The 72,089-nt window shown below is 40.8% G+C and overlaps 2 protein-coding genes across 2 annotated transcripts; both read right to left on the bottom strand.

Annotated features, from left to right (window-relative positions):
* Window positions 1–20,579: 20,579 nt before the first annotated feature.
* Window positions 20,580–21,601, bottom strand: LOC148030267 (pentatricopeptide repeat-containing protein CRR2, chloroplastic-like). Its single transcript, XM_087687376.1, has 2 exons — window positions 21,302–21,601; window positions 20,580–21,056 (listed from the first exon to the last, which is right to left on the bottom strand). Exons 1-2 carry the CDS (start codon window positions 21,599–21,601, stop codon window positions 20,580–20,582), a joined length of 777 nt encoding a protein of 258 aa, XP_087543502.1.
* Window positions 21,602–21,615: 14 nt separating this feature from the next.
* Window positions 21,616–21,969, bottom strand: LOC148030268 (pentatricopeptide repeat-containing protein At3g26782, mitochondrial-like). Its single transcript, XM_087687377.1, has one exon. The coding sequence runs from the start codon at window positions 21,967–21,969 to the stop codon at window positions 21,616–21,618; it is 354 nt and encodes a 117-aa protein (XP_087543503.1).
* Between the last annotated feature and the right edge of the window lie 50,120 nt (window positions 21,970–72,089).

Consider the following 72,089-nt stretch of genomic DNA (forward strand, 5'->3'; position numbering starts at 1 on the left):
AGTTTTTCAATAAATAACATATCGTGATTGTATTGAAGAAAAATGGAAAGATCAGAGTGTGCGTCAATTATAAGAAAGTCAATGCTGCTACAAAGAGAAACAACTATCCACTGCCATACACTGAGTATATGCTCGAAAGAGTAGCTGGCAAAGAAGCCTATAGTTTCTTAGACGACTTCTCGGGTTACAATCAGGCGCAAGTGCATCTTGATGACATGCATAAGACTATATTCACTACCAAGTGGGGTCTCTTTACCTACATAGTCATGTCCTTTGGGTTGAGAAATGCACAAGTCACATTTGTTGGCTCATGTGTGCCATCTTCAAGGACATGCTTTTGTGGGAGTTAGAAGTGTTTGTTGATTACCTATGTGTTCACTCAAGCTGGAATGAACACCGAGATGAACTTTGCATCTTTGAATGATATAGATTGTATCATCTCTCATTGAATCCCCTTAAGTGCCAGTTCTGGGTGAAGCATGAATGCATCCTAGGACACGTGGTGACCAAGAACGGCATTGCCACATTGACTTCTCAAAGGTTAGGGTTATTATCAACCTTCCACTACCAACCAATTACATGGGAGTTCAGTGCTTGCTAGGGTATATAGGATGCTATCAATGATTTATGTTGAAGTATGTGTTAATCACTAGACCACTTTAGAAACTACTAATAATATTTGAATGGACCGAGGAATACTAATGTGTATATAAAGAATTGAAAAAGGCTCAGACAACTGTGCCAATAGCCCCATACTGAACCATAATCTTCCACGTCCACATTGATGCCTCAAAGTTTACTATGGGATGTGTTGTGCGAGCCTGGTGAACACAATTTAGACTATCCAATGATTTTTGCTAGCAGACAACTCACAGATACCAAAATAAACTATTCCACCATTGAGAGAGAATTTACTACAAAGAGATTTTCACATTATCTTTTTACTACGCCTTTTACTTTCTTTGTTGACCATCAAGCCTTGATTTATCTTGTTAATAAACCTTGCACTACAGGACACATTGCTCGATGGTTACTTCTACTTTTAGAATTCCATTTCTCTATGGTTGTGTGCAACGGGAAACAACATTACATGGCTGACCACATGTCTTGCATACCCACAGGAGAAGCTGCTAGAGAGGGTATCACCGATGCTAGACGTGCATCTCTTTAACTTGTCTATCAAGAAGGATTTGTTTATAGCCGAATTGACACCATATTGGACAGATGACATAGTCCAAGTGCTTCAACATAGACTACTCAAAAGACCCATTAAGAAGGCCCAACTTAGGTGACTCATCCTCAAGATAAAACCCTATCAAAATTAATAGAAGGTCAACTCTATAGGCTAGGGTAGGATGGCTTGCTACATATTTGTGTGTGTGAGCATGAAATGCATGACACACTTGCAGAAGCACATAATGCAACTGCTAGAGGACACTTTAGCAGAGACACAACAACCCGCAAGTTACTGCACTCTCAACTATGGTGGCCTTTATTTTTTCGAGACACAGCATGATTTGTGAAGCACTAGATGAGTGCCAAAGGACCAAAGTACCTCTTTGCAAAGGACAAGATGGCGCTAACCCCAATCATTGCAAGACAACCTTTCAAAAAATGGAAATTTGACTTCATCGGGCTGATTAGTCTTGCAACACAATACTTGCAGACCAAGTACATCATAGTTGCCATAGACTACCTCACAAAGTGGGTAGAAGCACGAGCCACTAGAAAAAATGACACTAGAACCACAACTAAGTTCCTTTGGGAGTAGGTTATCTCGCAATTCAACTGCCCCATTAAAGTAGTTAGTGATCAAGGCATGCATTTCATCAATGAAGTGATTGCTCACCTTCTGTCTACCTTTTTTATTGTCCATTAGAAATCCTTGCCATACTACCCTCAAGCGAATGGCCAGGCAGAATCTACAAATAAGATCTTAGTGAATGCCCTAACCAAAATAGTCTCAATTCGAATAGCGACTGGGACAACAAGTTGATGACAATCTTATGGGCCTATCAAACAGCCTATAAAATGGATGTTGACCTACGAAACTGAAGCCATTTTACCAATGGAATTCTTTGTCCCTAGCCTGAGAGTAGCCATTCAAGAGTGATGGAATGGGAAGGAAGACATGGACATAATGCCTAGTTGAGCTATAACGCCTATCAGAGACTCGACTTCTAGCTACTCATGCATTGATTTGCAAAAATGCATGACATAAGAGCTGGTTGGAAAAGCACGTCAAGCAATGAGTTATACTCAATGAAAGGCTACAAGTAGAAGATGAAGTTTAGGTGATTAGGGCCTTTCCGAATTTGCATCATCATCCAAACTAGCAATGTGAAGCTCGAGACCCTAGATGGAGAGGGCATATGCTTCTTCAATGGTAGCCACATAAATAAGTACCATCCTCCCACACATCCACTACACAAGCCTCCCATTCTAGAGTCCCTTGTGAAAGTCCAAGTTGCCACAATTATGAAAAATGAAGACAAGGATGAAGAAGCAGTGAAACCTGTTCACCTCTACATAACAATCACTGCCCAACAAACACATACTTTTGATGCATTGATTGATGAGGCTGTTAATTTTAATATCTTAACTCATGATCATTGGACTCAAATTAGCCGACCACAACTACAACCCAAGAGTGCCAAACTCAACCCTTTTGGGGGCTAATCATATGCATTTTTGGGAAAGTGCAAAGTCGTAGTCTCTATCAATTCTAAGAGCATAACCATGATCTTTTATGTGTTGCTGAATACAAAAGATGACGGTAAGGAGTCGCTATTAGGATGTGCCTTTTAAAAATAGACCCATTGCAATATCAACTACAAGTCACAATGCATTCACCTTGCCATCGGTAATGTACACATAGTGACAGCTTTCAGCAAGGGCAACGTAGCTCCATTGAAGGCCGCAACAAAGCCATCGATTGAGATATCCACAATCAATTCTGAGGAGGGGAGTTGTGACTTGTCACAATCTGCCAACCCTCACCGTGAGAAAACCATTGAGATGAAAGTCAAATCCCATGAATCCAAGTTCAAATGGATACCTAAACATCAAGGACCACCACCTAGAAGCAACGAAACATGACCTCACAAGGTTAGAAAATCATACTTGAAAGCTAGGAGGTAGAGAAGAAACTATAGGCATCAATGAATGGTCAAGCCCCAATGGATCCCCAAATCCTTATTGCAAGCACAAGGCTATTACCAGGGCAATCCTTGGATATGGGTGCCTAAATTTAAGATTGCCAAGTGCATTACTCAAGCGCAACCATCGAGCTTGTCTATACCAGCCCGTATGACAGATCAGAAATCAAAATCCTGAATGACTCAAGCTATGGAGCCCATAGAGCCCAAACTCACTACGCCTGTAGAGCCTCAACAAGTCTACTAACCGAAACTGCAACTTGATGCCTTCAAACCACATCAATCTAGCATTGCTACTGCCCCTAAGGCCTCACAAGCATCTAGTAGCACAACATCTATTCACAAGCCACATCTAGTGCGCAAGTGATTGAACCACTCCCGCATTAGGAGTAGCCAAAACTACAAACCTCAGATGCAGACCTGCCTAGCCTAGTTGAACCTCAACCTCGCGTAGACCTAAAACCCTCTTATGAGTGACGATCAATTCTTACCTTGGCCTCAGACTTAGTTGAAAATAGGGAGGATGACTTGGTTACTTACCTTCGATGTTTGGATGTTACATTTACTACACTTGCTAAAAGCTATGGCCAATTAGACCTAGGCCTTTTAGAAGAGCCTTTAGCCATGGAAGTAGGTACACTGCCTTGCTCTTGGGAAGAATCAGAATTCGTATTCATTCAGGCTCCCCAAGTAGCTCAAGAGCTGATTGTCATTGATAGTTTGTGCGAGTAAGCGCACAAACGATGACTCATCACATCATATGATAAGAGCACAGTCTCTACCAGCACAGACTAGGAAATTGAAGAGTTGAAATAGCTTCTTGACAACGACTCCTATTTCTTGCAAAAATGGTCTGCTTCCCGACTTCAATGGGAGCTAGAGGGTTGTCAAATCATGACCAATGTCGAGTAGGATGTGCAATCAAAATCTCGGAGTATGACCCAACTTATGTAGCCGACCTTCTATAGGGTGTTGACCACCATTCTCAACTGACTCATAGAAGAGCACATCATGACCCACCCCTATTTAGATCGCATTTTGACTAAGGATGAGCTATACATTCCTCAGTGACTTCCTAATGGATGTCCTTACTTACATCACCCATGTAGACATCCAACCTACCAACATGGACTACTATGCTACCATGGAATACAACCCAAACTTCTATGCTTGGCTCAATACGAACGTGAAACACCATGATCATGCATTGAATGGCCTTAATTCTTCAACCTCTAATCCTAGGAAGGATTCTTCTCATTTCCAAGGAGGGAGGGGTTAAGGTGTGGAACATAAAAACAAACCCTAAACCTCAATCAACAACGTCCAAAAGTTAAAAACAAAGGATAAAAATCAACTTATGATTGAGGAAAAGTGTCATAAATGTTTTTGGGTGAATGCATGGATTGTTTGAAGGAAAATTCTCTTTCTGTACTTAAGCATTTTAGTTTTCTGTAAGCACACAATCATTTTCTACGTAGCTTTCCATAAGAAATTATCTGACAAACACTAATGGTGAGCTATGGCGTCATGATAGGCAGCTACAATAACAAGACATGAGAAAACCAACAAGTTTCCATTCTCAGAGGAAGAGTAAGAAAAGTATGGCTTCTTAGTGGAGAGGAGGGCCTTCAACCAATTCAAGTTTAGGCATGTCCTGAATTTGGAAGATGTAGCCATGGAAGAGTAGGCCATAAAGCAGATTGTGGATCAATGCAATCTACAAAAGTATGTGGAGAAAGTTGGCCAAGTGGTGGACTATGGTAAGTGCATAGATTTTATCCATAATTTCAATAGGAATTGCAACACCATGACTGTATGGCAAGGAGAGGCCACCCACCAAGTGGAAGTTGAGCTGACCCCAGAGGTTGAGTTGGTGGAGAGAGCATCGGACTTGGCCAGCAAAGTTGAAAGATGGCTGAAAAGGGATGTGTACAACATGTTGGGAGTGGAGAAAGTTCTAGTAAATACTAATGATGGCATTAGCTTAGCTGATATCCCTAACCCAGAAGTCCACGGCTATAAGCCAAGATGGTGTATGCCTTGTTTTCCAACCAATGGTACAATACACTAATGAGTAGGATCAATATATTGATGCTGGAAAGCATTATAGCCAATTCTTTAGATGAAGTGCATTTGAACAAATTTGTGTGGAAGAAAATGGAGATCTTAGCAAAGACACTAGCTATAGGTGGAAGACCAGCAAGTGGAGAGTCCTTAGCCTCCAAGGCAAGAAAGAAGTCATCATCTAAGGCCTAAAACATAGGATTTGGTGGGGTCTTGATTGTCATCATCAGGAAGGCATTAGGGGAAGCACAAGGCAAACAAAAAGTTGGTAAGACATGAGACAAGTCACCTCCCCACCATGAGCAAGAACAATCCAATGAGACAATTGTGAGTGACGAAGAAGGAGAATAGGAAACATAATCTAGCCACCACAGAGGGGCTAAAAAGTCCAAGAAGCAAAAACCCCCCAAGAGAAGGCGGAAGAAGAGAGAAGGAAGAAAGATAAAGCCAACCTGTAAAAGCACAAAGAGAATCCAAGAGGGATGAGGAAGAAAGGAAAACAAAAGAAAAATATGAGTTGGAGAAGATAAAAGAGGAGTCCAAGAGAGGTGAGGAGGAGAGGAAGAGGAGAGAAGAAAAAGAAACAGAAGAGCTACTGAGGAAGGAAGAAGAGGACATAGCTTGAGCCACATGCATGTCAATGGATCAGTATTTTAGGTAGGAGGAGTCGGCAACCATGAGTCCACATAATGAAGAAGGCTTGGAATTAAGTGCGCAAGTGCCAAAACTCATGCCACCCCCAGTAGGACAAGGCAAGGGAAAGGGCTTGATTTACCCTATTCCATCTGTCCTAGTACCTACCACCCAGTCTCTGCACCCACCCAAGGCACTTCAATCATAATATATGCTAATAATCTTATGGCCTGGGTGTAGTTCCTGGTCAATAAAGAGATAGCTCAGGATACTACCGGAAAAACCCCAGTGACAGGAACAAACAAAGAGACTAGCAATTCTGTGGATGCTAAGTCAAAACAAGATCCCAAGAGATAGAAGATAGAAGCATCCACAACAACTATTCCTAGAGCACTATCGTGGTCCATTAATTATGATGATTATGTCAAATAACTCATTTCACAGCTAGAGAGAGTGAAGGAGGAAAAGATGATGGTTGTTGTCGAGTTAGAAGCTGAGAAAGAGACACTAGCGGCCTTCCAGCTCTCAAGAGAACCCACCAAGTGGCCAGTTATAAAAAAGAAATAAGTGAACTAAAGGCGGAGCTCAGGGCTAAGGAAGAGCAAGAGGAAAGTTGGCGAAGAAAGATTGAAGATGAATATGAGGAGAGATTATGGGATTTCAAAGGGAGTATAAGCTCCTAATCAAGCAACACGAAGAACTACAAGGACAGATAAAAAGAGTCCAGAGAATACCATGGAGGAGTTCGAGGTAGAAGAAGAAGAGAGGGCCCAAGGATATTAGAAAAATGTGGAAAATTTGGAGAAGAGGGTAGTTTGAGAACTCAGAGAGTACAAGAGGCTAGAAAGAGAAATCAAGGAACAAGAGCAAAGAATAAGGACCTTAGCTCAAAGGCATAGTGAAATCTTGGAAGAGATAAAAAGGAGACTAGATGAATGGGTGGGTAGGAGTGAAAGAAGAGTAAAAGATCTAGTGAGCCATCTAGCCCTTGCAAAAGGTGATAAGGTGTTAGTAGAAAGCAAGGTAGAGGCCACACAAACAAGCTTGGAAGCCCAACAACACACCTTCCTCAATATTATCTTGGATTTCATACAATCAAAAGAGGAGGAGACCATTGAGTCACTAAAGAAAAAATTGGAGATGGTCTGCTAGGCTCTAAGACATGGACTGCACATCCAACCATAAGCAGTAGGAGCTAGCCTAAGTCTACAAGGATCAAAGAAGCTACTTGCTAAGGGCAGGCTTGACGATCCAAGAAGTGGACGCTCTAGGATTCAAGGAAGGAGAGCCACAAGAACATAGGGGAGAGGAGATGCAAATGTCGACCAAAGAAGTAGGACCAATATTTGAAATGGGGCAGCAAGATGAGGAGCTAGTCCCATAGCCTCCCTCTCCACCAGCTAGAGGTACAACAAGAGGTAGACACCACTATTGAAAGAAAAGCACAAATAAAAAAGAAGATATTGAATATGCTGCACAAGCACGAAGGAGGTTGAGTGCTCAACTAGTATTGGCCCCAAAAGTGCCCATCCCTCCAAGAGAAGAGTGTTTCCTAGTAGATTGGAATGCAAAGCTCATAGTATGGGAGCAGAAAAAGAATGGCCGTGAAATCTTTGACTTTAATTTTCAATTCCCTACTACATTGAGCAAAATGCTATCAACCAAGGTGGTGGAAGAGGTGATTAATGTAGAAAGAAGGTTGGGAGATAGGTGGGTTGCTAAAAGAGAGAAAAATCCTACTTTATGGAAAACAAAGGTTCTTGAGACTACTAGGGGAACAAGGTCATGGACATGTCTAGAACAATAAAAGGCTACAAGTGACAGCCAAGGTGAAGAAGGAGAATCTAGGATGGCAACATGGATGCCTGAATGTCCTTTTGCAACACCCTACCCTTTGAGAGAAATGACCCCACTCACATGCCACATGCCATATCCTAGAAGGGTAGGAGTGGACTTCAATCCAGACATCCATGGTTGATATGACTTTCCAAAAATCTATGATGTCAATGCCCCTAAGCTCGAGAAAGCACTCACCTTTTCTGAGCATGACTTATATACCTTGGTTTTCTTAATGAGTTTAGTTCTCACCCAGACCCTACTTTTCTCACAACTTGTAATTACCTTAGGCTCCTTAGAGTATTATTAAAGCAAGCTCCTACTCTGCAAGAATACCACCTCTTGCCACTATTTTTTATCTCAATGCCGGCATGGATAGCTATACAATGGCTAGGTGAAGGATGTGCATTTCCCTCTTACCATCTTTTTGCATGGCCCTCTTAAAGGATATGAACAATAGTCACTTCACTAGCTACAACCACCCATTTTTTTCCACAACTCCTCTCAATGTTTGAATGGGACTAAAAGGATACATGCAAGGGTAAAGCTTCCTTAGTAAGAGACAAGAAAAGAAAGAGAAAAAAGAAAAAGGAAAGAAAATAAAAAGATAACGAATTAGAAAATAACCAGAAAAAGAAAGAAACTTATGAACGCCACAGTCATTGCACCTAGGGATCCTCAAGTTAGATACGTCCGGTGGCTTCGGTTAGCCTGCTCCATCCCTAACCCCCTAGCCTTTTTATTCCCCACTTCAGGATTAGGGCACATCAAGGGGGTAGGGCATACCTAGGGAGGTCACCCTCGCCTATGGTTAGACATGTCTCCCTAAGCTACACCCACTCCACCTCCCTTCTGTATATACTGGGTCCTCAAGTGTGGGACAACACCCAGGCTCAACCCATCTCCTAGTTCCCCTAGCACAAGCACAATGCACCACATGGTAAGGTAGACACATTGCCTAGGCATTGCACTTGTCTTCTCTTTGTAGGTAACTATGAATACTACCAACCATCAACATCACGGCCTTGCCATCCACTCAACATACTCTCAGCCTCCACCACCACAATCATTTGATAAGCTTCTCTTCCATAACCAATCCCCACAAGGCCTCATCATCAACTCACATGACCACCCTTCAATTCATTGAGCCCTCATCAGAGTCAAGTCTCTAAACTATCTCTTCTTCATTAAATGTATCAATTATGCTTAGTTGCCATCTCTAGGGCTTTATACTTTCCATTTCTAGATGGCTTGTCCTTAGGGATCAAAGTGAGCATTGCCTCCCTCGAATATTTTTTCTTCAGCTCATTTTTTCATTTAGATACATTTTTCTTCAATTAAGGAGACACGTGTGTGGTGTGATAGAGGTGGTCTTTCATGTTATTTGGGAAGACATAAATAATGATTTTTTACATAGTGCCCTTGAGTAAGCAAGAGGGATCATCGAACCCATCACTATGTACTAGCTCTTTATCGATGTCTTTGCCAATAAGGTTTGGGCCTTTTTTGTGCTATTCTATAAGTTTTCTAAGTCCATCTTGTATCCTTGGTGTCACTCTCTAAATGTTTCATTTGAAGAACAATTGTGCTGACAAGTTCTCCCTCTTTATTGTGTATTCAAAGCATTTGGGAGCATTAGATATATTTGTTGCACATAATATACATCACATTTTGTTATTCTTGAAAGCTCTACCAACAAGAACTTAATTTTCCATGTCCTCATGGGTTATGAGTACATGGAATAAGATAGGTAGACTTTTGGTCTCAATAATTGTGAAAATTCTACAATTTCCTAGGATAGAATATGGTTTCTCCCCATAGGCATCGAAGATTGCATTAGTCGATGTAAGCTCTGGTTGGCCTATTTCAGTCCATGCTTCGTAGATCAAAATACTAAAATGTGCTCCTTTTCATCGGTGAGTGCATCAACACCATGCTCTCTTTTTGCAATAAGTTTGACCCTAAAATAGGCACAACATATTATCTCAATGTCTTATTGGTGTAGGTCTATAACCCTAATCTTCTAAATAGGGTACTAACACTCAGCAAGCCATCAAAAATAGAAAAAACTAGCTAAGTATCACATGGCTCAATGATGACTTCGCCACTACGAACCAACTCTTTTGGATGCTAGACACTCTTGGTTCACAACCCCAACTTAGCATAAGAAACTTCTTTAAAGGGTCTAACATATTTCAACAATGTTTTGTTTCACTCTTGAGTATCTCTCTACATTCTTACTCCCTTGTAACAACACAAAACTCAAAGCAAGAAAACCATGGTCTTTTCCTCTAGGAAAAAACAATCCTCAAGGTATCCTTGTGCATAGTAGAATGTTTTCTTTGCAACTTTGTTTTCTTTGCAACACTCAAAGCGAGGTAAATAGCGATGGATTTATAGAGACATGTATACCCACATTTTTAGTGACGAGGAGGGAAATTTTGTAGATGAATATTTTCGTTGCTTTAGACCTCAGTATATAGCATGTATCTTGTAGTGAAATTTAAACTCTTAAGGACTCTTTCAAAGTGTAACTCAACTCTATCCAAGATTGGTCAAATGGTCTCCTCTCTAATCTTGAATATTTCTTTATTGTAGATAGGTTTAGATAATACAATTAACATGAAATAATTCTCTCTCTCTCTCATACTCACTTTGTAATGCTTTGGTTATAATATATTGATTTTCATTGAGAGTATTATTTCAGTTTGCGACATGTGAGTTGGTCAATATGTATCATAAACTACTCGAGGTTGTATTCTCAGCTCTATGGACTGCATAAGAATAGCCCTAAACTCTGGATGCTGAAATATTTCAGCAGTAAACTCTGTTGGCTGAAAGTTTTCAGCCCTCTGTGTCTCTGTAGGCTGATCATAATCAGCCAAAAACTCTGTTTGCTGAATTTCTTCAACACTCAATACTTTTTGATGAGTCACCTCAGCCTCTGACTCTATCTGTGACACAAAATCTGCAATTTCATGAAACATGTCCAGGGAGTGCATTGATACATTATTGTGACAACTCTGCATATCATATTTCAGCATATTTTCCATCTCTCTCATCGTATCTGCACAAACCATACTATCATACATCCCATCTATATGCTCATCATCCTCTAAAATACCTAAAATTTTCAAATTTTTCTCCTTCCTGCATATGTACTGCCTGGCAACTCTAGGCAACTTAGAAGTCTTCTGATAACTCATCGAATTGTTTGTTGAAATTCCAACAAAAATGGAGGAGAAAACACTGCTGCTAGGAGGCGAGAACTCCAATCTTCTCTGCTCTGTACCATCGTCGTCTCATGAAACAGCGGTACCTAATGAAAACCCGAATCCCTCACAGTGGGCAAAGGTGCATCTCTAAGAGTATCCCTATTTCTAACATGGTTCACACACACAGTCATAAACTGAACTGCTCTCACACCATCTTTACTGCGAATCCGTGCATAAGCAGATCCATCATCCATTACTTTTGTTTCCATGCGCATCTCTGTGATGAATGGTTGTCCAAGAATTATGGGATAAGAGCATGAATCTTGCACAAAGAAATGGAAATCCTCCTCTACATCTCCAATAGAAACCCTGACACTAGGACAGGCAACATACAAATCACCTGCAATGTTGTTGGCGGCTCTCATACGCCACCCATGCTCTACATCCATAGGCCATCTATTACTTTCATAAACTCCACGAACTATGAGATTAATCTCTGAACCATGATCCACCAAAGCAACATAAGGCACCTGTTTCTCTCCAATTTTTACCATCGTTTTTGTAGTTGCCCTAGCCCAATGACTCCACAAAAAGTGACTACGCGGTATCAAGACAGGCTCATCAGTTTTAGCATAATGCATAGGCTGAACCCTCTTCTCTATTTGTAGAAAAATAGAAGCATTCTCAACCATAACCTCATCCTCATCCTCATCCAACTCCCCAATCAAAACTCCCTGTGTATCAGTAGTAGGCAATGCATGTCTTTTCCTCTTCAGGACTTCTTGGAACTGATCTTGAAACTCTCTTTTCGAGATGCCTAAAACCTTAGAAATAGTAAAAGTCACCTCACTGCCAAGTATCTTGTCATTAAAGATCTTCTTCATGTCCGTAGATGTCTCAATATCGGACATCAATCTAAACCCTGGCTGCTTTCTCTCTCTAGGCTCTTTCCTCTTTTCTTTGTTTTGAGCATCTTCCATCTGTCGTTCTGGCCCTGGTCTCAAAGACGATCTTGGTGGAGTAACAAACTCACCCCCTCTAGTCTTTTTAGCTGCATTTGGATTTTCTTCATCCCTCTTATGCTTCTCCTCAACAAGTACATCTGCTCCCTGAGACTTAGCCAAGTAGGCATAAATAGTGTACCTGTCAACAGGCGAATCCCAACCTGTCTCAGATCTGATGCTAGAACCTGCACTAGTCAAAACAGTCTGCTAAATTTTTCCCTTGTTTGCTATCTCCATAGCATAAGTCCATTATGCTGACTGATTCTCTGATCCTTTCTCAATCTAGACTCCATATCCGGAAGCATCTCCTCTAGCTGCCACATAAGAAGTACGCGCAGCCATGTCATCCACTAATTTCTTCATTCGGCCTTTCCCAAAATTGGTAGCAAGCGGAGCTCCTATTTCAGTCAACCAGATCTTGCCATCTTGTCCCCAAAATATCAAATTCTTCCTCCTTGCATCCTGATAAGATTACAATCCCTGCAATGCTGATGGTCTGTACTATCACACCAAATACATCTTCGATCTCTCCTAGGTGCACTAGGAGCACTCCTAGGTGCAGTAGGAGGACTAGAAAAAATAGTAGGCACAGTCGAAGCAAACTGCTCTTTCAAATTTTCCACCAATTTTGCTTTAACTGACTCTAGTGTCAAATCCGTTATGCCTTTGATTATGTCATCGAGAGAGGAAGGAACGAACTGTCAAGATTGTGGGAGAGAAGGAAGGAGTCTCGCTCGAAGCTTTCTTGCTTGCACAATGGGGGAAGACACACAAGAGTGGAGGCTGAAAACAGTTTTCCTCTTCTTAGTTGTGTAAGCCAAAAGAACTCTAGTACAAGGAAATAGAAGAACCCTCTATATGGGTCTCAAAACCAAACTCAACTAACTAAGGTGGCATACTAACTGAGCCACGAACTAGAGTAGATAAGGATAGCTATCATGTAGCTATTATTCATAGGCGGTGTACCAACCGCGTTTGCAACTGACAAGTCGGTGACATAAATACACAACGGTCACCCTGGCGTATCACGAGTGGAGCTCGATATCTCAACACTCCCCCTCGAGCTCAATCCCAATTCCTACACACCAAGCAGGTCTCTAAACTTGCGCAGCTTCTCTGCGTCCAATGCCTTCGTGAATATGTCAGCTACCTGATCCTCTGTGCTGACATAAACTAGATCAATAAGACCTAGTAAAACCCTCTCTCGCACATAGTGATAATGCACCTCAATGTGCTTTGTTCTAGCATGATAGACTGGGTTATTTGCCAAGTGTATACTACTCATGTTGTCACAATAAATGACAACTGGCCCATCTGTAGACTGATGCATATCATAAAGTAGCTTATGCAACCAAGCTACCTCACATGCAGCCATTGCTGCACCCCTGTACTCAGCCTCTGTGCTCGACAAGGCAACTGTAGGCTGTTTCTTGCTGCTCCAAGTGACTGCAGCACTCCCAAAAGAGAACACATATCCACTGGTAGATCGTCTATCAGAAATACTACCAGCCCAATCAGCATCAGTGTATCCATGCAACTGTATCTGAACCCCAGTCTCATAAAATAATCCATACTACAATGTGGACTTCACATACCTGAGTATGCGTCTAGCCGCATCCAAATGTGGTTTCCTTGGAGCCTGCATAAACTGACTTACCAATCCAACAGCATAGCTCAAATCTGGCCTGGTAATAGTCATATAAATCAAACTTCCTACTATGCGTCTGTACATAGTAGGGTCTTCTAGAAGCTCACCTGCATCTGTGCTCAGCTTCACATTCTGCTCCAAAGGAACTGAAATAGGCTTACAGCCTGTCATCCCATATTTGGACAGCATGTCCAATCCATACTGGCTCTGCAAGAGCTGTATCCCACTTGGTGATCTAATCACCTCAATGCCCAAGAAATAACGCAGCTCTCCCAAATCCTTCATCTCAAACTTCTGCTTCAATAGCATTTTCACATGAAGGATATCTTCATCACTGTCACCTGTCATAATCAAATCATCAACATAAATGACAAGTAGCATAATACCTTTCTCTGTTTTTCTCACATAAAGTGAGAAATCTGCCTTGGAAATCTGAAAGCCAATAGTGACAAGATACTGTCCTATCTTGTCAGACCATGCTCTAGGTGCTTGCTTCAAGCCATACAAGGCTTTCTTCAACCTGCAAACAAACTCAGGATGAACAGCATGCACATAACCTGGTGGCTGCTCCATATAGACCTCTTCTTGCAAATCACCATGCAAGAAGGCATTCTTTACATCCATCTGATGTAAAGACCATCCCTTTGATGCAGCCATAGCAATGACTGCTCTTACAGTTGCCATCCTTGCAACTGGACTGAATGTTTCTTCATAGTCAATGCCATATGTTTGTGCATACCCCTTGACTACTAATCTTGCCTTGTATCTGTTCACAGAACCATCTGCATTGTGCTTCACCTTATAAACCCACTTACAGCCAATTGCATTCTTACCTTTAGGCAAAGGTACTAACTCCCATGTAGCATTTGCTTCCAAGGCATCCATTTCTTCATCCATGGCTTTCTCCCATTTTTCTTTTCCCATGGCTTGCTCAAAAGATGTGGGTTCTGGTTCCTGTATCACTTTGACCATATATGCATAGTGAATGGCTGTAAATCCATCATATTTCAGCCTATCCACAGGATACCTAGCTCTCGTAGACCTGCGCAAAGTAGGTTCACTCCCAGGTGCTCTCAAAACATCCCTGGTCTTCCTTACTCCAGGTGTAACAATAGAAGGAATACCCAACTCATCATCAATGCTCTGTTCTGAGCCACTGGATTCACCATCCACATAAGAGTGACCTGCATTCACATCAAACATGAGCTGATCAACCTTCTCTTTTCCTTTTCGTGATACCTGCATACCACTATCTGCATTGCTTTGAGAAGATTCTCCTGATCTCAATCTGCCTGTCCACGGTGAAGAATGTGAACCACTGCTAGAGGACGCTCCAGGTCCACTAATATTTTGTGACTGCTGCTGTGAATTATGTGCAGCATTACCATTTTGTGCATCTACATCATCAATCACATTTACTGGTTTATACCAGCTACTCATCTCATCAAAAACATCTCTGCTCACTGTAAACTTACGAGTAGAAGGGTTATAGCATCTATACCCTTTTTGCTACAGAGAGTAACCAATAAAGATGCACTTCTCAGCTTTTGGATCCAACTTGGATCTCAACTCATCTGGCACATGTACATAGGCAATGCAACCAAAAATTTTCAAATGAGAAATATCTGGTTTCCTACCAGTATACCTCTCCTCTGGAGTCATCCCATGTATTGCTGCAGTGGGAGTCCTGTTCATTATATAGACTGCTGTAGCAACTGCTTCAGCCCAATAAAAATCTGGCAAGTCTTTTTCATTGAGCATGGCACGAGATACCTCTCCAATATGCCTGTTTTTCCTTTCTGCAATTCCATTTTGTTGTGGGGTATAACTGCATGAATATTGTTACTTTATGCCATGCTCCTGTAAGAACTTTGCAAACTCATTTGAGAGGTACTCTCCCCCTCCATCTGACCTTAGGCATTTTATTTGTAGACCTGTTTCTTTTTCAGCCATAGCTTTAAGGGTTTTGAAATGCCCAAAAACTTCACTTTTCTTTTTCATAAAATACACCCAAACTTTTCTGCTATAGTCATCAATAAAAGTGACAAAATAATGACAGCCTCCAAGAGATGCAGCTTTAGTAGTCCACACATCAGAGTGGATTAATTCTAATGGCTTTTCACTCTCTTGAACATGTCTAGGAAATGGTTTCCTTGCCTGTTTTCCAAACTGACAGGCTTCACATACCTTATGCATTTCTGCAACCTTGAATTTTGGCAATCCTGCAACAATATTTTGGGCCTGCATTGATTTAAGTCGCTGTACATTAACATGACCAATGCGTTTATGCCAGATATCAATATCTGCAACTACACCGGTCCCATGTGCAAACATTGCTGCACTCAATTCAGATATGTCTGCGTCCAATGTAAACATTCTGCCCTTCTTCTTTCCTTTTGCTATCAAGCGACCTTTATTTTTCATATCCTCAACAAAGCATCCATGAGGATTAAATCTGACCTGCAAGCCCTGCTCAACCATTTGACCAACTGAAACCAGATTCTTGGTGATATTCGGGACATGAAATACATCAGACAAGTATTTCTTTTTCCCATCCTGCATAGACAAAGGAATTTTTCCAATCTGCACAATAGGATGTGCAGTATCATCACCAGTCTCCACAAATCCTGGTTTTTCCATTTTTCTTGCATCCTCCATCCATTCTGCATGATCTGTCATGTGGTTTGATGCACCTGAGTCAACATACCATACATCGTTGCTTTCTTCTGCACTTATCACAGAATTGTTCATGTGTTGCACCATAAACATATGCTCATTTCTGTCATCACCCTGTCTACTAGAGGATGCATAATTTCCTTGTTGCACTTTTCCATTCATGATGTCATTCTGCTTTTTAGAGCAGTCTTTAGCCATATGACCCATTTTACCCTAATAGTAGCATTCAACATTACTGTTTGCATTTTGGCCTCTTTGCCATCCACCACGACCTCTTTGGCTCCCCCTGCCTCTAGAGTTACCACGTCCTCCTCCATAGGACTGGTTTTCTTGAGTTTGCTGCATATTCTGATTTCTGCCACGGCCTGCAAATCGGCCTCCTCTATCTCTGCCTCTACCTCTTCCAGCATTTGAGTAGAAGACAGCTTCTTTTGAAGTTCCTCCTGAAGAAGATGCACCACCATTTCTCTGTTCCTCAGAAATTAGAAGAGCAATCAACTCCTCAAAATCAGGAAATCTTTCACGAACTGAAATGGATGTCCGAAACTGTGCATAATCCTTTCCTAGACCATTCAAGGTCACAGAAACTAAATCATCATCTTCCACTGGTGACCCAATGGAAGCAAGTGCATCTGCAATCTTCTTCACCTTCATGTGGTAGTCGTTGATGCTCATATTTTCTCTTTGCACATTGTGCAACTCTTGCTTGAGCTGCATTTTCCTGGCTTGCGTATTTGTGCTATACATTTTTGACAAAGTATCCCATGCCTCCTTTGGCGTACTTGCATCCTGAATATGCACAATCATAGAGTCTGAAATGCTGATAGATAGCCAGTACATAACTTTCCTGGCTCTCTCATGCCATGCTTTGAATGCCTGCATTTGCTGTTGATTGGGAACATCAGGAAGAACTGGTTCTTCTTCATTTCCTGCAACAAATTCCCAATATCCTTTTCCCATAAGGAAATTCGTCATTCTAAACTTCCATGCCTGGAAGTTGTTCTTGTCAAGCTTTTCAGTTACAATCTGTGAAAGAGAATCAGACGCCATTACAGAACACTACGAAAAATTCTGTCACTGCAAAAACTCAGCTTCACCCTCACAAGGGCAAATCTGCAAAACTGGCGAAAGTGGTATTTGACCACACAGTCACTTCCTAGTGACGATTTTGCATAAACAGGAACAAGGATGATTCTGAAACTCCCAATGTCTCTGCGCACAAGCATACGATGCAATTTCTACAGTAACTTTTCACCGACCTGTAGAACAGTGACTAAACAGCATAAAACTGAGCCTTTTTCTGAGTGCGTGCAGAAAACTTCCGCCTCCAAAACAGGCCCCGAAATGGCCTCAAATCAAAAAAACAGGGTCGCCGAGAGCTAAAGCTCAATCCCGCAGTATATACTGCCCTCTTGCTTCATCGCGAAGGGCGTCTCAACTTGAGACAATGCACTCCTGCAATTTTCGGCTGTGCTACCTGCAGAGATCTGCTTCCAAAACAGAAAATGGAAGCAACACTGCTCCTCTTACCAGAACACCGCGAACTTGGCTTGCTTTCTTGAGCTCCTTACCACGAACAAGGCTCTGATACCATGTCAAGATTGTAGGAGAGAAGGAAGGAGTCTCGCTCGAAGCTTTCTTGCTTGCACAATGGGGGAAGACACACAAGAGTGGAGGCTGAAAACAGTTTTCCTCTTCTTAGTTGTGTAAGCCAAAAGAACTCTAGTACAAGGAAATAGAAGAACCCTCTATATGGGTCTCAAAACCAAACTCAACTAACTAAGGTGGCATACTAACTGAGCCACGAACTAGAGTAGATAAGGATAGCTATCATGTAGCTATTATTCATGGGCGGTGTACCAACCGCGTTTGCAACTGACAAGTCGGTGACATAAATACACAACGGTCACCCTGGCGTATCACGAGTGGAGCTCGATATCTCAACACGGACGGAGTGGATGGTTTTGGAGCAAAAGGAGCCGGCATCGGTCTTGGAACAGGAGGAACAGGAGGAGTAGAAACAGTAGGCACTGGCATAGGCCAAGAAACTGGTTGAGGAAGAGAAGAAATAACAGGGGTAGAAGCAAGCATAGGAGCAGAAGATGGCATCGGTGTCATGGATCCATTCTGTAGGCGGGTTTTCCATATCCTCCTCTTGGTCAAAGTCGAGACTGCATCCTGGGCATCTTGCCAATCCGTTTTAAGACCCATAGGCTTCGTGCGATCTTCAAGAAGCTCTCCTAATTCTTCCTGAAGAGTAGGATCTGCAGCTTGCAAGAAAAGCTCAACTTTCTCAACATCCAATGCTCTTTGTTCAATGGCATCAACCTGACTATACCTCTCTTCAAATTCTCATATCAACTCTGAAGCAGCTAGACCTTTGTTTGGCATGTAGACCCACTCTTGGAATGACCACCGTGTAGCCATCCCAAAGTCCTCAAGGAAATACTCTTCTTTCAGGGCCTTCTTAAAATCTTGCCAATGCGAATTTTGAAGAAAAAGATCAGTCACTTTTGCCCTCAAGGCGGGTGTGACAAGACAAAGGAAATACTTACTCATAAGTCCTGCTGGTACTCCAAAAAATCCCATCTTGATCTCATACGTCTTCAAATAAGCTGAAACATTACGGCCATCAAATAGCTTCTTTTCATTCTCAACTGCTTCAATCGCCTTAGTCGCGCTGATTGCATTCTCCTGCTCCGAATATAGTTACCTTTGTTGAGACAACTATTCTTGATGCAACTGCTGCTGCTGCATATACAATTATGTTTGCTGATTTTGAAGCTGCATATACATAGACATATTCTACAAAATCTGCTTTAAATCATCTGTTGAAGTACTTGAAGTAGCAGTCAATGATGGAGCTGAAGTAGAGGACAAAGCAGGAATTGTAGAAGAGGCTGAAATTGATGCTGAAGTATCTCCCATCCTGAAATTTATGCGACGGTGTCACGTCGGGTTCACCAAAGATGTCGAAGGGTTTTCGAAAGCAAAGTCGCGACCATAGAGGTTCTTGAGAAATTCCAAGATAGAAGATTCCTCAATTCCGAAGGTCTTCAAATGCAAGCGCTTACTTCCTTAGGTGTTAGAAGAGATTAGGATGATGACAATAAAACTCATGTCACTGTTATACCTATCTCAATCTGCAAAATTCTCATAGCTGAAGTCTTTTCACGGCTGTCAGAATTGGCATTACAGCTCAAACAACAGTCAAAGTCACTCAGAAATACAACAGTTATATCTTGTTATAAAACTCCTTAATAACAAAGGCGTTCCGGGTACAAAATCTTAACAAGCGTACCGAAGACACAATGGTGTTGATTGCTGGTCATATCCAGATAGGGAGTTGTTGATTGAGCTCATAGACAGTCATTGGATTCAATGCAGCGGTGAGCAAAGCCAATTCACCAGCAACCAATGTTGTGTTTGTGATGATAAGTACATAGATGTGCTTTACAGAGTGGCATAACTACAACTCTGGGGAAAGTGGCAAGGAAGTCATGGCTTCAAAATAATGACAGTATGCGATTCTGTAATGTATAATATATGATCTATGAGTAACTTTAACCGAATGCTCCAAGCTGATTCAGCTCTATCCAAGTAGTGGAAATAGTCTGAGGGCAATGAAGGGCTGGATGCTCTGTTCCTTGATGTAGAGTATGCCCTGTTCTTGCTCGATTGTGCCAGATCTTGATGCAGAGTATGCTCTGTTCTTTCTCGATTGTGCCAGATAACATGGAAAAGCTCCTCTCTCTCTCTCTCAGTGTCTGTGTCTTTCACTCTCTCTTCTCTTCTCACGATCTATGGTTCTTTATCTGTTCGATAATCCCATCAGCCAGCTCACTGTGACTGTAATTCTTACCATAAAATTTTACAAACTCCATCTTCGGATCCATCAAATACATTAGGATTAAATGATCAACAAGATAGTCGGATCCTTCATCTTTCATCTTCATGAAATAAGTTCGATAAGCTCAAGCTAATTGTCGAATTTCATTGACTGCACCAGGAGCTATTCGACATGATCTCGCTCTAGATCAACAGATAGGTATGATAACAATGCCTTCTTTGGTCCAGCAGGATGACAATTCACGTTCCACCCTTCCGATCACATAATTCAACAACATACTGCGGTCTTTTTCCTCTATCGACGCTTCCTCCTCCCCCCAAATGCCTGTCGCCTTGAACTCTTGCTTTTCTTCACAATCCTTTGTTTTTTTTAATCTTCCCCTCCCTTGATGCACTCCGTTCCTCTCCCCTTTGCGTTTTTTCCCCCAGGCCTCAATACTCTGCAGGTCCCCTTTTTATTTCGAGCCCCTTTTTCCCCTCCAGAAAAGCGGCCGCCTCAGAAAAGCAGTAGATACATACCATCACCAATCGTGCCCACAAACAGATCCCCTTCTAAACCTGATTTATTAATATCAGCATGTACTTCTCCACCTCTTTCTACAGCTCCTGTCACACCACACACTTTCAAGGAGAGAACAAATGTGACAGCATCTGGAGAAACTCCTTCTAATTGCATCTTCTTCACACAGTTCACCACTTCCTCTCCAAACCCATGTTCAACATAGCCTGCTACTAGTGCATTCAAAGAAATTGTGTTTCGATCTGAAAGGGCTTCAAACACCTTATGAGCTTCTATAAGCAAGCCAGCTTTGCTGTACATATCCACCAGCGTACTGCCCACATGAAGGACTCTCTCCAGCCCCTTTTTGGTAATTTCAGCATGTAGTTCTTGGCCTGTCTCTAAGTCTCCTACATCACCGCAAGCTTTCAAAGTGAACAAATATGTCACAGCATCAGTAGCTTTGGCTTGTAGCTGCATTTGATGGAGACATCATAGAAGTTCCTTGTTAAACCCAAATTCAACATATCCAGTAATCATTGCATTCTATGAGACTGCATCTTCCACTGGTAATTGGTCAAACACTAGGCGAGCATCTGCAAGCAACCCACACTTTGAATACATACACACCATTGTGTTGCCCATACAAAGCTCCCTTTCTAATTCCCATTTTGTTGATTCGGTGTGTAACTATTGGCCTGTTGGAATGGAGACTATACTGGCAAAGATTTCAAACTGCACAAAAATGTGCCAGCATCCAAGGATAGGCCTTCTTCTTGCATCTCCCTGAAATAGTTGAGCACTTCCTCACTGAGCCCATATTTGGAGTATCCAGCAATCATTGCCTTCCATGAGATTGCATCTCGAACCTGCAATCCATTGAACACGTTTTGTGCTTCTGGAAGCAAGCCACCTTTGCCATACATGTCCACTAGTGTACTGCCTACATGTAGCTCCATTTCCAAACCTCTTTTAGTTATGTCAGCATGGACATCTTGACCTGCTTCTAGAGCCCCCATAGTGCCACAAGCTTTCAGACGGACAAAAAGACAACCCTGTTGGGAAATACACCTTCCTGTTCCATCCATCCATAAAGTTCAATACTGGCTAGATCATGACCTTGTAGAAAAACACCAGCAATCATTGCACCCCATGATCCTACATCTAAATTTGCCAGCTCATTGAACACTTCATATGCTTCAGCAGGTTCTCCATGTTTGGAGTACATATCAATGAGTGCATTTCCTACTTCTACATTAAAATCGGATTCTGACCTGATTATCTGATCAGGTATCATTCTACCATGCCTTACGACCTCAATGCTATTATAAGCTTTTAGAACACATGTCAATACGAACTTGTTTGATACAGGGCCCTCAAGCTGCATAATATCATACTAATGGAGAGCCTTCTCTCCCTATACTGCCCATGTAGAACAAAAATGTAAACACAACGACTAAGTATGTACAAAGTAACAAATGTCACACACACAACTTTTTCGTGGATTTCACACCTCGGATGCGCAGCAGTACGACAGCGAGCTTCTCATGAAGTGAATAATATACAACACGACGGCAGAGCAAAGCACTATAGCACTAGCAACATTGTTATTTGTAGGATTAGAAGCTACCTAGGGCTCCAAGAGCTAGTTGAGGATCCTCCTGGTTGCAAAACAACTAGACCAGTACTAGCTGAGCAATGGCCCATACAACTTTGTAGAGTAGTTCAAGCAGGTTTGCAATGCTAACAGCCTCACAGATCTCGCTTAGCACTCACACGCCTAGGAGACAAAGGATGGATGTGGTACACTAGTTAGCAACAACTTTAACATCTTTAAGAGTCTCTTCATCAAGAGATTCTCTAAGGCGGGATACTGTGGCAACCTCATGGTTAGACTGATGAATGTCAGGTAGAAGGATAAGGAGGATATTGGAGACCATGTCACCCATGTGTGCGGAGTCTCTTTAAGAGAATCCCAACTATTGCAGAGAGACCTAGTCAATGAGCGGTTTCTGCTGTGTTCATAAGTGGAATCCAAAGTGAAGAGCTTTACAAAGCCTTTGTGAACAACTCAAATCTACAAAGGGATGTGCTAGCTAGGGTCTTCAAAGAAGCCATACAAGTGGATGATTTTCTCAAAGAGAGGATTTGAAGACCCGCAACCTGAGATATCACTACTCCTGGAACCTCAGAAAGAACTCAGGCCGTTAGTGAAGGATCCAACCAAAGCACCCATGACAAAGGAAAGAATGTCGATCAAAGCCAGGAGTTGGCATTGCCAGTGGCTAGCAATCTTCTCACTACACTAGTAACGACCCCTATACCTCTGAGCCTAGGAGATCTGCTTAGGTAGCATCCAATACTATGGCAGGATCTAAGGAAATGGGTGGAAGGGTGGATGGATTAAGCTGCCACTGAATTAAAAGACCACAATGCACTAATGAAATATACCAAGCCTAATGTTGCAGTCAGTGCCCAAGTCTTCGAATATTAATGCTTTCTGGGAAGGCACTAAAATGCACATGGTCTTGCCAATCCTAGCTTTAGGTGATACCATGAGGAAAGCGATTGTAGACACGTGGGCAAGTGTCAGTGTACTTAGCCACACAGTACTCTATGCATGGGGTAACCCGCCTATCGAGGATGCTAGGCCATCCGGAGTGCTCAGAAATCGGCCATTCAAGATCGTAGGAGTCCGGTTCTCTATGGACTTTATAGTTATGAAAGGAGTGGACTACGACATCATGTTGTGATGACCCTGGATGTGCAATGTACATGTCATAGATTGGGGTGATGATCTGATCTTCCTAGGCGATCGAACAAAAGCGGTGAGAGTGGAGATGGATACATGGAAGTCTACACCAGTCCACCTAGACACCATCTCAGCTATGCTCAAGGGCAACATTCACATTATGAAATCTTATGCACCAATGACAAAGTATATCCCTTGTCTTGAGGATGAGCGAGATTCGATGCACATGCTAGCCACAATTTATTTACCATTCTCAGATAACACGGAATACGAGCAAGTTGCTAAGGTAGTTAGCAAGCCCAGAGACATGCTCACAGCACCAATCTGCATGATGGCTAGGAGCTCACATGAGCGACTTTCCTCAATTACGTTTCACGTCCCGAATTACAAACGAGACCTCCACAAGATCTTAGAGTACCTAACGGATGAATTAGCTAGTAATCCAATTGCAAATCTTAAGCCACTCAAGGATCTCTTGGATGAGCCCAAGTGGCGATGGACCAAGGTGCACGACCTAAACTTGGCATACAATTGGGCCCTATCCACCCTCGTTACACTCAGAAGATGACAAGCACTTGGATGAGGATGACTCCAGTGATGAGTAGGAAGACTGCTATTCCTCTAATGATGAGAGTGAAGAGGAGATCGATACAATAGAGTACAACATAGAGGGACATGAGATTGAACAAATAAGGATAGACTCCAAACCACAAAAAAAGAGAATCTTTAGACTCGAGGAAGGAGTTATGCAAATGGGCTACGATCACACATAGTTGGAGCACGTAGGAGCAATTAATTATGGGATGAGGTAGGTCTTGCCCAAATGCACCAGTATTCAGGACGGAATCACCATTGGAGCTATGACCTCCAAGAAAGAGTCCCTCTTCTAGCAAAGAGAGAGAGTTTGATTCCGAGATAGAAGTAATCTTGGATAGTGATCCTGAGATACCTCGACCACCTAAGACCAAGTGCACCAAGGGAGACCTACCAATTCACATAAGATGCCGAAGATTGAAGGAGGGAAAGGGGAAATAGCCTAAGGATCCACAAGTTGAAGAGCAGAGGAAGCTGGAAGACCTGTTGAGACGATTCATGAGATTTAAGAAAGGCAAGAGGATAGTGAAAAGTCAATGCTCCCACAAAGAGAGACAATTATCCACTGCAATACACTAAGCATATGCTCGAGAGGGTGGCTAGTAAAGAAGGCTATACTTTCCTAGATGACTTCTCCCTATACAACCAAGTGCAGGTACATCAAGATGATAGGGAGAAGATCGCCTTTGCTATATTAAGTGGGGCATTTTTGCCTAGTAGTCATTCCCTTCGGGTTGGTGAATGCACCAAACACATTTCAAAGGTTCATGTGTGCCATTTTCAAGGACATGCTCAAGCAAGGGTTAGAGGTATTTGTCGAGGATCCATGTGTCCACTCCACTTGGAAGGCACACATAGGCAAACTCCAAGAAGTCTTTGAAAGATGTAGATTGTATCGTCTCTCACTGGATCCCTTGAAATGCCAGTTCTGGGTGAAGCACCGATGCATCCTAGGGTACGTGGTGTCAAAGAATGGCATTGCCACCACCTTCTCGAAAGTCAAGGCTATCGTCAATCTTTCACAACCAACCAACTACAAGGGAGTTCACTACTTCCTCAACGGCCATATAGGGTACTATCAAAGATCTATGTTAAACTATGTATTAATCGCTAGGTCTCTATACAAATTACTGGTGGTATTTGAATGGACCAAGGAATGCAAACATGCATACAAAGATTTGAAGAAGGCTTTAACCACATCACCAATCTTACGAGTCCCAAACTAGACCATAGCCTTCAACATTCACATTGACACCTCGAAGTCTACCATGGGGGCTATATTGTGCGAGTCGGGTGGACACAATTTAGACTATCCAGTGAGCTTTGCTAGCAGAAAACTCATGGATACCAAGATGAACTACACCAGGAAGAGGGAGGGGTTAGCCATGATATTTGATGTGAAGAAATTTTAGCATTACTTTTTTGCCACATCTTTTTTCTTATTTATTGACCATCAAGCATTGCTTTATCTTGTTAAAAAACCCTGTGTTGTAGGGTGCATTGCTTGATGGTTACTGCTACTTCTCAAGTTTGAATTCTTGATGGTTGTACATAAAGGGAGGCAGTACTACATGGCGGACCATATGTCTCGCATACCTACAAGAGAAGCCATTGGACGCGGCATCAGGAATGACTTGCCTGATGCACATTTGTTTAACGTATCGAGAGAAAAAGACTTTTTTAGTGTGGACTTGATGCCTTACCAGATAGACCAAATAGTCCAAGTGCTTGAGCATAAACTACCCGAGAGACTTATCGAGAAGGTTCGACTTTGGTGACCCATCCTCAAAATAGAACCTTATGAGTTGATACATAGGACAACTCTACAAGTTGGGGCATGACGGCTTGTTGTGTAGATGTGTGTGTAAACATGAGATGCATGACGTGCTTGCAAAAGCATATTGTGGGATTGTAGGAGGGCACTTCAGCAAAGACACGACATCCCACAAGGTGTTGCAGTCTCAAGTGTGGTGGCCTACTCTTTTTCGAGATGCAGTATGATTTGTAAAGCATTGTGACAAATGCCAATGAACCAAGATACTAGTTCATAAGGACAAAATGAAGCTAAGCCCAATCATTGCCAGATAATCATTCAAGAAATGGAGAATTAACTTCATCAGGCCAATTAGTCCTACAACACAGTACTCACAAGATTGATTGGCAGGAGGCCAAGTACATCATCATTGCTACGAACTATCTGACAAAGTGGGCAGAAGTGCAAGCCACAAGGAAAAATGATACTTGAACCACTGCTAAGCTCCTTTGGGAACAAGTGATCTCTCACTTCAGCTACCCCATTGAACTAGTTAGTGATCAAGGCATGTACTTCATTAATGAAGTGATTCCTTACCTCCTATCGACCTTTCTAATCATCCATAAAAAATCCTCACCCCACTACCCTCAAGAAAATGGCCATGCTAAGTCTACTAATAAGATCTTAGTGAACATCCTGACCAAAGGGGTCCTTGCTGCCTTGCACAATGACTAGGACAACAAACGGATAGTAGCCTTATGGGCCTATCGAACAACCTACAAAACAACGATAGGATAAACACCCTTCAAGCTAACCTATGGGACTAAGGCTATTCTACTTGTAGAGTTTCTTGTCCCGAGATTAAGAATAGCCACCCAAGAGAAATGGGATGGAAAGGAGGCATGGACCGACTACATGATCAAGCTAGAATGCTTGTTAGAGACTTGACCTCTACCCATCCATGCATTGACTTGCGAAAAAAAACATTGCAAGAGTTGGTTTGGCAAGCATATCAAGTAGTGAGAATTCAAACAAGGTGACTTAGTGTTGTTGTACTCAATAAAAGGCAACAAATAGATGATAACGTTCAGGGATCCTTTTACATGTCTCTACTATTTCATATGGTTAAATTGTTCCTTTTAAATCTTTCACTAACTCTTTCATAGTTGGCTTCTCAAGTCTACATTTTCAGGTGATTTAAGAATCCTTATAATGTCCTTCTTTGTCATGGTTTCTCTCGAATATTAATACTTGAAATATTAGAGACATCTCTTTGCAAGATTTAGTCTCCTTTTCTTCACCCGACTACACAAGTCCATTATATTTTTAAGTGGTATTTTTCTCTGTCTAAATCCTATTGGAGTTTCTTTTAAGCACAAAATTTTTACTTGCAATGACTGATTAGAGTTTTCTAGATTATCAACCTTGTCTATTAGCTCAAAAATATTTTTTTGTGCCAATGTTAATGCTTCCTTCATTTCGTGCATTTGTTCTGTAAATGTAAAAGACGCAGAATATAACCTCATGCAATAGCCAAGCATCCCATCACAACCATCTCCAACATACCTTATGAAGTTGTGAATATTGTAAAAAGGAGGATGCTTACCTGTAGAAGGGTCTGGAGGATAAATATTTCCATCCATCCATAAGGCTACATGCTTCTTCCATTGTAATCGCAACCTGTTAGCTTCATCCTTGTCCAACAATGCTCGATGGTGTATACTCCTCCAAGATGAATAGACAGGATCTAACTGAATAGTAAGTTTATACTTGCGTGGTGGGGCTGCGCTTGTATTGCTAGAAGAGGTATTGGTAAACATTTTGGTAGGAAACCCTAAACAAGACAACAATATCATAGAGAAGGAAATAAAAACCACAGGAAAGAGAGGTGCAAAAAATGAACGTTGAGGAACACAAATGAGCGGTATCTTTTAGTGCAAAAATTCAAAAATACAAGATTTTGCAATTTTCAAGAGAATAAGATTGAAAAGGTGACACTTAACGTCCATTAAAGATTGAAGATATTTAATACCCGACCTCTTAAATGAATCATATATTCTGTCATTAATCACATCCAAGCAGCCAAATTTGGAGGGTTTTTCTCTTCTAAACCTCTTCTAATTAGTAACTTAATCATTTTCTTTCGAGTGTCGTTTTGAAACGTTTTTAGCCCTAATGGATTAGTATAGTTAGTTATGCATTGTCTGACTTAGTAGGTCACTTTCCTTTATGTTGTATCTTATCTATACTTTGTGTACATTGTATTGTGTGTGGAAGAAGAAGAAAAAAAACAAGTAAGAAAACATTTCGGCCTCCATCTCTTTTCTTATGTCATTGAGTGAGCTTCATCTTTGTGTATGATGTGTGTTTGGCATAGCAGTTCAAGAAAGTCCCCCCCTGGGCACCTTGATGAACACACATTCTGATTCTTCTCATGATCAAGGCACCATGCGTACCTTCATCGCTAAAGGTTCATCTAAGAGACTTATGTCTAATCGATCATAGCTTTTAGCAAGTGTGGTAATCGTTGTCGTATTGCTGCGCATTCGAGGTGTGAAAACCACCCAAAAGTTGTGTGTGTGATTTGATACTTTGTACATACTTAGTTGTTGTGTTTACATTTATTTTCTGCGTATGAGTATAGTGGGGAGGAGTTTGGAGGCATAGTGGTGAGCATGATGGGATGCTTTCAGCCTATGTTGAGCAAGGTCAAGTGGAAAGCAGTTTATCGTGCTACAAACAAATGCAAGAAGAAGGTTGTATTCCTTGCAAGGCAATATTTGTCATTAGCCTTTAGGCATGCAACACCCTTTTTGAAGAAAGGTAAGCCATAGCATGACACCACAAGTTCCTTTCGCAAGTGCAAGAGATTGCACAAATTGGCTCACAAAGGAATCGCTTGCTTTTATCATCTGTTACATGGAGCTAAGTCTGTGACACCTTACTGATGAGAGCCTGACCCCACACCTTGCTCAACTGTTAGAGCCAATGTTGACAATGGGGAGCATTGAAGATGAATTATGGGATGACAATTGGACTGTGGTAACAGCTGATTGTAGTATGTCTGCACAATTTGAACATACACTTCTCATAATAGAGATAGGACACGCAGGTGAGTTCAAGAGAATAGAAAGCATTCTATCGGAAATGCTAATGCAGGCTAACTGAGCAATCTGGATGTGCGTTTTGGGAGCATGCCATAAATATGGCAATGTGATGAAAAAAGAGGACGCATGTGCTTGATGCAAGGGAGGGGAGGAGCTTTTACGAGAACAGGGGAATTAAGGGATGCGGAGGATAGGGAAATTCCTCATGTGCAGATGCAGTGCAGGAAGAAGTAGCAGTGGTGGAGATTGTATTCCACCCTGCCATCGCCCATCAAGAAAGGCAACGCCGATATCATTCTTGGTGCCTGGCTGTGGAGAGATCATTTGGGCTGTCAGATTTATCCTCTGTCTGACGAGATCGTTTGGAATGTGATATATAGTGTCTGCATGATTTGAGAGGTCAGATTTAGCCTCTTCCCAGTAAGACCATTTGCGTAAGAAAAGAGAGATTTCGGAGAATCAGGTGAAGACAAATCCATTGATTTTGTCTGGGTATTGGCCATGTTGTCATATGTCTGAAACATCGAAAACAAATAGATGCTCAAGGTCTCGGAAGAAGACTGGGCTTCAAATAGAGAGAGATTTCTTCTGGTTATTCGCCCATTCAATCAGAAGCAGAAACATATCACCTACCTTCGCATTAAAGCTATTGAGAGGGGCTACTGCTGACTGCGTATCTCGTCGTCACACACAGAGCAGCACTTACACAGAGAGAGAGAGAGAATTGGCATCTTCTTCACTGCGTAGGAAGCCTCTCCTGGGATTTTAACACAGTTTCGCTGTGGCACTCCATTTGCTCGCCTCTCTGAAGCATAATCGAATGCGTGAGAGACTTTTATTCTCAAGCCAGAAGGATCTTCTCTGTTTGATCAAAGACACGGTCTCATCTCCGGGCTCCTTCGTCTTGACCGTCTTCCTCAAGAGGATCCTTGTTTCCAGTGACCCCGCTACGAAGCCTCCACTGGTTGTTTTCGTGGGGTTGAGTGAGCCTTTCTCGCACTACAGCAGAATTGCCAGTTTGGGATCGCTCTCCTCCACACTCGAGAAAAATGTGTTTTTTTTTCCCCCCCCATACAATTTTTGAGAGAGGACAGAGGACCGGAGTCACAGAAGACAGAAAACCAGCACAAATTTCTACACCTCTTTCTGGAATCTGAAGACAAAATTTTTCTCTTGTGAATGACATCACAACAAGAGAATAAAAACGAGAGATTTTGATGGATGATTGTTGCTTAGAAACAGTCCAGACTTTCTATCAAGTGCTCTCTGTATCTTCCCTTTAGGCTCATCAAGAGTGCCATCGAAAAATCAATATCAAAAGTAACACTCTAGGACTTCAGCTCTTGTGTAAACAGAGGCCGCCACTGATTTCAGTCACATTAAAAGACGATTCTTAAGAGGATCTGAATGTACTGTAACAAACAATGTTGCAACATGGGCATTACACTTGTCTGAACATGTCTGCAAGGTCTGAGGATGTTCACAGCACCACATGATGTACTAATAACCTCCAACAGCAGTAGTACAAGGCCTTTGCGCAACAGGCTTTGCGCCACCTATCAAACATATACTTTCAAGGCATTCCTACTCTCTCTAATGTATTGATGTATTGTCTTCTCCATACTCATAATCGCACTTGTTAGATTCGTGGAAATGAATCCTATCTAAACTGCCAAGGAGCACAGAAGTATTCATGCAATTTGGGTAGCTGAATGTTATTCTGCTCACAATGTCCTGAAATCCTGAAGCTAAAAGATTGGACTTCATTCACTTGCTTGATCTTTTATCCTGACATTTATCAAGGACTTCTGAAGTCGCGACATTGCTTTCGAAACCCTTCAACATCATGGTATCCAAACCTCAAAGGCAACCAACTAAATCATCATTTGTATTTTCAGCTAAGTCTACGGCCAAGATAAGAATCAAATGTCATTTGTAAGAAGGTTTAAGGCTTGGTGGGGGTTGGGGTTTGACTGTACTCGACAACTCAGTGGTGGTTGACATCTACATTTTTGGTTGCTCTCCAGAGTATGAGGTTTGGCCTCTCGTGCAGCACTAGGCTTGGTTTGGGATTCTAACTTTGAGCTGCCAAATATTTGTGACGTGTGGGTAGCACAAACTGTGCTAGGTTGAGTTGGATTGGAGTCATTAAGCTGCGGTTTCAGTCGATAGACTCATTGAGGTATTGGGTCAACGGTGTTGGGCTCTATGCTTTTTGTAGCATGAGCTTTTTGAGGCCTTAGTGCATGATCTATCATGTGGTCGTGTACAATCCAATTTTAGGGTGGGATTCCAATAGTGATGCAGGCCAACTTAGCTTTAGGCGTCCATATCCAGGCATTGTCCTTGTAATAGCCTTGCGCTTATAATAAGGTCTTGGGGACCCATCACGACGTGACCGGTCGCCCGTGTCTATAGTCTCTTCTTTGCCTTCTCGGCCTCGAGTATGCATTCCTAGTCTTGTGGGGTTGTTATTGCATGCTCCTAGCTAGTAGTCCTTGATGTTTAGGCACCCTCTTGAATTGTGGTTCTAGGGCCTTAGCTTTGATATCAACAGTGTGTTGCTGGGTATCAGTCCTAGAGGTTATCATGCTCTCTCTAAATTGTGGTTTACAAATCTTAAATATCATAGAATTAGTGCATTTGGTTTGCCTCGGTCTCTTGCAGTTTCAATTGCTAGGACAGCTATGAATCGTAGGATTCCAGATGTTTTTGGGGAGTATATTCATATAGACGGATCCATGCCCCATGAAAAACATTTAAAAAATGTATTTTTTAAATAAAACACATTTAATAATATTTGGATTGATCTGCAATGATCCATATGTATAAATTTATTGTCTAAGAATGTGGTGGTATTTTGAAGTTTGCACTAAAATTGGATGAAGCACAGATTCAAAAGGGACAAAAGATGGAAAGAGACAGCATTTGTATCATGAACACGGCATTGGATTATAGTATTGGCGGGGAGCAAGAACAACAATTTAAGATACAATCCGAGATGGAGCTTTGGTGGATTGGTGTGGCCCAAGTACCAACTGGAAGTCATGAAATCTTGAAATGGTTATTCTCTCATACATGTATTCTTGATATTATAAAGTCTCAAAGTGAAGGTGAAATGTTAATAGTCCATGGTGTTGGTAGTTTTAATGTTGAATGGCATATGAGTGCTGACATAAAAACTATCAAATGTATGCTTGGAGTAAGTAATGGGGCCAATGCAAAATATCATTGTATTTATTGCATGGAGAGTTTGGGATCCAAAGAATGGAGTACTTTGCAGCCAGCAAGAAAAACCCTGACTCGAAACTCTATAGATTTGAGTAAGTTCAAAAATGTGGATGGCTTATGGGATCCTATTCTCTCAATCTCTCTAAGGAACATTCATATTTGTACATTACATACAGAGATTAGAATAATTGATAAGTTGCCTAGATTGTATCTGGACTATGTATATTCAATAAAACCAATATCTTTATCAGATGACTGCATTGATAAATGTGAGGCTTTACTGTCAACAATGGGTTTTCATGGAGGTGAAGTTCACCTGAGAAAGGATACAAAAGCCTCAGGGAAAACAAGAGAGGTCTTAGCAGATGTCTCTATGGGGGTGCAAAAGCTAGACGATTTCTAAGAAATCATACTGGTAAACAGATGAACGCATTGTGGAAGTGTTGGAGAGAGTCGTGTGCAATCATAACAAATGTGGCTAGCACACAACGAATTGCATTCCTACGAATGGAGGTTTGGAAACACCTTGACATATTTTTAAAAATTCTTAAGGAACAAAAGATAACATCTAACTATTTGGAAGAGTATAAACGTTCAATTGTGAATCTTGTTCAAGCAATCAAGGAAGCTTGGAGAGGAAAGGATATTATTTTCTACTTGGTAAGATGGACATAAATTTGAACCTTTCTTCTTTGAAAAAAAGGTTTAATGATTTAAACTGATTATTGCTTGTTGGGTTGTCACAGTATATTCTTCTTATTCATGGGCCTTATTTTGTAGAAGAGCAAGGGCCCCTAGCAACTTACAGTAGCCAAGGCATGGAGAAATCTTACTACCAAGCACGTATGTGTTTCTTTCGGAGCACTAGACATGGAGGAGGAGCAACAAAAAACAATGCACTTTAGGAGTTATTCAATTGGTTTTTTTGAATAAAACTTCAAAGAACACAATAAATGCAGTGGAATCTAAAATACCGTTACTATTTTCAAAATGTTATATACATGGCTAGCTTTTAAGAGCCTTTACATCCTCTTCCTCCTCTGGCATTTTTCCTCTATAATGTAAAAACTTTTTTCTCTTGTACCCAGCTATGTATTTGATATTTGTTTTGTTTGCTACTAAAACATAAGATGAGTATAAGGAAGTATCCAATCCTAGAGGCAGAGAAGCCAGCGGGAACTTAACCAAATATTCAGATGACTGTTGTCTTTTCAAAAAACATAACTTTTTGCACATTGTATTACAAACTTGAGTATCCAAGAAGCCTTGTAAGTGCTTTAACACAGACAATTGGCCATGAGGCCTCCTCTGAGAAAGTGCTATGCAAAACCAACAAAATATTGGGACCAATCCTCAATATGTAATACCCAAGTGCAATGTAACGTGCCCGCCCCTCAAATTGCGAGACACGTCTTAGCAGCACATTGAGAGATCTAGAAGACGCCGCCCGACACTCCCAAGGAATGACACGGGGTTTGCCAACTAGGGTCTCTTGAGTCTACCTCAAAACGGAACTTATCTGGCCGTTTCCACTAGGATCGACCTGAAGTCCGGGTTCCTAGCAGTCAAGTCTTCTTAATAGCCTTCTAGCGTCGGTCGACAGCCACTCCACTTTGCATAGATACAACTGGACCCACGCAGACACATACCGCACTTGGTTCAAAGAGAATGGGAAACGAGAGGGAGACATCGCTCGACCTCTCTGCCCATTGGGCATAGTCCCATTTTGATCCCCTAAAACGGTATGAACCAGGGTTCTAACCAGCATTCTCCAAGGTCATCGCTCGACTTTTCCAATATTCATCGTTAACATTTCCTTTGAGGAAAGCTCTCGGCTAACCGAGACCAGCCTTCTGTAGAATAGACCCATTGGTCACATCCACCATGCTTCCCTCAAGGGTTTTTTTAGTTATCTAATTACCTACCACATTATATTTGACACATAAAAGCAGCTTCCTTAATTAACCTGTTAATCATAGGTTCCTTTACATAATTTAGGCCATTGACACGAAGACAAGATAAAACAAGATCAAACACTTCCTTAACTTATCTTTAGATTAATGTTTGTCTCCTACCCATACAAGAGAATTAAGTGTTCCTTTCTGCCTCCGTAGAAAAATCCTTCTGTCTTCCGGCAATAAAACCCAAAGGTTTATCCTACCAAGATTCCGCCTTGTAACTAGTATCCAAAGCCTCAGGATCCGGAGGCATTGGGAGGGTCCGGAGGCATTGGGATTTACAGCCAGAGCCCCCACTGGCACCCAAGTGTCCTCCTATGCCAAGTAATTTCCATGGAGAGAACTCTCGTGATGGGTTTGGTCCACATTCCCGACGCGGATTCATAACCCCCTTGGTTAGGGTTTGACGGTTTGCGGGGGGGGGGGGAGATAGCGCCATCCTTCCTTAATTAACCCTTTAGAAAATCAACCATAGCTGAAGCAACCAGCCTAATAACATTTACTAAGGAAAACATCCCTTTTGTTCCCGTGGCAATTTACCCTTACAGTTCTCGCCATGAAAATATAATCACTTGGATATTCATCCAAAACCACAACCAATCCTTAAGTATCCTTTTGGGAACAATCAAGCTGAAACAACCAGCCTAACATCCTTTAGCTAGGAGAACATCCTTTTGTTCCCATGGCGATCAATCATCACATACTCGGCCATGAAATCATCAACCACACCCCACTTGGGTTAACATCCAAACCACATTAACAAACAGTTGAATGCACAACCTCTTGCTTCAAGGCATCGCAATCCCATTGCATGCACAACTAGAATTTAACTTGGATGTATCAAAACACTTTTACAACCTTTTCAAACAACCAAGCATAACTTGGGTCAACAATCCATCTTTAACAAGATCAACATTCATTAAAACCATTTCAACAATTCCAAGCAACATGCTTAGCATGAATTAACTACCCTAAAGTTCGTTCTCCCCCTTGGGTTAGGGCTTTGCAAGGTCAATTTAACAAGTTCCTTCTAGCTCCTTTAAATGAACTAAGTGATTTCACCTTGACCTTTATTAATCCTGGCTACCTATTTAGGGTAGAAGATCAACCCAATTCCTAGAGTAGCTATCTAATATCACAAGTCACCAAGTGCTAACCCATATTGCTAGTAGATCATCAAGGGTACATTAACAAGATTCCAACTTGATTAGCCATAGGTTATCCAATCTTCATCTATCGACTAGAGTTCGGACAAGGATCTCTAAATGGAATTTCTTTTAGAACTACTGTTCTCACAATGTTTATCATGCAATCCCATTGTTTGTGCAAGTTAACATATATCGACATGTACATGATCTAACTGTTACTTTAATGTACTCTATCATCCTTGCGCATGAAAAACTGGTTTACAATCTTAGGATTCTATTGCATTTTTTTGATAAGAGAGTATTTTTATCTCTTTCGATGCGAGGCTCCAATCCTTTTCATGAAAGTAATGCAAGATTCTAGCTCTTTGCAAACTAAGGTAATCCATTCAATGTGTAATACACAAATATCTTCTACTATTAATCAGTAGAATGTTCTTCATGCAAGTGTTCCTTTCCTCACGACTACATGACATGGGATTATTTTCAATTTCAAAGATCTATTTACATGTGCTACTATATGATCGAGAGCAAGGAACTTGGCCTGAGTGGTCGGGGAGGGGTGGCATATGATTTGCGTTCTCGTCGGTGTTCCTAACCACATTTCTGTCGACTCATGATGGTCCTATAGCTCTAGTCGCTTCCACGTCTCTCAAGCTCCACCTTTAGGGGGGGCCATGGCTCTGAGTGTACCTTTATCTCTAAGCCCTCTACTCTATCTCTCCCTATCTCCTTCTCTTCTTCTCTCTCTCTCCTCTTCCTCTCCTTCTTCTTCCCTTCTTCACCTCTCTCTCTCTCCCTCTTCTTCCTCTCTTCTTCTCCTCTCTTCCTCTTCTTCTTCTTCTTCTTCTTCTCCTTCTCTCTCTCCCTCTTCTTCTCCTCTCTCTCCCTCTTCCTCTCCTTCTCTTCTCCCTCTTCCTCTCCTTCTCTTCTTCTCTCCCTCTCCTCTTCCTCTTCTTCTTCTCTTTTCCTCCTTCTCTCCCTCTTCTTCTCCTCCTTCTCTCTCTCACACTCTCTCTCTTATCATCATGACGGCCCAATCTTCCATTTTTTTCGTGCATAAAGGCTAAGCCCTTATATAGTGTTTCAACCAGAGGGGGGGGTCACCGTGGCGGCCACTTGCTCACGTCAAAAGGGGGGCACGTTGTCTAGAAGACGGAGGGGGGGCCGTGCTACAGTAAGGGGGGGAGAGCTCCCCACCATCTGGGGGGGCTGCATGCCCCCCCATTGGACACCTCACTCCCTCTCTCTCTCTCCCCGACATGCTGTCGGCGGGGAGAGGGAGAGGGGTAAAAAAAAATTCAATTTTCTTTTATAAAAAATCTAAAGGGGGGAAAGTTCCTATGGGGGGGAGGCACGGGGGTCACGGGGGGGGGGGGGGGGGGAATGTTACATGCAACATGCTTTAGGGAACTACCACCAACTCTCGATCCTTTGACTCTTTCCAAGAAATTATCCTCATCTACAATCTCTAACTGTAAAAGCAATAGTTAGAATGAAAAAAATGAAAATATGTATGTGATTCCACAAAAACAAAAGAATGCATTACCATTTGATTTTCATCACTCTCAAGTTTTCTTGGATTCCATAAGCTAATTCATGTCTCCTTGATATCCTTGAGATCCTTTACATATTCTGACTCCTCCCTTTCAAAATTCGAGATTCCAAACTTCTCTTGAAATTGGTCAAACTCTTTGTTAGCAGCTAGTAACTCTCTCTCAGCATCTTTAACCTTTCTTAAACATAGGGAAAAAGCATTTGATGCATCTATAAACATATCATCGAACATTTGAGTATCTAATTTAAGTAAGTCCTCCTTGGACTCATTTTCAACATCCACTATGCCTATTGCATCTACAGATGCCTCTGCAATAACTGCCAAGCAATAATCTTCTCTCAAATTGAAAAGAGTTTGGAGATTAGATAATAATATGTATTCCTTGTCTTTAATTGGGAAAGTAGGCAAAGATGGAACTATAAGGCTTGAAGGACTGTCAGATGGCTCATCAACCTCTATAGTGGTTTCTTCAATTACAGTCTCTGCTTTAAATTCAGCAACATCTAGGTCCTTTGCAATTAATGCTTCCATCTGGGTGTCTAGTTGCTTCTCAACATCAACTTCATCTACCATCTCTTTAAGAAGGAAAAAGCTAGATAATTTTGAGGTTTCTTTATGCTTTTCATCAGATTCTAGAGGGTATTTCACAAGGCAAATACAATGAATGCAGTAGACTTAAGCATAAGCCTGTATTTTTTTGGGTGTAAAGAGCATAAATCAACTGCATAAAATCTATCAAGAGAATGATAAACACATTTGTTGGTAAAAAAGGACTTCTCAATGCCCAAACTTCCAACAAGGGTGTGAACATTCTCCTATGAATCCAACTGAACAACAGGATATGCCAACTCTTCAAACTCTGCAAGATCTTCATTGCAAAAGTCCTTTGAGAAATTAAGAACTTGATCAAGGTCCCACTTTGGATTGAAAATCTCCCTAGCTGTTGTATAGAAAGTAATGTCAATACTGTTTTCTATGAGAAAATACAAGAGCTTATCAGAGGCTGTAACATCTATAATTTGAGAAAGCCCTGGGACCCTCACAGAAGACTTTGAAGCCTTTCCCTTCTTTGAAGCATTCCTTGAACCTTCACCTGTCTCACTGACATATGAGATGCTATTGAAACATCTGAAGTAACTAACTCCTTTGTCATTGTGGGCTCAAGGACTCTTTTCCCCTTTAAACATGTGGAGACAGACATGTGTGAAATTTTTGTTCCTCACATCTTCTTGAATAAATATCTTTGTAGACTAGTTGCCTATACAATGCAAATATAAACGTATAAAGCTCTTAAAGTGCAACCCGTGCTCTATGTTGGAAGATCAAATTATGCGACATGAATAGAAGCCTTTTCGAAACTAAAAACTCCACCATCACACCATTTCGGTCCGCAAGTCAGTTGTGATTCTACACATATAACGTGAAAGAAAGAATGATGTGTGAGAAAACCTTGTGCAAGGACTAGATAATACGTCACGATTAAAGAAAAATCAGCACCTTCGTCTTCACCTTCTTGCGCCTTGCGGAAGGACTTTGAAAATTGCGGAAGAACTTTGGACGAGAAGCGAATACAAATTTGACAGGGGATGGATGTGGTAATTTCTATGGCGAAGTGGATGAAATGGCATGTAGGTTGGGAACGATATTATGAAACGGGGTATGATGTGGATTATGGATGGAATACAGGATGTGGGGCCAACAAAGTGGGTGATGTCAGGGGAACGAGATTACGAACGGACGGGCATCCATGACTAAGAGGGGGATGGAGATGGAGACGGAGAATTCAGACTTGAAAGGAGCAAAGGGGAGAAGGAAACGAAGATGGAGTTGAGGGGAAGTAGAAGTAGAAAGTGACATTGCATTGAGCAGGGGGGCGGAGAGGAAGAGATTTGGTACGAGAGGAAATGGGGAGGAAAAAGGTGTGAAATTTTTTTAGTGGACTTAAATAGGTGCAAGGGAACGTTCTAGAAACCTTAATATCACGATGAATGAGAACATGAAACGTTGACATCAGTAACCCAAGTATATAAGAACTTCTCATTTGATGAGAGTGCGAATTCAAGCCTTACATCACGATTGACATTCGTCTAACAAAGCCTTCCATCATGACTGTCATATGACCGATAGTAATCACATATCCGATCGACAAAGGTGCTATACGCCTGCACTGCTCATTCATTCGCATTTTTTTTGGAAGCCCCCAATATAAAGTGATCAAGGGAAATGAGAAAATAAAATTTGTCTAATCGCATTGTATTGGGCAAACTTGTGCAAAGCTAGGAAGACGGGTCCAAGGCCTGCAACTGTCTTAGCTTCAATATGAAGTGATAATGTTAAATAAGGATATCAAATATTTTTAATTGTGCTGTATTGGAAATTCGAAGTAGGGAGAAAGGGATCAAAGAATAGCATCTTTCGGCTTCTATACAAAGTGATAGGTCAAAGAATCAACCTCAGATCTACGCTATTGCATTGTATTGGGCCAAGAATTATTTTGCCTTCCATATCGCCTAAGAGAAGTAAGTCGCCTTTGTATTCAGCTTCATGAATCTCGCGCCATGTTGACTTCAATGGCTAGGACAACATAAACTACAAGGAAGGTGTTGGTAAAGAAATCTTCTGAAGAAGGTGTTGAGCTAACTGTTGAGGAGACAATTGAAGAAATTGTTGTCCATGTTACACTAGTTGGTAAAGTTTTGAGCGCTCAGCTTCTCCTCACTCTTAGCTTGCCAAGCAAGCCGCTATGAGGAAAAAGAGAAAGTCAAGATGGTTTTACATGTAGAGATGTTTTGTAGAGATTAGGAAAGCTCAAAAGTGAACCAGGCACCTCATTCCTAAGGCTGCATTTTTTGGACTAGTCAAGGAGATATCTGATAGGTTGTCCCTTGTTGCTTCTGTGGATGGCCTCAACAAGAGATGGCGCCCATGCATGATGCTTAGATTTCATAAAATTCTGTGAATGATTCAACTTTTTGATAGATTTTATGAATGATGCTTAGATTTCAGCCACCCATGCACATCGAATTACATTAATGAATAAAGACTTTAGTATGGTTAACATACTTAGATATAGGTTTGACAAAGTTTTGAAGCCTCTTCCATCGACTAATCAAAAGGCATTTGAAATCCTCAATGTTCCACCCAGGAGAAAGCAAAAAGAGCCACCAGCACCCAAGATTAAAGAGGTTATCCATTTGTTTCCTACAAGGGTTGCAAGTGAGCAGGACGTTGTCATGGAGGAGAAAAGGAAAGAGGTAATAGAAAATGATGATTTGATCTGAAAGAGAAAGATTTTGACTCTTGGCCCAGTGAAATAGGAGAGGATGGGGAAAGTGTACGGCCAAATGGTCATGAATGTTTCTTCCTAAGAAAGAAGACTACCTTAGCATTTCTCCAGAGGATAATATCCTACTTGAGAAAAATGATACTCAACTAATAGATTCAGTTGTTTATTTTTGTTTGAGGTAAGGTCTTTCACTTCTCTTTATTTATAACGAATTTTTCCAAGGGTCCTTATATTGCACTCATTTTCTTATTCATTCTTTACTTTGTATACATGGCATATGTTGCTTCTCTTTAGCATTAATATTGCTAAGAGTATATTTGTTATTGATCCACTTCTCTCAGTGGATTTGTTTTCAAAATCTAATTCAAATATTGCGATGTTTTTTAAGGACTCAATGGTGTCACAAACCATCATATTTTTTTTCATATATTGAAAGGTACTTTCTTCAACATTCTATCTCTTGATGAATTGTCTTTAGGGTTATGATTGCTCACTTGTGTTTTGGTTTGCAGAGGACACTGGAGCCTAATCTACATTGACACTCCTGCAAGAGAGGTCATTTTTATGAATTCTCTTTCAGGAATCCATGGCCAATCAAAGATGTATTGTCAATAAACACAATTTATTTTATCTTTATTGGATATATTTTATAATATTCGCTAATAAGTTAATATGTGTAGTGCTGCTAGACTTGTAACTACCCACTTGGACACTAGCTTTAAAAGCATTACCGATCCTCAGAGACCTTCCAAGTTTTTTTCTTCAAGAGGTCCCATTGCAAAATGACGTACATAGTTGTGGCTGGAGAGTGGTTTCAAATGCTTCGAGGATAATAGATTCAAAGTTACTAAATGTAGAGGGGGTGAATGTAAGTCTCTTATGCTTTATCATTTTTATAGTGAAACTCTCTTGCTACTTCAAATAACTTGTGTGCTTTGTTACAGTGTAGAGACTACCCTAATGCACACATGTGGTGGATATGGGAGAGGTGTATTGAACAAGTTTTAGATAGGGCAATTACACTGGTGGACCCAGATTCCCCTTTCCTAGCTAAAAATTCCAAAGGACAGGTAGCAACAACAAAGGGCAAAGGTAAGAAAATAGCAGCCACCAAGAAAAAGAAGTCTCCAAGGTCCAAACAAAAGGGGCACAAAATGAGGGCATGCCTAAGCTTTCCCCATTGAAATTCAATCCATATCCCCTAAAGCCTAAGGAAAAAAGAGTGCTTGAGATAATTAAGTTCTTCAAGCAACGAAAGAAAATAGCTACTAAGAGGAAACTAGTGATGACAGATGAAAGTATGGAAGATGAAGCAATTGTTCCAAAGAAGGAGAGAAGTATTAAGGATGGAGAAGCTATAGATCAAGGAGAAGCTGAAGATCAAAGAGAAGCTAAAGATCAAAGAGAAGCTAAAGAATAGCCTTATAATTATCAATTTGTCTATTTGTACTGAAGTAACATTCCCCTTGTATATATATCTATAGTGCAATATTCTAACCTAAAATGTAATGATATGTCATATTGATCTTACCCATGAAAGATAATTTTTTGTTCTTAGAATCATAGAGAATTATAAAGCTTGTACCAAGTCTTTCCTATTAAATTGTACTGCAATTTTGTAACTCATGATATAATGAAATCATTTTGGTCCACAAACAATGATTTGTTATTCACGCAATCATTGCAAAGCTTATACCAATATTTTTTTTAAATAGTACTTCTCAATGTGTATAATTCCATGTATTTGGTAGCAATATTTGTGAGCAAAAGAAAGATTCAAAATTATTTATACGTGCATATTTATGGTCTGAAACTCACAACACTAGGAGGCAAACACCTCATACATGATACAAAGCTCTCAACTCTTTTTCCAATTATAGCACCATTTACCTTGAACTTATATCCAAGAGTAATGTTGTCTAGAAACTCCAAGGTGTCTCTTACATCCTTAAGACTCCACTTTGAAGTAATGTTCACCTCTTTTAATTCTTGTGCGGTAACTTATAGTGTAAATTTCAATGTCTTACAATCAATATCTGAATCTAAAGGGACCCAAGCACCCAATTTAAGTTTGTATCTTCTATAATCAAAACCTATGATAGGAGATTGTGAAGATATATTATAGGATAAACCCAATGATTGAGGGCACACATTGTGCCTTTGTGGTCAGATTCCTTGACTTTCCAACAAAGACCTAAAATTTTGTCCAAATCTTCCTTTGAAAATTTTATATTTAGCCATGAAACCTTCGTCCATTGTAAACATGCTGTTTTAAAGCAAGCTAGAAAAACATGCAAGGGTAAAAGCCACGATAAAAATACTATTCTCAAGATCCTTCCAGGAGTCATAGCCTTGTGAATATCTTGAGCAATTTTGAGTTTAAAACTCTCCATTTGTGCTTCATCAAGCATCTCCCAATCCAAAGATGAGAGCCTTGGTAATTGTAGATCTTCAAGGTATCCATACACACCTGCTCTTGAAGGAACCACATATTGTGTATAATACACAAAAATTCCACTTTCATTAAAAAAAAATTGTGGTCTGATTAGCATAAATAATGTTTGCAAATTCTTTATGAATGGCATGGAATGTTCAGCTAAGGCTTTCCACAGGTTGCTACTCAAAACTTGTTGACGGAAAGATATCTACAACCAACAATCCATTATTTAGCATATTCTTTAAAAAAAACCATATACTCACATATATTTTACAACTAAAACTTATGATGTGCTTGTTGGAAAAAACATTCCCATGGAGCCAAGTGCATATCTCTAGCCATGTAAATATGTTGCACCAAAGCAAACTAGCCTCGAGGCCTGGTTTTGAAGGCAAAGATACATCCCTTCCAAAGATATTTGATATCCCTTGTTTTGTTTTTTTCACTCTGTGAGAACCCCTGCAAGATGGTAGCATTGTAACCCAATCATTTATAGTAAATTTTTTGAGCTCCCATTCTCCATTTGTGCTCTTGCTATACATGGTGCAAGAGTTTATAGAATGAGAAGGACGTCTTGTAGATGCCATGTAAAAGACAACGAGTATGTAGACAATGTGCAAAAGAAAGAAACCTAAAGAGAGAGGTCAAGGAGATAGATTAAAAATACTACGAGTGCCAAGAACTTTGAAAATTCTCCCAAGAAGGATGTCTTGTAGACACCATATAAAAGATAATGAGTATGCAGAAAATGTGCAAGGAAAGAAACCTAAAGAGAGAGGTCAAGGAGAGATTAAAAATAGTATGAGCACCAAGGACTTTGAAAATTCTCCCGATTCTCGAAATGGTCTTAATTAACTTAACTTTTTCATGTCTTTGTCAGAGGCTTTTTTAGCTTTTATTAGTTAATAGGGGCCGTTGGGACTACCAAAACTTGTCAAGTTTGAAGATTTCAGCTAAATAGGAGGGGAGAACCACAAAATGAAACTCTACTATCTCAAAAGCAGAGGAGACAAGAATACCATATTTTTATCCACGTTGTTGAAGGGTTTTCGAAAACAAAGTTGCGTCCACAGAGGACCTTGACAAATTTCAAGATAGAAGATCAATCAAGCGAATAAGCAAGACAAATATGATGCCAAGTAACAATTGTATTACTACCAAGATGTTTACAAAATACAAGACAAAATCGAATCCGAACAGCCCACTAGGTCTAGGCCGCCCGATCTCAAGTTGAAAATTCAACTCTCAAGCTCAAGAATTACTCTAAATTCCCAACATTTGGACTATCATACCTTGTCCATATTTATAGATTATGTTGGTCTTCAATCTGTCCTGCTCTTGAGAGATCATAAACTCAAGCTTTTCACGCTTTTTGCCTTGCTTTTTACTTTTCAACACGTGTTTTCAGCTCTGTGATTCTCTTTGTTCTGCTTTTGCTTTCAAAAGACTCCATTTTTTCTTTATGGAATCTATCCTACTCTTGAGAGATCATAAACTCAAGCTTTTCACGCTTTTTGCCTTGCTTTTTGCTTTTCAACACGTGTTTTCAACTCTGTGATTCTCTTTGTTCTGCTTTTGCTTTCAAAAGACTCTATTTTTGCTTATAATCAATCCATTGTGTTTATGAGCACTTAGCTTTTTAAAGCACTGCTCTCTATTTTGCATTATCTACTGTCACTGTTCCAGCTCAAAAACGTGCCCCTTCAAAAAAAACTGATCTGTCTGATATTGAAGATGCTTTTCTAAAAGCCATTTCTATCACAAAGGTTCAAAAGCTTATAGATTTGCAATATCCTTTTGTCATTTGTACCAAAAATCTGGAAGCTTATTATACAAAGTTTGTAAGTAGCTTATTCTTTTTGATTATCCTGCATTGCGCCTGCATTGCTGCCTCCATCCTTGTGAAATTTTTGGCCCTTCATACTTGAACTTGTTTCAGTTAGTGGCCTTTCACACCTTCAAGGCTTCTCAAGCTCGATTTTAACTCTCAGCTTCTTGTATTTCTTCTTATCTTAGATCCGGGATTTCTTGTACCGCTTTGATAGCTTCAGCAATCTTCCTTGGCATCAAAATTTTCAATATTTTTGACATGCACACACGCACAAGCATTCATTCATGCACACATGCACAAGCATTCATTCACACACACACAAAGATAAATGCACACAGATAATATTATCTACAATGGAACGAAGTCCCAACACAAACACGGGTTTGAGACGATAACTGGAAACACACTTACGGAAAAGCTAGGGTTCATACACACACAAACACGCAAGCCACACACAAAACAAAATGCAAACACAACGACTAGGTATACACGAAACACAAATGTCACACACACAAACTTTTTGGTGGATTCCACACCTCGGATGCATAGCACCACGACAATGTGGAGAAATCTCTTTGGCCCTTTTCTTAATTCACAGATTAACAAAAGTGCCGTTTTTAACGTTTTTTGCCCTAAAGGAATAGCATTATAACTATACCAACTATAGATATGTGCAACAAACTAAATATAACAATTGATAAGTTAGTGTGGCTATGTGAGGATGATAATGACCACTGACGTGCTGACCCATCTAGCCAAGTAGTCCATCATCAATAATGTCCGCATGTGTTGAACTTATCATCTCAAGAGAGCATTGAGGAGGGAAAGACAATAAGTAATTTTCTATCCACACTAATATCGACTCTTGTGACATTGTCACTGGGAGAATTGCTTAGCCAAAGCCTTGCACTATGGCAAGGATTGAAGCTATGGGTAGAATAAATTGATAAATACGAGCCGCAAGGCTTGCCTGACCATGACGCCCTAACGCACATACCACCCTGACGCACATACCAAGCCTAATGTTGAATACAATGTCTAAGTTTCCACAATTGAATGCCTTTTGGAAAGGCATTGAAATACATGTAGTCTTGCCTATTATTGCCCTAGGAGATACTATGCAGAAGGGGATAATAGACATAAGAGAAGGTGTAATGTACTTAGCCATGTAGTCCTGCAAGCTTGGGGAAACCCAGCAATGGAAATCACATGTTTCAATGTCACTCTAGAAAATGGGATGAAGGTTAGACATTTCAGAGTCCTGAGGAATTGGCCTCTAAAGATAGCAGGAATCTAATTCTTCATGGATTTCATAGTCATGAAGGGAGTGGATTATGATATAGTGCTAGGCATACCTTGGATGAGTAATGCCAAACCAATAGAGGATTGGGGAATTGGCCTAATATTCTTAGGTAATAGATCATAAGCAATCTGAGTAGAGATGGAAACTTGGAAAAACCTTACCAATGGACCTAGATGCCATCTCTATCTTGCTAATTTTGGGACCTAAAATGGGCCTAACACTGGCTATAGGCACTAGCTGGACCTCTAACACTCTCAAGACAACCCCACACAACCTCATTGGCCAGGAGAGTCCAAGGGACACACTGCCCTAATTTCTACTATAGATATCACATTTGTAGTAGAACGTAGTCCAAGGATTTCCCTTCCTTACTCCTTAGAGGGAGATCCCACACATCTTGATGTAGTACACCATTGTAATACAAACATAAAGGAGGAACCCCTTCGGCTAAATGCTGTGGCCCCATTGTAGCTCTCCTACACCAAGAAGATTGGCCTCTCAATGCACTAATATAACATAAAAAACATATGAATAATCTCCACTCTTATATATGTTGAACAATCCAAGAGATTTAATATTTCCTTTCCAACCTTGCCCCAAGAAACTGTTCGTATATCCTATAGCTCAAGTTTCCTTTCACACTCCATGTAGGTCAATGTTTGGAAAGCAATTGCAATGCATCCAGGTTTGATACCATGTTATGCTTAATGCAACTATGGTTGACCATTGTGCTCAAGCATTTTATCATTTGAAACCAACTAGATGAAGTGCAAAAACATCCTTTCAATGATTTTTTCAACTATCGTTCGTGTTGCGTTGATAGAGATTAGTGCTGAATTTCTTCGTGCTACTACTCTCTTAAAATCAAATGATAGTCCATCCTATATACACAAATAGATCAGAATTTGAATCATTTTTAGCAACTAACCACTTTTACAAACCCTCTTCCCTCCTACCATTTAGGTTTTACATTCGTTGGGGTAGGTGTAGGGTTCATTTTTATGTCATTTTTCAAATAAAAATAGAAAAAAATATACTATAACATAGAAACAAGGCTTTAATGAGGCTTAATCCTCATGCTCCAGCCTTGGTATCTATTCACGAACATAAAATGTATTTTTTCTAAAATTTTAGATGCAAAAACTAAAAAATTTCATATTTTTCCTCATTTATTTGTTCATAAAAATGTGGTATCTTCTAATTTGTGCATCTTGACTTATCATATTCACCGATCGTTGATTTTTATCAGGTTTTGATCCCATATGCATTCCATTCCCCAACCCGAAATGGAAGAAATTCTCATTTTCCTTTATTTAAGATGCATTTCAGGTTCTAAATTATTAGTTACGACTATATACGACTACATATTCTAGATTTTATCATGTATATCCCTCAAACATACTTCAAACATGATTCATACAAACTTTATTTCCATGCACATATCATTAAAGCCATCAAACATCAAAACAATACAGTTTTCTTTGTAAAAACTAAGCATACAGCCACTTATTTTGCATGTTGCGTGTTTTTATGACATGGTTTCAGGCAGCCAATGGACCCATCATCAATTCCCAGACCGCAGTGGATATTTCCTCTCATCCTCCTTTCGATCTTGGAGCAATCCGGTCCACGCCGGACAAGCATCCTTCATCTCATTCTCTTCTTTATTTTCTGCGTGTTATTAGCCCCTTAGAGGAGAAAGGAGGAGAAGAGAGAAAGACTAAGTTTTGATCTCAGCAACCAGGCAGCCATTGCATGAGCCCAAAGCAGTGATCAGGAGAGAAATATTAGCAGAATGCACTGGCAGAATCAAATTGGGGTTTGTTTTCTATCTGATAATGGCTCTCCCCATGAATTCGTCCCTAAAATGGAGGGGTGGGGCACCACATTTTGCGGGCCACTGTTTTGAAACAATGGCCCCCCCACTAAATTCATTTTTAAAAAAAACTATTAGGGGCCCATGGACCACCCCAAAAAATCATGCCCGGCTCGAGGTCCTGTGCATGACCGATCACTCACTTTGGCTTGATCTGGCATTTGGAAAAATTATGAAAAATCTGCAATTGCTCTTCAAAATCACTTTGGCTCGATCTGGCATTTGGAAAAATTATGAAAAATCTGCAAATGCTCTTCGAAATCACTTTGAAATCCTTTCTTCCATGGCTCTAAGAATTACCAAATCCGTCTTTGCTGCTTCTAACGAGGTCAAATTCCGCCTTAAATTTACTTTTCTCTGCGTCTTTCCTGCACTTTAACAGTCATTAAATTCCTCTCTCAATGGTGACCATGGGATAGGGCGACTCAGCCCGCCGTCGAATCCCACAAATAGATCTACACATGCATAACCACAAAGAGTATCAAGCTGATACAAAAAATTATAGTCAACAAAGCATAAGAACAACTCTCACCCTACCACGTGACAGAATCAAGGCATTAAAATCCACAAGGAATAGGCTCAGCATAATCTAACACAAATCTAGAGCGAGTCTCTAACCACTTGCTCTAACACGGACTGGTTGAAAAGCTCATCAAAGAGGTCATCCTAGTGGTGGATTGAACTACCTACCTAACTTAGGACAACTAGACTAGGACCTCCTACTAGGCGAGGACTCCTATATCCTGGTTATCATATTCTTCTTGTAGCTCATTTTTTGCTCAAGTTTTCCATACTCGGACATATAAAAAGGAGGGAGCTGAGCATAGAGTGACCCAAGGAGAACATGGCATCCGCCTCAAGTCTTGACTTGGTATCTAAGAACCTACCAAGCACTTGCAAGGTGACACTTAATCCTTTTCTAATGATCACTTTTATTTTTGCTCCAACCTTCCTTTTCTTTTCTTTTCGACTAGCTGCTACCCTTAGGAAGGCAAGGCATTGGCCCTGAGTCTTGACTCGTTCACCTACCAAGCCTCCGCAAGGCAATAAGCAACTACTTGTAGGAAATTTTTTCATTTTCTTTTCCTGTTTCTTATGGAGGGGTTAGAATATCTTTTTGCACATCTCTGTAATGTTTTTTTTTAGATACATTCAAAACTTGCTCTTCTCTTAAATATTTTTGCATACTTCTCTAACTACCTTACAACTAATAGAAACTCCTAGAACAACTGCCAAGTAGGTTAGCAGAACAAGGTCACTAAGACTATCCTCTATCACAAGTCCTTTTATCACCTGACAATGTCCTAACATGAGGTGAAAAACTACTTGAATCGATATACCTGTAACGTGTCCACTAGAACCATTCAGGACACGTCTTAGCAGTCCATCGGAAAGGATGTCTAGAAAACTCCGCCCGGCACTCCCATGGAATGTTACGGGTTTTGCAATCTAGGTCTTCCCGAGTCTGCCACGTAGCGGAAGTATCCTGGCCGTTCCCACTTAGGATCGACCTGAATTTGGGTTTCCCTGTTTGGTCATTAGCTAACAACAACTAGCGTCAGACCCGAGCGAACTACTTTACGCAGAAATGCCAGGTTTGAAGCGGATTCATGCTGCACTTGGTTCAAGGAGAATGGGAAACGAGAGGGATGCAAGGCTCGACCTCTCTGCCACAAGGCATAGTCCCATTCCGTTCCCCTAAAACAGCGCGAATCGGGTAATAGTTAATTCTAAGTCATCGTTCTCGTTACTTGTTTCGGTGTTGACGATCCTCCTCTGTTCATTGAAGACTTTGAGAAAAGTTCCCGGCTAACCGGGACCACCCATCCATAGGACGGACCCATGGTCCATCCTCCGCACTTTCCTCGGTTTGTTTTAGTTATGTAATTACCTACCACATTAGTTTGACATATACAAACAGCTTCCTTGATTAGCCCTGTTAAGCACTGGTTCCTTCACGTAATCTTATCATAGGACATAAAGAAAACAATGTCAAACAACTCCTTTATTATCATTATATCCTTTTATCTTCGAAATACAAGGAGTTTCCGCCCGTAGGCGTATTCATAATCCGCCCGAAGGATATCCAGTAATCCTTCAGTGGTTACTATTCCAAGTTTCCGCCCGTAGACTAGTATGCGGGCCTCGAGATACAATCCCGAGTCACGTTAGTCTCTTGTGCAGGACCCGGAAGGCGAGGGATTTACAGCCAGAGCCCCCCTTGGCACCCAAGTGTCCTCCTGCTCCAAGCAGAACTCAACGGAGAGACCTCTCACGGCGGGTTCGGTCCACGTTCCCGGCGCGGTTCACAACCCCCTTGGCTAGGGTTAGGCAGGCAGTCGGGGGTAACTGAAGCTGCCTCTACCTTCAGGCTTCAATTTTAGATATGTTTTCCTCCTTTAGTTCATTGAGCAAACAATGCAAACAGTGCTTTTCTAACTGTTACAAGCACAAACAAATTCCAATGGTCGTTTTGGCTGGCAAACCGTTAAGGAGTAACTCCTTTCCTCCGAATGCAAACCGCATTCGATCCGGAATCAATTGCAACTTAGCAAGATTCCTATTATTCTTGGGTTAGGGTCATACCCTTCCCATACTTAAGGTTTTGTTGTGGCAGGATCCAGCGACCATGTCGCTTTAGATTATGATCGGTCATTTGCTTCAAGGCATTGCCTAATCTTCCTTTCCCTTGGCAATTACTTCCCAAGAAAAGTGAGTTAACAGGATGATTACTCATCCTCTTGTAAGTTAAATTCTTTCAATAACTTGCTAACCTCATTTCGAGAGATGACAAGACTCTTTGCGGACAAATCCCAAATCTATACAATATTGCAGCTTTGTGCACAATTATTGCATCTATTCCATGGAATCCTTCTATCCATTCCTTAGCGTTCCAATCACGGAATTTAACCCTGGCTGAGTAACAAGGTTTTATTGGGTATCCTTCAATCCATTCTTAATTATGTTGGCCCATGGTTCTAGAAATATGCAACTTCATCGGAGTTTCATCATGATCCTTAGGATAAAACCTTAGATCATTTCATACATGAACATCCAATTGCTTCGACAATTTGTGAACGTGTGTAGGATCTTTAGAATCACGGTTTTTGCCTAAAGCTTGGTCGAATTATTATTGCACTAAACCCTAATTAACACTTAGGATTCCTATCATATCGACTCAGTCATGTCTATACGAATCCTTGTGGTTTAGATTACTTAGTCAATTTAATTACGCTTGTCCCGCGACAAGGATAATCCTTCTAAGGGTAATAACTAAATCTAATGGGATCAATAATTACAATTCCACCACTACGCGTAAACATGCGATTAATTTCCTCTACGTGTCACATGGTTCATGATAACTTATTTTTCCTTGGTGCACGATAATTTGGCTATTAACTTTTCCTAAGACCTACTAAGTCTTTCATCAATAGTCGTACCTACAACCTTGTTGTTTACCCTTTGGCATCTTATGCTTTTACTCCTAATTGCGGCTCTTAATGAATGACATTTTTCTCATGACGACTACGCAATTTATAACATTCTCCTGGCTACGAAGTAGTTGATGAAACTCGTGCAAAACTAGTGTTAATTTATTCCATCTTACAAGCTATTTGCAAGTCCATACGTACACTTTAGTGCTCTATTAATTCTTTTCGAATGATACCTTATGATGCTAACCTTTTTCTATGAAATCATTACGAGAAATATGTTACCTAATGTGCAGTATACGTTTATTTCTACCATGTCTAGGACGAAGATAATGCACTTATAAATTCCATTTCTTTGCCTAAGTCTCATTGCCTTGAAACGGTACCAACTACATGCATCTAACCTTCTAATCGTTCAAGTTCATGACAATTTCAATCTTACCTAATGTTCAAGAGATGTATTTCTTTCCAATTTTCATATGCTTTGAAATTTAAGCGAAAAATGCAATTTCCTTTTATGGGCTAAGTGCGCCTAATCATTTCCTTATGCGGAATTAACACGGAAGAACCTGGACTTGTGGAGTCGGGGAGATGTCCACTTGTACATTCGGAATCGAGCCTCCCGCGGTCGCCTCTTGTGATCGTTTTGGGGCCATCGTAATCGTAAATTTGACTTCCGATTTGCCTTTGTGGTCCACGGAGTGACGGCTCTCGGAATACGGCCTTCCGACCTCTGCCTTTACCCTTGTATGCGGAAGGGTTCCTCTTCGGGATGGTGCTTGCGACGAAAGCTTAGGAGTCTTTCAAGAAACTCGAATTCGGCACGGTGTTTATCCTCGGACGGTTTGCGGCTTAAATCTTCTTGCGGAAATCATTCGATGGATCTTGAGGTGGACTTTATGGCTTCACCGTCTCCTCTTAGAAGTCCCGGGGAGGGATATGAAGGCTTTTCTTGGAAATGGGGGAAAAGGGGCCTCTTGGGCAAGTGGGGGAAAAGGGGGTTATGGAGGCCCCCTTTAGCTTCTGAGCTTCTCAGCTCCTCGTGGGCAAAAAGGGGGGTCGTGGACGACGTGGCGGACAGAATGGTGGCAGCATCAGCGGCCTGGCGGCCTGGGCGACAGCAGCGGCGGACTGGGGAAGGTGCTGGCGGCTCTTGCACGGCGGCTCCTGACGATGGCGGCGCTTCCTCCCTTCACGACGGCAGCAAGGCGACTCCACGTCCCACCTCCCTAGCCTCTTCCTTCCCTCTCTCTCTCAGCCTTCCCTTCACACGGCCTCTCCTCCTCACAGAGTCTCCTCTCCTCCTCTTCCTAAGCACACCCCCTTGATGGGGGGTGTTTTTATAGGCTTTTTGGGGTGGGGAAGGGGGTCTCCACCCACGTGGAGATCTTCCCCATGCAACACTCTCTTTGCCATCCCTCCCCCCACACTCCCTTTCCTCCAGCCATGCATCGGCTGGGGGAAGGGATAAATATAAAAAAAAATTGCATTAATTTAATTAAATTGCCCCTCCCAAGAGGGTGTTTTTGCGGTTCTTGCGGTTTTTTGATCTCCCGGTCTTAATTTGCCAAAGCGGAGGACCCTATTTCACGCGCGCGGCTCACACATTATGCGGTCAATAATTTCAATGCAAGGGATACCCTTTGCACAGGGTTTGCACGGCGTGTGGGAAGTAATATTTACGGTAGGCATTACGCGGAAATATTACATTCTCTCCCCCTTAGAAGAATCGAGATGTCCTCATCTCGAGATAAACTGGGGATATCGAAGATTGAGAGAGCTTTCATCCATCCAGGTGGCATCCTCCTTGGGATAATTTTTCCACTGGACGAGGCATTCTCTCAAGGTTCTGGATCTCAGTTGTCTCACCCTAGCATCTCAAATCTTGTCCGGCCTTAGTTCAAGGACTCCTTGACTAGGCATTGCAATATGTCGGTCATCAAGTACATGATTAGGGCTAGGTGCATACTTCATTCTTCAATAGACTGTTATGGAATACTTTATGATCCTTTAGGTTTTTAGGGAGTTGCAGTTTATAAACATTAGGTCTTAAGCACTTGAGGATCTTGTATGGTCCACAATACCTTGGACTTAGTTCCCTGCAATCTCCTAAGGATAGAGAACTCATCTTTGGACATACGTGAATGAAGACCATGTCTCCTTCCTCAAATATTCTATCTTGATACTTCAAATCCGTGTATGCCTTCTGTCTATCCTTCGCAGCTTTGATGCCCCATGAAAGTGAAATCATGAGCTTCGCACAATATCTTCCATTTAAATAACTGGCTTGCTCGTATACATACTCTCATTCTATAGTAGGCAAGTCTACTACTGACAGAGAATTCACAATACTTGGCCTCTAGCTTTTGTTCCTGATCCTTGATAGAGACTTCCCTTAGCATCCTTTAATAGGCTAGATCATGGCATCCTTCCTCTCTAGCTAGCTCAAGTATTAGGTCGTTTACCTCTGTAGGTAGAGATCTAGCTATTGATAGATTTTGCAAGATTAGTGAATTAAGGAATGCCTTGCGATTGAGTGCATCCACACTACATTCTTCTTTCCAGGTCGATACTTGATCTTAAAAATCATATTCCTCCAATACTTCCATCCATCGACGTTGCCTCATGTTGAGCTCGTTCTGGGTAAAATCCATTTGAGGCTCTTATGATCGGTTACTAGAGTAAACTTATTACCCAACAAATAGTGCCTCCAAAGCTTTAGAGCATGGATGACGGTTAATAACTCTAGATTATGCGTGGCATAATTCTTTTTGTGACTCTTCAATTTCCTCGAAGAGTATGCCGATGATTTTTCTAGATGAGCACATATCTTAAGGCAAGCATGCTAGTATCAGTTACTACCCCTACTCCTTACTGTGGTCTAGAAGTTTTAGGATCGGTGCTGATACCAAACTTTGCTTCAACCTATCGAAGCTAGTTTGTTCGGCAGTTGACCATGCAATGGACGTTTGCTTCCTCAATAATTCTGTCAAAGGTGCTGCAATCAAAGCATAGTTTTTGATAAAGATCCTATACCATCCTGTCAAGCCAAGAAAACTACGTATCTCTTTGACAGATACTGGTATTGGCCATTCAAGTACATCTCTGACTTTGGCTAGATCTACTGATATTCCTTCTGATGATACTATGAATCCTAGATATTCAATCTGACGTTTGAAGAATGCACACTTCTTCATTTTTGCATACAGTTTATGAGACCTCATTGTCTCCAACACAATCCGTAGTTGAGGTTCATGATCTTCTTCCTGTTTAGAATAGACTAAAATGTCGTTGAAGAAGACAAGTACGAAATCATCAAGATATGGCCTAAAAATATCCTGCATTAACCTATTGAAAGTGGCAGGTGCATTTGTAAGTCCGAATGACATAACCAAGAATTCAAAGTGCCCATATCTTGTATTGAAGGCCGTTTTTGGAATATCCTCATCCTTGATCCTGATTTGATAGTAACTTGACCTGAGATCCATTTTGGAAAAGATCTTTGCACCTTGAAGGCGATCAAAAAGCTCATCTATTCTAGGAATATGATATTTGTTCTTGACTGTTGATTGATTCAACCCAGGGTAATCAATACATAGTCGAAGTGTCCCATCTTTCTTTTTCTGGAATAGGACTGGAGCTCTCCATGGGGAATTGTTGGGCCTGCTGTAGCCTTGGTTTAACAGCTGCTTGAGTTGTTCCTTCAACTCAATTACTTCCGATATAGACATTCTATAGGTTCTCTTCACAATTGGCACAGCTCCTATTATTGGTTTGATCTCATGATCTACTTCTCTTTGAAGTGGGAGTTTTTGTTAACTCTTCAGAAACTACGTCCACGTATTCCTTCAGTCAAGTGACCAATTCACTTTACTTCTTTATCAATATTCATAGTCAAGACAATCGGGAAAAAGTTTTATTCCATTCATATCAGCATAGCCCTTACAATTATTTATTGGGCCGATGGAACAAGTTAATACATTAATTCGAGGAGAATAAGATATTATTGCATTCAGCTACAGGAACTGAGTAGTAGTACGGATTGGGGTCATTGATCTTCAGGAATCGGTAGTTCATTGGAAGATTAGGGTATCTCTTCCTTCGATATCCATTCTTCTCACGACGCCCCAAAACCTTGATTCGGTCGGCAGGGATTCTTTGAATCACTTCCCCGTACACATACTTATTCTGGTTAACCCTTCGACCTCCAACCTGTAGGGTCGCATTTGCGTGAGCCTCAATAAAGACGAACAGCTTTACGATCTTCAAATCCTCCATCCACTTGACTCTCTTCAAGTTAATTTGAAGATACGCAGGTTGATAGGCAGTTATGTAATAGATCCCTGTAACACCCATCCATCTCCATTCCACGTACACAGGTGATGGATTGTAAATGCGATCTATGATGTTCATCATCTCAACCCTTTGTCGATAATCCGTGGAATGCATCGCGGTCATAAACATGACTCGGAACACTAAGAACCTGTTCCATGCTTCATAATTCTGGAAGACAGCAATCAAAGTAAGGAAATGTTTGGGACACAACATTTGCTTTACTTCTTTTTATTAAAATTTCCTAAAAACAAATCCTTTGTTGGTTCACTCTGATACCAACTGTAACGTGTCCACTAGAACCATTCAGGACACGTCTTAGCAGTCCATCGGAAAGGATGTCTAGAAAACTCCGCCCGGCACTCCCATGGAATGTTACGGGTTTTGCAATCTAGGTCTTCCCGAGTCTGCCACGTAGCGGAAGTATCCTGGCCGTTCCCACTTAGGATCGACCTGAATTTGGGTTTCCCTGTTTGGTCATTAGCTAGCAACAACTAGCGTCAGACCCGAGCGAACTACTTTACGCAGAAACGCCAGGTTTGAAGCGAATTCATGCTGCACTTGGTTCAAGGAGAATGGGAAACGAGAGGGATGCAAGGCTCGACCTCTCTGCCACAAGGCATAGTCCCATTCCGTTCCCCTAAAACATCGCGAATCGGGTAATAGTTAATTCTAAGTCATCATTCTCGTTACTTGTTTCGGTGTTGATGATCCTCCTCTGTTCATTGAAGACTTTGAGAAAAGTTCCCGGCTAACCGGGACCACCCATCCATAGGACGGACCCATGGTCCATCCTCCGCACTTTCCTCGGTTTGTTTTAGTTATGTAATTACCTACCACATTAGTTTGACATATACAAACAGCTTCCTTGATTAGCCCTGTTAAGCACTGGTTCCTTCACGTAATCTTATCACAGGACATAAAGAAAACAATGTCAAACAACTCCTTTATTATCATTATATCCTTTTATCTTCGAAATACAAGGAGTTTCCACCCGTAGGCGTATTCATAATCCGCCCGAAGGATATCCAGTAATCCTTCAGTGATTACTATTCCAAGTTTCCGCCCGTAGACTAGTATGCGGGCCTCGAGATCCAATCCCGAGTCACGTTAGTCTCTTGTGCAGGACCCGGAAGGCGAGGGATTTACAGCCAGAGCCCCCCCTGGCACCCAAGCGTCCTCCTGCTCCAAGCAGAACTCAACGGAGAGACCTCTCACGGCGGGTTCGGTCCACGTTCCCGGCGCGGTTCACAACCCCCTTGGCTAGGGTTAGGCAGGCAGTCGGGGGTAACTGAAGCTGCCTCTACCTTCAGGCTTCAATTTTAGATATGTTTTCCTCCTTTAGTTCATTGAGCAAACAATGCAAACAGTGCTTTTCTAACTGTTACAAGCACAAACAAATTCCAATGGTCGTTTTGGCTGGCAAACCGTTAAGGAGTAACTCATTTCCTCCGAATGCAAACCGCATTCGATCCGGAATCAATTGCAACTTAGCAAGATTCCTATTATTCTTGGGTTAGGGTCATACCCTTCCCATACTTAAGGTTTTGTTGTGGCAGGATCCAGCGACCATGTCGCTTTAGATTATGATCGGTCATTTGCTTCAAGGCAACGCCTAATCTTCCTTTCCCTTGGCAATTACTTCCCAAGAAAAGTGAGTTAACAGGATGATTACTCATCCTCTTGTAAGTTAAATTCTTTCAATAACTTGCTAACCTCATTTCGAGAGATGACAAGACTCTTTGCGGACAAATCCCAAATCTATACAATATTGCAGCTTTGTGCACAATTATTGCATCTATTCCACGGAATCCTTCTATCCATTCCTTAGCGTTCCAATCACGGAATTTAACCCTGGCTGAGTAACAGGGTTTTATTGGGTATCCTTCAATCCATTCTTAATTATGTTGGCCCATGGTTCTAGAAATATGCAACTTCATCGGAGTTTCATCATGATCCTTAGGATAAAACCTTAGATCATTTCATACATGAACATCCAATTGCTTCGACAATTTGTGAACGTGTGTAGGATCTTTAGAATCACGGTTTTTGCCTAAAGCTTGGTCGAATTATTATTGCACTAAACCCTAATTAACACTTAGGATTCCTATCATATCGACTCAGTCATGTCTATACGAATCCTTGTGGTTTAGATTACTTAGTCAATTTAATTACGCTTGTCCCGCGACAAGGATAATCCTTCTAAGGGTAATAACTAAATCTAACGGGATCAATAGTTACAATTCCACCACTACGCGTAAACATGCGATTAATTTCCTCTACGTGTCACATGGTTCATGATAACTTATTTTTCCTTGGTGCACGATAATTTGGCTATTAACTTTTCCTAAGACCTACTAAGTCTTTCATCAATAGTCGTACCTACAACCTTGTTGTTTACCCTTTGGCATCTTATGCTTTTACTCCTAATTGCGGCTCTTAATGAATGACATTTTTCTCATGACGACTACGCAATTTATAACATTCTCCTGGCTACGAAGTAGTTGATGAAACTCGTGCAAAACTAGTGTTAATTTATTCCATCTTACAAGCTATTTGCAAGTCCATACGTACACTTTAGTGCTCTATTAATTCTTTTCGAATGATACCTTATGATGCTAACCTTTTTCTATGAAATCATTACGAGAAATATGTTACCTAATGTGCAGTATACGTTTATTTCTACCATGTCTAGGATGAAGATAATGCACTTATAAATTCCATTTCTTTGCCTAAGTCTCATTGCCTTGAAACGGTACCAACTACATGCATCTAACCTTCTAATCGTTCAAGTTCATGACAATTTCAATCTTACCTAATGTTCAAGAGATGTATTTCTTTCCAATTTTCATATGCTTTGAAATTTAAGCGAAAAATGCAATTTCCTTTTATGGGCTAAGTGCGCCTAATCATTTCCTTATGCGGAATTAACACGGAAGAACCTGGACTTGTGGAGTCGGGGAGATGTCCACTTGTACATTCGGAATCGAGCCTCCCGCGGTCGCCTCTTGTGATCGTTTTGGGGCCATCGTAATCGTAAATTTGACTTCCGATTTGCCTTTGTGGTCCACAGAGTGACGGCTCTCGGAATACGGCCTTCCGACCTCTGCCTTTACCCTTGTATGCGGAAGGGTTCCTCTTCAGGATGGTGCTTGCGACGAAAGCTTAGGAGTCTTTCAAGAAACTCGAATTCGGCACGGTGTTTATCCTCGGACGGTTTGTGGCTTAAATCTTCTTGCGGAAATCATTCGATGGATCTTGCGGTGGACTTTATGGCTTCACCGTCTCCTCTTAGAAGTCCCGGGGAGGGATATGAAGGCTTTTCTTGGAAATGGGGGAAAAGGGGCCTCTTGGGCAAGTGGGGGAAAAGGGGGTTATGGAGGCCCCCTTTGGAAGCTTCTAAAGAAGCTTCCAAAGAAGCTTCTGAGCTTCTCAGCTCCTCGGGGCAAAAAGGGGGGTCGTGGACGACGTGGCGGACAGAATGGTGGCAGCGTCAGCGGCCTGGCGGCCTGGGCGACAACAGCGGCGGACTGGGGAAGGTGCTGGCGGCTCTTGCACGGCGGCTCCTGACGATGGCGGCGCTTCCTCCCTTCACGACGGCAGCAAGGCGACTCCACGTTCCACCTCCCCAGCCTCTTCCTTCCCTCTCTCTCTCAGCCTTCCCTTCACATGGCCTCTCCTCCTCACAGAGTCTCCTCTCCTCCTCTTCCTAAGCATACCCCCTTGATGGGGGGTGTTTTTATAGGCTTTTGGGGGTGGGGAAGGGGGTCTCCACCCACGTGGAGATCTTCCCCATGCAACACTCTCTTTGCCATCCCTCCCCCCACACTCCCTTTCCTCCAGCCATGCATCGGCTGGGGGAAGGGATAAATATAAAAAAAATTTGCATTAATTTAATTAAATTGCCCCTCCCAAGAGGGTGTTTTTGCAGTTCTTGCGGTTTTTTGATCTCCCGGTCTTAATTTGCCAAAGCGGAGGACCCTATTTCACGCGCGCGGCTCACACATTATGCGGTCAATAATTTCAATGCAAGGGATACCCTTTGCACAGGGTTTGCACGGCGTGTGGGAAGTAATATTTACGGTAGGCATTACGCGGAAATATTACAATACCTAACCAAACCCTAGGACTTCATGCCTTGATTGCCAATCCCCAGCAAACAAAAAGAAATGAGCCCCTACATATATAACATTATCTGCTTAAGAGAAAACTTAGAAAGGGGATGATACCACTTGGGATGGCCACAAGAAGCTCCTCTGCAACCAAGGCTCCCTCAAGTCACTTGTTAATCTGTGTGATGCAATCACTAAAACAGAAAACCATTAAATGTACATGCACCAAATAGACATATGACTCTCTTGGCCTAAGGAAATATCACAGTTTACACCTAAAAAAATTGGCCCTCTTGGTTGAAAGAAGTAAAGAATTTAAACTTGACAAAAATCGGATGTCTTGGCTAAGGAAAACAAGTATTAAAACCGTAAAAAAAACCAGCCCTCTTACTCTAATGGAATAAAACAAAACAACTCGTATATATTCCCCCTTGTAGAAACTTGTTTATATACAACAAGATGCTCCATCCCAAGGAAGAATTAGGGCTTTCCCCCTAAACTAAATGCATCAAATTGTGACCCATGCCTCTTGCATAAATAGCAAGAGGTGTACGCATAACGTGTCATTTGACCAGAGGCAAATGGGTCTTGGCCACTCTTTGCATCATCCATACTAACCATCACCTGCTATAAAGCGCATGTTTTGGGTGATAAAAGGCTCCATAATCGACCAGGTCCCATCTCCTCATCCATAGAGACATTCAAACTAGGACCACAGTGGAAGAAAAGGTCTTCTTCATAAGCAAAGTTTGCTAACAAGTTTGCAAATTGATTCCAATAACGTGGAACTAGCTAAAGAGACACTCTCTCAAACGCATCGAGAATGGTCATAGTAGTGCAATAATACATAGAAAGAATGGGATTTCGTACTATGTAAGTCCCATTGAGTTGGTTCAATACCAATTGGGAATCTCCCTTTACTAACAACTAACGGATATCGCCCTTCTTAGTAATATTTAGGCCCATGATTAAAGCTTTGTATTCCACTATGTTATTGGTAAATCCTGCCCCAAGATAAATAGCTAGCTTCATCACAACTCTGCGTCGGGGATCTCCAATAACTACCCCTATACTCCCTTTTTTTTGGGACCCCTGGATGCTCCATCAAAGTATAATATGTATGTCAACAATGGGTCAACCCAGCTAGCCATCGTTACCTCTACTCGAAATTATGATAATCAAAATTTAGCATATTCAGAGGATGTACTAAAGGCTCCATCCCACCTTCTTCGTTGAATACAATAGGGATGCTTATCAAAATTCATAAGCAGTGATGAAAAAAAACTTTGATTTCCAAAATGAATGATCTGTCCTCTTGCTCAATCACTTTATATCCTTTACTCCACCAGATAAGCTTTCCCTAATGATATCTCTACTCCAAGTATGGGTGTTCCAAATAAGGAATAAGCTGCCCCATCAACCAATATTTTCTCTTGTAGGTTCCTAATTAGCCCAAGATTGACCTGCAAGGCATTTATTCCATTAGTGCATTGAGAGATAATAAGGTTTAACCTTATTAAGATTAACCTTATTTTTTAACTCCACTCCCTCAAGATCAGTCAGTAATGCCGTGGACTTATTTTTCCCTATTCTAACAATCTTGTAGGGACCGTCCCTTTGGGCTCAAGTCTTCTTGGAAATAACTCTCTACATGCATCATAATATAGAACTAAATGTCCCTTCTTAAATGTATATTTCTTCGCTTTCAAATCATGCAGCTACTTCATTCGACACCTAGCCATTTCTTGGTGCAATAGACTTTGCAATTAGAGCTCATTCAAGTGGGCCAAAGTCGTAAAGCGTTTAAAGAGGGCATCCTTGTCACCCAAAGAGTGATTGATTGCAAATCTTATAGTCGGCAACTCAATCTCTAAGGGTAAAATAGTCTCCTCCCCATAAACTAGCTTAAACGGGGTGTGGCCACTGGATTGTTTAAACATCGTGTTATATGCCCACACCGCCACTTATAATTTCTTATCCTAGTCTTGCTTCTTTTCTAAAACTATTTTTGATAAAATACCAACAAATTTCTTGTTAGTACTTTCAACTTGCCCATTCGCATGTGGTTTATAAGGAGTTGTCTTATTGTGCTTAATTTTCCATGCATTAGTCAGACTTTTAATTACCTTGTTTAGGAAATGGGTTCCACGGTCCGATACTAATTCTTTTGATAGACCAAATCGGCATATAATCTTCTCTAGTAGGAAATTAGCAGTCTCCTTTGCATTGTCCTTCCTTGTCGCTCGTGCTTCTGACCACTTTGTAAAATAGTTAGTCACCACTATGATATATCTCTTATGTTTGGAAGACGATGGGGTAATAGGACCCACAAATTCGATGCCCCACTTCTCGAATGGAAGTATGGCCATAATCAGAGTAAGTGGTCACTTCCTATTCTCCCTAGTGTCATGTCGTTGACCAGTATCGCATCTCTACTTAGGAGATCAGTCACATAAATATATGTATGTATTATGTGGGTTCAACATAAGGGATTTTTAAAATACCATTTCTATATATTTTTTACATACAAAAGGTTCCCATAAAAAGGGTTACTTAAAATTTGAGTTAAAAATAATTAAATTTAATTAAGAAAAAAAATAAAAATAAGGATATTTATAAATAGGCCTTGAATGCACATAATATGGAGGGTATACATATAGTAAATTACTCGGGGCATCTCTTAACATACCGGAATCCATCTTGGAAAATGGATGGCCACCAATATCCGAATCTTAAAGCTTTTTGTATACTTAGCCACCCAGCAAAATATCCTCCACAAGCAGAGTCATGGTACTCTTCCAAAATGAATGGAACCTCGTCAGGCACCACATATCGGTGATAGATATCTTTAACCCCTTGCCGATATAGTGTTCTTGCAATTAAAGAAAATTTCAAAGCTTACTGTCTACTTTTCCTCTTCTTTGATTTTGATAAACCCAGCTCCAGTCTCTACTGTTGATATGTAATGCGTAATAGCAGCATACTAAGATGGAATGGAGGCCATATCAATTTTAAACATTTCCTCCATATCACTTCCTTTTACTAAAGTCTCTTTCGACTACCCAAAATCAACAAGGCATTCCACAATAACCTTCAGTTTTGGTGGCTTACTTCTAATCTCATTATCATACTCCTGCAAAGTGATTAACCACTTTGCTAAATGATCAGGTGGCTGTAACTTGTTCATCGGCAATTTAAGCCCTTCGGCCTTTGTATAGAAAAATACATTCTCATAGAGAATGTAGTGTGCTTGAATTTTTTAGTCGCAAATACCATTGCAAGGCACAACTTCTCCATGTGGGTGTAGTTGATTTTTGATATGTCCATATCAAAAGTGATCAGATGGTACCATTTTTCCTCCCTCATTTGGGATAAACAATAGCTAATACTATGCACGGTGGTTGTTGAAAGTATGTAGAATGTTTCACCCCTTTTAGGTGCTTTTAAAACTGGTACTTTTACTAGCTCTTGTTTCATATAATCAAAAGCTACCTTACAAGGGTCACTCCATTCAAATAGACAGTTAAATGATAAAAAAATTATTAGTGGCAATGTTTTCTCTGCCATGGCATTTATGAACCTCTGATAGTACCCTACAAATGACGGAAAGATACATACTTCTTTTGCAGTGCTGGCGGACTCATGGCGACTATGACCTTGATCTTTTTAGGGTCAGTCGTGATCCCTACTACTAAACTCACCACTAGCAATAGCCCATGAGGCACCCCAAAGACAAACTTTTGTGGGTTAAGAGCTATGCAAAATTACCTACAATGCTCAAAACACTTCCTTAAAATAATCAATTACCTTTCTCTTACGGTGGCTACCCTCAGGTCATCGATAAACACTTTCAACTCTAAGGAGATGTCACCAAAGGTCCTGTTTGTTGTTCGTTGCCATGAACCAAGTGCATTGCATAAACCAAAGGCCATCACATGGTATGTAAAGGTATCAAGGACTATAATGAAAGTTGTTTTCAAATTATCTTCTTCTATAATTTCCATGTGGTTGTATCCCATGAAGAAATCCATAAACTAATAAATTTCCCTACCCGCTAACTGGTCCAAAATCTGGTCAATAAAGGGCAACTAGTAGTAGTCCTTAACTATGTGCTTATTCAGCTATCTAAAGTCTATGCAAAGCTGAAGGAGGCAAGGAAAGAGTAGCATGTAGCAAAGACATAAAAAGATGAGGAGGCTGCAAAGAAGCTAGTAGAGTTGCACAACCAACTTTAAGAAACTCTTTATAAACAGGAAGTACTAAAGAAGAAAGTACAGGACAAAAGCTAGGAGCAACAACAAATGAATGTATTGTGATGGGAACAGGAGTAGGTAATCACTATTTTAGTCCAGTACTAAAAGTAGGAGCTAGAGTAGATGAAAGAGAAAGCAGAGGAATAAGTAGCCAAGAATGAGGATAGAATCAAGGATTTAGCTTATAAGTTGGCCCATTTAGAGAGTAAATACATCATGGTAGAGAGCAAAGCTACAGTTATGGAGAGAAGAATATTGGAGCAACTTTAAGCACAATATTGAGTGTCATGTAGTAAAGAGAAGAAAAAACACTTGTGAGGAAAAAAAAGAAAATTAGAGCTAGCAAGGAGAGCACTACAGCATGGGCTCCATGCCAAGGTACCCAAGCCGAGCACTAGCTTGGGACTAGAGAAGCAAGGAGCCCATTTGATCTTAGCTTTGCTGGCTTAACCTTACAAGAACTTGACTTGTTAGGGTTTCGGAAGCCAGAGTAGTAAGAAAAGCCGATTCCACAAGAGTTAACGAAGCCGATCTAAGATGAAGGGTGATATTTTGAGCATGACAAAGAAGATAAGGAATAAGTTTATAAATCGATCCCCCCTCTGCAGTCGCAAGCACAACCAAAAGAGCAAGGAGAGGAAGCTATCCCACCCAAAAGGATGGTGGAGATGAGGCATAAACACAGAGCAGGTGGATCTAGCCTGGAGGAAGCTCCAAGCCACGAGCCATTGCAAGTTCCACCTCACAAGTGGCCATCCCTCAAAGCAAGGATTGCAAACGTGTAAACTGAGGCTAGAAACTTGTAGTGTGGGAGCAATGGGAGAATCGTAGCCACTCTTTCAAATATTCTTTACCTCCACTCGTATGTTGGATAGGGTACTATGCCCAAGGGTGGTGGAGGACATCATAAAGATCTCAAAGAGGCTGGGAAGGAGATGATTGAAGGAAAGAAGGAGACACCCCATGAGGTGGCAACATGAGCCTGCTAATTACTAGAAAGACAAGGTGAGAGAGGTGCCCCATACAGTGGAAGGGTATGAGGCCCAACCTAAGTGGTACAAAAATATCTAGGACTCTTAGAGGGCTGGATGACTTTCTATAGTACCTTACTACACGAAAGGGATGATCCTACCTACATGTTCTACCAAGGAGGATTGGAGTTGACTTGAACTAGGAGGTGAATGATAGTAGGTATGAATTTCCTATGATCTATAACGTGAATGTCTCAACCTGCAAAAAAATCTTGATCTTCACTGAAAGTGACCTCCGGCCGTCAATAGTAGGCTTCCTTAAAGATTTCTCCTCATACCCAAATCTTGCCTTTGTTACCACCTGTAACTATCTCACCTGTGTACAAACACTACTGAAGCAAAAACCTACAAAGAAAAAGTAGTTATTGCCTCTAACTTTTTATATTAATGTAGGAATAGGTAGTTGTGCAATGGTCTACCTCATGATGAGATCCACCCTCTTGCCAACATTTTGTATGAATCTATTAGAAGACATGAGTGATAGTAGATTCACTAGGTATAACCACCCATTTTTGTTATCTGCGCCACTAAATGTAAGAGGTAATCTAAAGGGGTATATGTAAAGGGCCTTCCTAAGCAAAGCCCTTAAATCTCCACGTAGGTTGGCCCTTGCACATGAATGGGATGACACTTAATGTGCTCCCTTTGTAATTCAAAATAGAATAGAGAGAGAAAATAAAAATAAAATAAAATTAAAAGGAAGAGAAAAAGAAGAAAAAATAAAACACAAAGAAAAGATTCAAACACAATATTAGTGAGTTTGGGAATCTCCCAATTCCCATTTTTTGAATACTAAAAAGGTGGCTCCCAGATAACATGCCCATAAGTTTCTCAAAACCATATGATGTGACCTATTATTGGAAAGTGCTTGAAAAATGGAATCTATTGAGGTATAGAGCACTCAATTTGGAGTTATAGTGTTTGAGATATGACTAATCAAAGATTTGACCACATGTCCCAGACTTATGGGAAATTCCCATATTCCCCAATATGGTGTTAGAAGTGGAAAACAACAGGAACACAAAAATAAAATTAGTCCATTTTTACCCTATGAGAATCGTAATCACTGCACTTATGGACCACCCTAGCCCTCCCCAACATCACAACCCTAGATCACAACTTAGGGCACATCAAGGGCAAGACATGATTGATATACCTATCTCCCTAAGTCACTCATAGCATCTCCATTTACACAAATTGGGTCCTTAAGTGTGGGATAACACCTTAAGCTTTCCCATCTTCTAGTTCCACCATCATTTGTATATTGCATTGCACGGTAATATAGACACAACCCCCTAGGAAGTACACTCTTTTTTCTCTTAGGAACATTGTATAGTGGCATGGTAAACCAATATCTACGGATGCCATTGAGGGCTGAAATGATGAACGGGTTGCCTCTTACCCATCCAACCTCCAATCCTCACTAAGAGAACTAAAGAGGGGCATCACCTAGCCAAAGAGAGGATGGGCTAGGACATCCCTATTCTCAAAGAGAATCAAGAGAGCCAAGACACAAATTTACAAGAGAGAATATACGTGCTAGACACCACATTGGAATATAAGAGAGAGAGATGAGAGGAGAGGGAGACAAGAGGAGAAGAGGTAGAAGAAGCTCGTCATTATGCTACATGGAATGAGAAGATGAGAAGAGAGGGAGATAATAGGAGAAGAGGTAGAGGAAGCTTGCCATTATGCTACATGGAATGAGAAGATGAGAAGAGATGGAGATAATAGGAGAAGAGGTAGAGGAAGCTTGCCATTATACTACATAATAAAAGAACTCACTCATAGCTTACCTCAAAGAGATGAGGGTATTGTAGAGTGCTCTCATGGACTTGTCATTTTCCCTCCTCCCTTCTTCTTCATTCTCCATGGGCTCTTTATATAGCCTTCATGAGGGATTAGATTAAGCTAATCTTCTTGATTAACATAATCCTAGATGATGTATGGCATCTTTGAAAATATGGAGAGTAGTGGATGGGACAAGTCCCCACCTTGGTCATCATGCAAGAAGCCAAGGGTGGTGGTAGACAAAATAGAGAAATGGAGCTAGATTACAAGAGGTGGGTGCCCAAAGCACATTATTATAATATATTTACAAGAAGGATAGAGTGGAAAGTTGGTGTGGTGAAAGAGAGAAGAAAATTGCATATAGCCAGCAGTCTGCGCCTTCGTAACTTCAAATCCGTGAGGAATTTGGAAAAAGTTTCTTCTGCAACTTTGTAGACCAGATCGAAACCGATTGGCCTACGCGAGAATTTTCTTGAAATTCGCTTTTTCTTGGGAGTTATTGAGATTATAAAAAAAGGCTTCCAAAAGCTGCTTTGACTTTAGTATCCCATATGTATATAAATACATATAAGCATGTGACAAAAGGGGTCCATGCTTGTAAGCTTTTGTGCAAGATCCAAATGACACCATGATGTGGATATTGACTTGTGTGCAAGGGTGAGGTATCCTCTAATGATGGTGATAGATTCCAAATCTTAGTGATGCAGACGGAGCCCATATGTAGTTGGAGGCTAGTCCTTTGAAAAATCTATGCATTCACTCAACTCCTAGGTGTAATCCATTTTCATCTTCACTAAGATAACCATCCCATTTACCCTTTACATTGACATGCCTTCTAAGAACTTGTTCCCCCCATTTGCTAGAGTTATCATAATCGAGAAGCAATGTAGCATACCTAGTGCTTGAAGAGTAAACCTAAAGTGATATGGTAAGCTCTTGATAGGGGCCTTGGCCAAATTTTGTGGTAATAATCCGGGTTGTAAAAAACCCGGATCACCATCTTCAACCAATCATCTATCTTTGCCATTGGCAACTCCCAAACTCACTTCATAGAGCATTCCCAACATGGTCTACATCTTGAAAGGCCCCAAGAACCATTCCACACCAATCATCTACAATTTCAGCCTGTACCATCAGGTGGCATGGGACTAGCACCTAACTAGGAGGGAAGTTATGTTACACCCTTGGAAGACCAAGACTCAAGTCGCAACGTCAGAAATGGAAGACATTCCCAAGGCAAAAGGAAGAAAAAGGAAAAAGGCTCGCTTAAAATTTTCTGAAGACATGAATTACAAGAAAAATCCTATAAAAGGAAGAACATAATATTAAGAGCACCCTAATATATTAGCAAGAAAAGTGCTACGCACATTGCAATTCATTTTGTAATAGAGAGCGGCTCTCTCCCATCGTGCAAAATGTAAATAATGAGAGGCACGCATTGAGGCCTACACTAATAGGAAGGACAAGGAAAGAGAGTAGAGGAATGGACAAGGCCAGACCAAAAATGGGACGGCTGTGGAAGGAGGGGATAGGCTATATATAAAAGTCAAGAAATGAATAAAGAAGCTCATCCTTGTGTGTAGCCAAACTTATTCTCTTCTTGCTTCTTGCTCTTACTTCCTTCTTATGTATGAGAGAGGGAGAGAGGGAGTGTGTGAGAGAGTGAGAGACCATGGAGAAGCTCTTCTTCTCCTCTCTTCATCATCATCTTCTTCTCTTGTCCCTTCTTGCACACATGACTATAAAGGTCGAAGCTCAAATCTTGGAGATGGAGCTTTCTTGACGGCAGATCTTGAATCCTGGAGCTATCAATGGATTCATGGGAGGAGGCACTCGATCCGATTCAAAGGTAAGCTCACTACGTTTGTATGCGGAAGAGTGCACATGGCTATGTGAGAGGTAACCATAGCTCTTTGCTTGAAATTCTTGAAGTAATAAGTGGTCCATGGGTATTGGAGGTTTTCTTGCAAGGATGACAATAAAAGGGTGTTTTTAAAAGTGCCCTCATATTAACAATAAATATTATACATTACCTTTTCAACATGAAGGTTATATGAAGTATTGTTTTTGTTTTGAAAGGTCAAATTTTCAAAAGTCCTTTTGGAGAAAGTCTAGACCCCTTTGAAAAGGTACTAGAACCGTCAACTTTAAGCACTATAAAGTATTAAATGTAGAAGGAGAATTGGTGTAAATGAAAATGGTGTGTGCATGTGTTAGCATTGCTTGAAAGGGAACATGCTCTTGTTAGGTGCATAAAGATTGATTTATATTACCCGAGAGAAAAAGTTATATATTCTAATACAAAAATACAGCTCTGATAGCTTATGATTTGAGTTAGTGCAGCTAGTTCATTTTCATCTAGTTTATCTACCATATAAGCAATAATCCAATAGTTCCATGCTTTATACATTATTTTTCCTAGTGCAATTCAAGAGAAAGAATTTGGAGAACAAACTCATTTCTAGCTTATGAGATTCCTTGAAGCACTATTATTCTAAGAGTATGCACACTAACTATGATAGGTTCCGTCTATGTGTACCTACTCCTAAAACACCTAGCATAGCAGATTAGACTCACCAGTAGAATTTCCACCTATACATGGGAGGACCTAGTTCCAAACCTCCCTTGGTATGCATTCATCTCAAATCATATGCTTGAAGGTCTCATCATCACCACATTTTAATTGTCAATTGATGAGTCTCGTCTTCAATACCCTATCAGTAAATATGAAGGCACTTGTAGCCACTCTCCATATCATCATCAGTCTTGTAGCTATTTGAATATTGAATCAACAACTCTTTTTTTCAAGCATCTCATGATGCGCATGTTTCGATGACGATTATGTAGTCAATTTATAATTGCTTTATGGAACATTATTCAGCACATGGTGCTAGAAGGGTCGCAGGGTAATGTGCCTTGCCACCTAACTTTTTTTCTTTGTAACCATCTCTATTAGCATCACTAATTTGCTCCAGACATCGTTGTCTACATTGATAAATCTATTGCTCTTTTCATGGTTATTAGCATCACAAAATCGATAAATTGATTGCCTCCTTTGTTTCTAAGGCCGATATAGTTGAGTATCCAAGTAAGCTTCCTTATGAGGAACTCGAATCTTAGATTTGTTGAGTTTGGGAGATTGCATTTGTCATGCCTTCTTCCTCATTTGTTATCAAGTTGATCCTTTTAGTTAACTAGCATTATACCTTGAGTATTTATTTCTTTGTTATGGTTGTTGCTCTCTTTGCTAGCTCCAATGCAATGGGGGGTTTAAAATCCCATATCCAATATACATTCTCCTTTTTTACTAAGACATTTTTTTGAATCCATCTATGATGATTTCATAAGAACCTTCCTCCATGAGCTCATCAATTGACTAGCTAGGATTGAAGCTTTGACCTTAAGCATGGCCTACGATCACATAATAAACATGCAATCTAGCTTTTGTATGTTGCAAAATTTTTCATTTTATTGGACAATGAGCATTACATGAAAGGTGACCCATGGCTCATATAAGTGCTAACACTTTCTCAATAGTTTAGTTATTAAGGCATCAGTTTCATTGTTTGTTTGAATTAGCTCTAATCCTTGTGATTCCAAGAACTTCTTTAGGAACCACATGCTACTTGAATGAAGATATCAAGTCTAACCTAGCTTTCCCCAAAGAAAGCTTCCCATGATGGAGTCCCATCCTTTTGAAAAGCTTCTTGTTTTAGTAAACTAGTAAGGGGTAGTACTTGGGAGCATTATTATTTTCAACCTTACATGAAAAGGCCATGAATTTTATTTCCAATTTTTCAATATCCTTCTTCAGTTTGTGTACAATCCAATAACAACTGGTACAATTTGAAACACCAATTGCAAGTGGAAAACCTAAGTATCTAAATATGTTTCCCTATTTACACTTAATCCCTGTCATCCTAGCTCAAGAATCCTATCTTCTATTACACCATAGAGACTACTGCATGATGTTGATCTTGACCCCAGCAACCTTCTCAAAAATATCCAATCAATCCATTGCATTATCCAAGGTGACTCTCTTGGCATATATCATCATCATGAGGTCATCTAGAAATCAGTATCGTAGGGTTCCTTTCCATTATATCTTACTCCTTCAAGCTTTCCATTGGTTTCCACTTCTTCAATTAAGAAAAAAAAGGGATGTGTACCAATGGCGAGTAACAATAGAAATAGAGGGAAGCCTTACCTCACACCCATCAAGATTGGGAATGGCTATAGTAATGATCTGTTGAACACTGCAAACTCAGCTTGGGCATCACTAGCCAACATGAAAGAAATGCTAGCAATATTGTTATCAAAGCTCATTCTTTTATTACTACTTGCAAATACCTCCATTTCATAATCAAGTTCATTTTCTATATCTACCTTGAGAAATACAACCTTCTACTTTGATGCTATTTTTCAATCGAATGCCATTATTACATTCAATAAATTATCTAGGATTGTTCTACCCTTAATCAATCATGCTAGTTCTGATTGATGTGATTTTATGAAACTGGAGCCAATATTTTAGCTAGCATTTTGGTGATTTTTTTTATAAAATACTCATTACAGAGATTGGTCTTGAGTGCTTGAGTTTGATGCAATGCTTCTATTTTTGGATAAGCAATGCAATAGTTCTTCAAGTTCAAGAGCTTGGTAGACTATATTCCTTCCAAAATGAGTTGTCAAAAATGAGGAAGGGCTCCTTCATCTCTTGCCACATGTGGATCATGAATTCTACTAAAATTCTATCTAGTCATCCAAGTGATGCATACTTGCCCATGTCATTCAAAGCCTTCTCTAGCTCATCAAGTCCGAATTCCTTATTGAGATAACTCACTCAATAGGATTGAGATTACACATTGAGGTTGAGTTGTCACACGTACTTGATTACTTATATATTGAGTTGAAATACGTGCTACACAAAATTGCAATCTCATCTTCATTAGTAATCTAAGATCCATCATCTTTCGCAATTGGAGCAAGGATCTCTTTGAGGTTTTTTTTGTTTAGACTCTTTATAAAGGCCATGCACATGCATTAGGGGTATCTAATGAGTCTTTTATTATGTATGAGACTCATTCTATCCACTTATTTGATCAAAGCCATTTGTCTAATCCTTTGAGCCATTTCTATTAAATTTATCTTATGCTTAGAGAGCTTTCTTTCCTTAGCACTCCATGAGAGGAAATTTGAAGATATCTTTAACCCAATGAAGCTTCCCTCTTTCCCATTGATAAATCTAGATTCTCGTAACTTTGTGCAATGTTATATAGTTTTGAGAAAAAAATCTCAAGTTGCGCTCCCCTTGAATTACAAGCTATTTGTGAGAGCATTAATGGCACCGTTGAGTATGTAGTTAATGTTAACTTGTTTAAAATGTCTATTATTATCAACTAGTGGCTCATACTTACTAATATGTATGCATAGCCTTGAAAGATGGAGCAAGAGTGGAAGCATAAGCACAAGAAAGAGCTATGGATATTCAAGCATGAAAGTGCAAGATGGTATGTTGAGACTTCAATGGTCGTAATGTGTGACTTGCCTTCCTTTATTCTACTACCATATAAAGAATAAATAATAAAGTGACAGTGATGGTGGTTGCACCATGTTGTGTACAATGTATGGGTGGTAAATACATGTAAATATAGGTAGCTAAGCTTATGTGGCCTTTAGCCTCCCAACAACCTCCCACTTAAGGATGAATGTGCTTGAGTGTGGAG

The sequence above is a fragment of the Lygodium microphyllum genome, chromosome 10 (genome assembly GCF_053477565.2).
Source record: "Lygodium microphyllum isolate KBCC chromosome 10, Lygodium_microphyllum_v1.1.10, whole genome shotgun sequence".
Classification (NCBI taxonomy): domain Eukaryota; kingdom Viridiplantae; phylum Streptophyta; class Polypodiopsida; order Schizaeales; family Lygodiaceae; genus Lygodium; species Lygodium microphyllum.

What these genes read in the sequence shown, in the direction of transcription:
- LOC148030268 (XM_087687377.1), bottom strand. Translation starts at nt 21,969, where the DNA reads ATGCAGCTTGAGGGCCCTGTATCAAACAAGTTCGTATTGACATGTGTT.
- LOC148030267 (XM_087687376.1), bottom strand. Translation starts at nt 21,601, where the DNA reads ATGGGGGCTCTAGAAGCAGGTCAAGATGTCCATGCTGACATAACTAAA. An exon ending in GCAGTTTGAAATCTTTGCCA is followed by an intron (nt 21,057 to 21,301) that starts GTATAGTCTCCA and finishes CATCAAATGCAG; the next exon opens with CTACAAGCCAAAGCTACTGA.